This window comes from Dreissena polymorpha, chromosome 7, assembly GCF_020536995.1.
Source record: "Dreissena polymorpha isolate Duluth1 chromosome 7, UMN_Dpol_1.0, whole genome shotgun sequence".
NCBI lineage: Eukaryota > Metazoa > Mollusca > Bivalvia > Myida > Dreissenidae > Dreissena > Dreissena polymorpha.
This window is the reverse complement of record NC_068361.1, coordinates 99,495,933-99,568,021: the sequence shown is the minus strand read 5'-3', so window position 1 is coordinate 99,568,021 and position 72,089 is coordinate 99,495,933. Positions and strand designations below refer to the sequence as shown.

The following is a 72,089-nucleotide window of genomic DNA, read 5'->3' as shown; positions in this document are numbered from 1 at the left end:
ACTGAGGACATGAAGAAACTATATTGTAACATATACATGTAGTATAAACACTCTACATACATGTCGGAAGAGACTTAGAAAGAGAAAAGAAGTTCTAGAGAAGTTCTGTAGCAAAAACTATGTTTCGAATCGTTTGCTATCGATAATATATTTGTGTACTGCCTCAGCAATATTGGTATTAGTTTGATAATTTAGAATGCTATCTCCATATACGATCGTTTGGACAGAGGGGACGGAATAAATAGATATAGTGTTCAGAAGTTCTGCACGGATATTTATATAAAGCTGTCATTCAAAGAAATAATGAAATGGTGATTCTCTTTGACCGCATTGACATAGAGGCGATGCAACTACGTTACGCCTGAATAGATGTTCATTTAGCGCACTACAATTAGTTCTAATGCGTGTGTGTACAATTTTAGAGCGTCTCTTTCCATAGAAATAGGTGCTTCTCTAAACTGCATTTTGTACATAATACTAACTTATGTTTTCGTCGTCTTTGACTGAGAGTTTCCCAACCTATCTCATTATAAAGATCCTCCAGTGACACTAATCGAGTACAACCAGTTGATATACGAACTGCCTCTTTTTGAACTTTCTCTAATTCATCCTTTTCATATTGCGTACAATTGTCAAAAATAACATTTGAATACTCAAGTATTGGTCGTACGAATGCAAAATATATAGTTTCAAGAGATGTCCTATCAAGCATTGATTTGAGACGACGCATTATATTAATACGCTTCCATGCCTTTTCTTTAATGAACGTTATATGTTCATGCCAAGTACAGTCATTTGTCAAATATACTCCTAAATGTTTGTGGATGTTTACTATAAGTATGTCAACGTCTCCCATTGACAGCGGAGGATGATGCGGTTTATTAATTTTACGAGATATAAGTATTGATTCGGATTTGGAGGGATTAAAATGTACTAGCCATTGATCAGCCCATCGTGACATTTTATCTATGTCTGATTGTAAAACAGCTGCAGTTTGATCCGGCGAGTTAACTATCATAAAGAGACTTGTATCATCGGCAAATAGGTTTATTTGGGCTTGTATATCAGCTACTTTGTCATTGATGTAAACAAGAAATAGAAGGGGACCTAATATAGACAACTGTGGAACACCAGCGATAATTTCTGCAGGAGTTGATTCTGCTCCTGGTAGAATGACTTTCTGTTTACGATTAGAAAGATAATTTGATATAAATGCTAATAAATCTCCCCGAATGCAAGCTGCTTGAAGTTTGAACAAAAGACCCTCATGCCAAACTATGTCAAATGCTTTACTTATATCGAAAAATACAACTCTGACTTCAAGACCATTGTCTAAAGCTTTGCAAAATGTATCATAAATATAGGTTAACTGATTAACTGTCGAATCGCCAGGCATGAAGCCAGATTGAGTCCGTGTAAAAACGGAATTAAAACGCAGGAAATTAAAAAACATGTGTGTGGATTATTCGTTCAAAGACCTTTTCGATAGTATTAAGCAAGGATATAGGACGATAATTCGAAACAAGAGCTGTGTCACCCTTTTTGAAGACCGGACACACGTTTGCAATATTCCAACATGAAGGCATTTTACGAGCAGAAAGACATGATCTGAACAGTTCACACAGGGGAGAGCTAAGTTGATACATTGCTTCCCTTAGGATACGATTATCGATTCTATCAGGTCCGGAAGCTTTTCCTACATTTAAACATTTAATTGCGTCGATGGCTTATTCCTGAGTAATATCAATTGAATTTAAGGACATAGCTCAGAAGACTTCAATTTATTGGCCATATTCTTAAAGTAATCAAATTTAGAATTTCGCAAGAGTAGGACAACTTCATTTCTTGCATGTCTAAAATTTGACCAGTGAAGTTCGGTATTAACCTTTTTGGCTTTTCTATAAAATCGTTTTCGGTGTCGATTTTTTTTCTTAATTTGATTATTCATCCATGGTGAATCACGTGGACGTTTACATTATGTTTTTGTTAGGGATGCACGACTTTGCTTTTTGTAAAATAGCATGAGTAATATTATCAGCATATAAATCAATATCATCACATATTAAAAGATGCCATTGTATATCAGTAAAAAGACTACGTAACCTATCGTAATCCCCAATATCATAACGCCAAATATGCCGATAAAAAGTTTTTGCTAAGGGTTTATGGAATTTCAAAATTCCAAAGATAGGACAATGATACCTTATATTTTGATCCAGAAGAGGTTCTCCAATTCCAGAAAATATGATATGGTTCTGGTGAATTGCACAAATTAAGTCAATTATTGAAGATGTTTGCTCTGTGTGGTGAGTGGGCTGATGTATAAGCTGTGTAAGGTTACATTTTTGACAAAGGTTTTCTACTTTTGATAATGATGATGGTGTGAGGAGATTCAGGTTAAAGTCACCTGTAATAATAACGTCATTTATACATGTATCACAATCAACCCAAAAGAGTCTTCAATTGCTCTCATATACGCTGAATCTGCACTTGGCGGCCTATAAAATACTCCAAAATGGATTGATTTATTTTTGTTAAGAATAACTTCAATCTATATACTTTCAATATGATTCAATTCAAGATCACTTCTTCTTTTAAAAGCAATATTTTCATTTACATATATTATAACACCTCCGTGTGAATCAAGGGGGCGGTCTTTGCGGATTGGCATATGGAATCCATTGAACATGATGTCACTAGATAATACTGAGTCATTTAACCAGGTTTCAGAAAATGCAATTATGTCAAACTCATGAAGACCAGTGTTAAGTATGTCTAATTTATGCACCAAGCTTTGGACATTGTAATGTACAAAAGATAAGTGATTCGTCGCTGAAAGATTACGAGTAGGTGAATAACTATCTGTATCTGTGTGTATCGATGATTCGGAAAATGAGGGTCCTGGGTTTGGATGGATATCACCTGACTGTAACAAGATACCAGCTAACCAAAGAAGTGTTCCAACAAACTTGAAGCGATAAAGGAGCTTTATAAGAAGTTGAATATCATCATGTATGTGCGTTCCTAACAGAAAATGCCTTCGCGGATGTTCCACAGTAGTTGATGCATTTATCGAATTATATACGCTAGTACGCAGAGAAATAAAACTTAATACATTTAGCCATATTTGGAAGACATACAATAGGTGAAGCAGTAGCGAAAATCTTACAGGCGTCCTGTATGTACTCATGACAGCGTTTCCAAACATGTGTTTACTCTTAAACATTATGAATTGTTCCAATAAGGACGAGATGAGACTGAAACGCTGATATAATTCGTTTCATAATACAACCAGTAAAGCCATATAATGGTACGCATATTTCTGCTGTTTGGTAACAACGTTTGCAACAGAACTGGAAATAAGGAAGTGATAGATCACAGAGGAGAAAGGAAAAGAGAGCAGGGAAGAGGCATAGGGTGAAGCAAAATGTTATGTTTGAAGAAAACATATTGTCAAATAAACAATTAGAAGTAGTGCTGGGAGTACTATTAGTCTAAACACGTTCATTTACCTAGATTAAGTAAATTGAACATGGACAGTAATCTGTTTGGACAAATTCAGTCTTGATAAAGTAAACAATGCACATAAATAAATATAATGGGAATGTTGTATGTTTAAGTATAGGTTATACTTTTCCTAAGTGTATATTTTACAAATATCAAATCGCATACATTTTATAGATATCCATCATAACACAGTACTATTAAATGACAAGCGACATTAACACTAGTTCACATAATATAAATATACAATCATTTACACCCATATACATATACATGTATACGTTTTTGAACTATCGCTGTCAATTTATACATGTATCTATCTTAAACATTTCTTCTCAATCTTTCTTTTTTTATCTATAAACTACTATATCTCCTTATCAAAATAATTTCATTGTTGTTATATGTATAAGTAAACCAATAATGTTCGCTTGAAAACATGCAACTTAATATAACCCGTTTGGAGAAGAACTATATAAGACGAAGTCTTCCGTTCTAATCCAAATCAAACTTGTGTGTATGCAATTGTTTTATGTGTCATGTGTAAATGCATTCTTGTTTGAAATAAATGCGTTTAAACTAACAAATATCGTTCATGTTCTTATACCACACACACAAACCGAACATCACACTATTTTGGACATTTTGCACTGCGTATCATATTGCAAGTTCAGCCATGTGCTTTTCAATACAACCACACACAAAAGATTATTTGCTATCGATACATCGTAATTAACGACCAGCTTCGATGAATAATGAAGTTACAGTCTGAAAACCAGTACATACAAACTGCCTTTGTTCGTATAATGTAATAAAAAATGTATCAACTGCTATTGAAATAAACAGCATTACGTTCATACTGCTTTTACCAGCATGAAGTATTGATAATAATTCATAACTAACCCGCTCGAATTATTTGCCGGCGTTGCATGTTACATTTTTTTGTATCGATTATATCGACAAGCTTAATACTTGTAAGTTTACCTACAGCAAATTGTCGTTTTCAAAAGACAAACAGCTTAAATATTGACTTACTAGTATCATGGGGTTGACGAGAATAAAGTATCTTAAAAATATGTTTGAATGTATTACACTTGCAATAAATTAAGCGTTATTTTGTCACAGTTTTATGTCTCCCAGTCTATACTTGGGGACATATTGTTTTTGCCATATCTGTTTGTTGGTTTGTTTGCGTCAAACTTTAACATTGGCCATAATTTTTGCAATATTGAAGATAGCAACTTGATATTTGACATGCATGTGTATCTCATAGAGCTGCACATTTTTAGTGGTTAAAGGTTAATATCAAGGTCATCCTTCAGGGTGAAAGGTCAAATATATGGGGGCATAGTGTTTCACAAACACATCTTGCTCTTAAATGGTTTTCACTACAGACAATTTACCGTGAACGTGTTTGAAATATACTGATTGCATACGCGATTATTAATGGGCACTAACGAGAACATGTAGAGCGTCATTTGAAGGTCTCGGGTTCGAATACCCAGACCGGCAAACTTTTTTTCAAAGTTTTATTTTTCTTACTAGGAAACAAAACTAAAATAAAATTGTGAAAAATATGGCTTATTCGTCTGGTAATAATTCCCGGTCTTTTCATGATGGAAAACGTGTTTAACAGTTCAAGTTTTGGAGAAGTAATTCTTTTCTGATCTGGGCATAAATAATATAAACCTTTATTCCACTGTGAGATGATAATGAACTATTCATCATTATCATATATACAACATAAGTTTGCACAGTTTAACTATTATGCAGTAAAACTGGGTAATTCTGAATAGCATCGCTTAGTTTAGCAATATGAACTGAGCAATATGAGTTACTTCGGGCCCGATTGCTTTCGTTTGCAAATAATGTATTCCATGTAAATTATTATACTTATAGGCAAATTCTGAAAGTTTATATAATTTAACCTGATTTATATAGAGCCCTTTTCATGCAAGAGTGCACGTTCAAAGGCGCTTAAATATTATATGAATAAGATATGTTTCATAGGTCACTGCAACATATAGAATTATCAATTGTGCCATGGGTAACAAACAAGGGTGCTCTTTAACACACGTGTGTGCTTTAGTTGCCTTTACTTCAAGTGTTAACCCTTTTTCATTCACGCATATATAATTCATGTTTGCACAAATATATAGCAAAATAAGTCTTAATTTAAAAACATTTATTTTCATAAGCAGGGTTGCATAAACATTTGACATAAAACATAAAACATAAACAGTTTTCTGATTGTGTTGGATACACAAAATATTTGTCCTGACAAATAACCAATAATATTCTTATCCGACGATTTAATTCTCAATGTCATCTCTTTCCTTTAAAAACTAGTCAGGAAATAGGTTAATAATATTCAAAGTAGTAACGGTATCAAATTGATAAATCTTAGAAAATCTACGTCCCTATGTATTGCGAATGGTCGTATATTTAATTCTACTAACTACACGTTTTGTTCGAATAACGGCTGTAATGTAATTGATGAATGAAATGCATTCTACACAGTGATTTTATAATTCAGCCATTTGATTAATTTAGTTGTGTTTTTCATTAACTGTCCATAAACCTGATCAGAACGATATTCTAAATTACGAAATTAAATGTAAGTAAAACGACCAAAACAATCACAGCTCTTCCTTTCAGGCAGTATTGGTTGGTTACCGCGTTTTAATAATATTGTCCGAAATATTGATAGATTTTGTCGGGAATCTATAAATAAAACGGCGGGCGATTTTCTATATTTAACAAAAGAAAGAAATGTATCGTCTAAAAAGATATAAACAAAAACTTCGGTAATATCATTGTAAAAGTAAACCGAATCCCGACAATGCTTTCATTTCGTTTGATACATCTAAATTATACTTTGCCAAATAAATTACTTATTATTTCAACTGTTACAGTGAACAAAACATAATATTTGTGTAGGCATTTCATAGTTTATCGGTGTATACTACTTAACTAGACCAGTTGATTACCCTTAGAGAAAAACAGCGTGCTTTTAATTCGCTCGAGCGTAATAAAGCTGTATTTTATGGAGGTCTTTCGATGGTATTTCGAGTCATTTATGTAATACTAAAAAATGGCTTTACATTCGGAGTACTACCCAGGACGCTTATATGGAAGGCTTTACATTACCATTTAAAAAAAGCGACACACGCGATGCTTATAATTATCGTGCTATTACACTTGTTTGTCCGAGCTATTTATGACAGTCTTTAATAAACGCATTCAAAAGTTCTGTACGGACAAAAACAGCATTTTGGGCGCGCAATTCGGATTTTGTATATCAAATAAATATACAACCAAACAAGACCCTGCGTAACATAACAATTCTACTGATCATGTTCGTATTTTTAACAATTTTTAAAGGGACTGTCAACCACGACGACGAAGAATAGAAAAGTTGTAAAATACCGTATTTTTGACAATTATTAGTTTATATTGATTAAAATACCACGACTGGTATATTACATTACTTGGAAAAAGTTGTTAAGTTTTCATATTTTCAGTATATTCGGTAATAAATTTTACTGGGTATGTCTACCAGGTAACTGCCAGTTAGCTATAAATAAATCCAGTAGATTGATTATCATCGTCACGTGGTAAACCCAGGACTGCAAATTGTGCATGCGTAGTGAATCGTATATATTTTATTTATAAAATGATCAATCTACTTGCGTTATTTATAGCGTGTATATCGTTATGTCACCTATTTTCGCGATGTACTTTCGATTTCACATCGCGAAATTTTATTATCAAATATACAGAAAATAGGATTTTTTTTCAAGTAATGTACTATACCTGTCGTTATATTTCAATCAATATAAGCTAATAATTGTAAAAAATACGGTATTTTACAACTTTTCTTTTCTTCGTCCTCGTGGTTGACAGTCCCTTTAATAAGTACTTTCTGATCAAAAGAGCTTCTGTTACAAAAACAGGAAACTTACTAACTTTTGGTTTTGTTCATGTTCTCATAATGGTTTGGAATTTATATACTGACGGTCGCTTGAAATAATTATATTGTATATTATTATTTTACAGAATATAGTTAACACAAGTGCATATTAACACAAAATGGTATTCATCTGTAATGTCACATGAAATACAACAAAAAGTTGCAATATCTTTCTTCCCTATGCAAGCGATGATCACTAAAACTACTCGTTTGAATCTTAATGGAGGCTTGACATTCTTAAAGTAACATCTGAGAGATTTAGGTGAGACGTCAAAATATGTATTATTTTTAAACGATATCTGTAATTCTTTGTACACTATTAAAACTGGATATTTAATTGTGTGTATCAAATAACGCAAATATGCCTAAAGAACTCTTTTTCTCTATGCATTTACAATTAGTGAGAAATGTGTTTTCGTTACCATTCGGGTAATTTTCAAAAACGTACGCAACCACAAATCATTTAGGAGATTTTGTTACATTTGTAAACAAATTTATTTTCCATTACTATTGTTTTTCAGAGCATCTTTATAAACAAACCTTAATATAACTTAACTACTATCTTTAATTTTAAACCAGCATTGTATTAGTCAGATGTGTATGTGGATATGAAGTGAATATCAGCCCAGTTCCACATAAATTGCAGCATAAAACACATTGATTACTCTTAGTATTGTTTTCCAAGATTAAAGGTGAATTCTGTCTTGTTCCTTTGATTTTGTATATCCCCAAACTTCGCAAGAATTGTTCAGTATTGTTGTTACAAATGCATCGAATAGTTTACAAAATTGTTGGCTAAAGATCAAAGTCGACGACGTTCAACTGTTCACAAAGTATACAATGCAATTGAAAGCAGGACTTATCTAGATGAAATCACGATCTGCTTCTATTGTGACTAGTATAAATCAATGTTTCGTTTGCTAAAAACGCCCTACATTTTCAAAAATGCATGTTTTCGTTTATGTTGTATTTACTGTCAGACAATATGTACAACAATATAAAAATAATCGATCTAAATATCGCTGAGTTTCTTTAGAAGTTTACCTTAAGTTCAACAAAAGCAAAGTTATATCATTTATATATAAGCCTGCACCTAGGTTACACTGTAAATAAAGCTCAAAAGCTTCAACAAATAATGAAACCAAAAGAGCTTACACCACAACCCTTTGTTGAAAACCAATAAAGAAACTGAACTATTCAGAATAAGAGGAGCATACCTTACCACAAGATTCGACTTTTGGGTACATGTCTTTAACAACGCTAAGTAATTTTCTATGTAGTAATGCACTTTGTTAAACATTTTTGAACTGTCATTGATAGTTTCTATCGATAACAGTTTTTAACATTTTTAACCAAAGTGCAATTCTATCATTAAAATACAAACATTTCATCGTGTTCAAGTATATGAAATAGAGCCTCATATTTTAATTGAGCAATTTATGAACAAGATTAACTTACGTATTCCATGTGGATAATTAAGCTTATAATACAGGTTAGAAATATCACACATATTTAAGAAAGATTAAACATCACAGCAAATAAGAAATGAGAAAAGTCTGTTTTACATATATAAATTACATGTGAAAGCAATCTTGTACCAATACAGATATGACAGTAATAAGAAACGACAAGAAACCGTCGGAGACGGGTGATGCTCCCAAAAGTTTTTTTTATGTCACAATATTGCACTATATATTCACATAAAAGGAAACGTCTTTTTTCCTAGGAACACACATTTTTTATAGAAAATTTTAAAGGGCCATAACTTTGTGAAAAATTATCCGACCAGAACCCGCTATTATGCACATCTCCTCTTGGTAAGTGAAGCTTCCCATAAAATTTCATTGAATTCTGGTCATTAGTTGCTGAGAAATAGCTTGGACAAAAAATGTGCACGGACGGACAGACAGACGCACACACGGACAGACGAAGCAGCGACTATATGCTCCCCCCAAAATAAATTTTGGAGAAGCATAAAGAGCATGTGACATTAATTTATTGTATCTGAATTGTTTTAGCCAGTGTTATTGCCAATATTATCAAAGCAACAATCATCCCCAATATATTATTTATAAGTATGTCTTACAGTAACACACTGGTCATAAAAGTAGATATGATTAAGAGAGCTTGTAAAAACTTATTAAAGATGAAACATGTAACTCAATACCACATCTCCACACCCACAGGAAGAAGCTATAATTATGAATAGAGCACACAATAATGGCTCAGGCCGACTATCATCAGTGTAAGAGGTGCTGCATAAAGCTGGTAATAATCCATAGAAAAAGATCAAAGAATTGACTGTTTCTTCCCCGGACTGTTTGCATTTTGCATAAAGAATAATACAATCAACAGGAGTACTTCTTCAAGCAAATAGTGGTGGAATCCGTTCAACGTTGTTTTCATACTCTATGGAATAATTCCTTCTCTTTTCAGAATTAACAAATTTAGCGGATACTAAACAAACATTTCCCACCCAGCCCTATGTGGTGTTTATTTGATCACGTTAATACAAATACTTTTTTGCTCCACAATTATATCATTCTACTAGGCAAAATTCAAAAGCCGTAATACAGTTTAAGTATTGTCTACAATATTGACACTACATCACACGGGGCCTATGATTTTGAGAAGTTTTTTCTCGCTTCCAAACGCTTAAATAATCTTTTTTTCCCTTGTCATTCATTAGCTCAAATTGCATTCAAGATTAAAAAGTCAGACAGGTTTGAAAAGCAGCACTTGTGTTTATTCGCACAAACTTTAACCTATTATGCTTGAAGTGTATAAGCAATGAAAAATTCCTCCTTGAATAGGTCGGAGAATAATGCTGCTGTTGAATAAAACCAAATCATGCAATTGCCCTAAATATACGTCCAAAATACGGATTATTTGATTATTTCAGCAAATATATATTTATTAACCCATTTATGCCTAGCATCTAGAAAAAAGGCATTGGCAAACAGCGTAGACCCAGATGAGACGTCTCACCAGGGTCTGCGCTGTTTGCTTAAAGGAATTTCTGTAAGAAATATTCTAAATATAGAAATAAATATACTAGACATCCCTAATTTTGGAAATAAACTGATCCAATTTAGAAGGATGTGAGGGTCCACTAGGCATAAATGGGTTATTGAGCTTCACATTTTGAATGAGGTGGGACCAGATTACGGAGCCTGGGACATATCGCTTACAATGGCAGATTGGTGATGTTTTGGAAGTTGGGAGGACATGTGCAGTTGCCTGAAATCCTATGGATAATGAAGGGATAAACTATTTACAAAACAAAGGGCAATGTGTATTTCTTTTCTGTTCATAAATATGTTGCAACTGTTAGAATAATTGTCATTGTATAATATACAAGATGTGTTTGTGAAACACAATGTCCCCCTATATGACGTTTGACCTTGTAGGATGACCTTTACCTTGTGAAGGATGACTTTGAACTTGACCTTTCACCACTCAAAATGTGCAGCTCCATGAGATACACATGCATGCCAAATATCAAGTTGCTATCTTCAATATTGCAAAAGTATTCATAAAATAAGCGATTTCGGCCACATATATTTGACCTCTGACCTTAAAGGATGACCTTGACCTTTCACAACTCAAAATGTGCAGCTCCATGAGATGCACATCCATGCCAAATATCAAGTTGCTATCTTCAATATTGCAAAAGTATTTATAAAATAAGCGATTTGGGCCACATATATTTGACCTCTGACCTTGAAGGATGACCTTGACCTTGACCTTTCACCACTCAAAATGTGCAGCTCCATGATATACACATGCATGCCAAATATAAAGTTGCTATCTTCAATATTGCAAAAGTATTCATAAAATGAGCGATTTTGGCCACATATATTTGACCTCTGACCTTGAAGGATGACCTTGACCTTGACCTTTCACCACTCAAAATGTGCAGCTTCATGAGATACACATGCATGCCAAATATGAAGTTGCTATCTTCAATGTAGCAAAAGTTATTGCAAAATGTTAAAGTTGGCGCAAACAGACCAACAGACCAACAGACCAACGGACCAACAGACAGACAGGGCAAAAACTACTATAGTGGGGGACATAAAAAATACAAAAATAATGTTTGTTGTGTATAATGAATATGGGAAATGGATCATCTAAGAAATTCCATATTGATTAGTGTGCTAATAATTATAAAAAGTAACAAATTAGCTCACTGATGATGTGAGGATTATAAACATTAAAATAAACCATCAAACAACCAAGAACCTGCGTAAAATAACAATTCTGCTGGTCATATCGTACTTTGAACAATATATAATATAGGATATTCTGATTTAAAAAGTTTATGTCACAAAAACAGGTAACTTACTGTCTTTTGGTTTTGTACATGATCTCACAAGGCTTTGGAGTAAATATACTGACGGGCGCTTGAAATAATTATATTTTATATAATTTTTCAGAATATTGTTATAACAAGGGCAGATTAACAAAACATGGTATTCACCTTCAACGTCACTTGAGTAAGAACAAAGAGATACAATATATTTCTTCCCTTTGAGTTTCATCTTGTTTTGGTTACTTATGAAAGGAAATGAGACCAAGATGATTTTGCAAGATAAACAGATCAATTATGCACACATTTGTAGAGTAAAAATATAGGAATTATTATACAAATCTTATACCTTCCTCCAGTCGTGTATTTGTGTCATGTGATATGCTGCATATACAATTGAAAACAATGTATATAAAACCAAATAAAGCACACAAGTGAACCAAACCATGCCTTGAAAAAAATCTAATAAAAACAGTGACGGATTAAACTGATTGAAAGGCCTGTTAGACCTCTCGTGAATCCCATAATTAATTATAAAACACACACAGGTCATTTATCGCCGTTACTTTAGATCATGAACTTATCAGAAAATAACTAAGTATGTAACATGTAGTTCTTACAATTAAGCCACCTATATTTTTTAAGAATGTGGAGTTGTTAGAAGAAATTAGAATCAGGGGACACCATACCGGATCGACACATATCTTTGTTAATACTTGTTATAAATCAGAACACGTATGTGTTTGTTTTTAGTGTTCCCTTTAAAAGAAAACAAAGTAAGCAGATGCAGTATACTGAACAAGTATTAAATGTTTCTTTCTAATTTCTATGTATCTATGCTTGTTGTCGTTATTGTTCATGTACACTTGCAATACAACACAACATTGAAAATGTGTGCATTACCATTCGTATACGTTCAACGAAATGTACGTTCCTATGAATGTTTTTTTGTAAACACTGTATGCATAGTATTGTTTTGTAGTTTTTTTTTGCATCATTGATGAATCTTAAATTAACATATACTATTCAGTATAAAAATATTAATGTATATACAGTCTATACTTTTAAATGAAAAACATTGGCATCTACTTCATATAGCAAAAACTCTAAGCGTAGCCATATCCAAATGACGTACATTTACGAGTTTTACAAACATAAACATATAATGAAACACACAGTCTGATCTGTGCCCATAAGCCGCTATTAATAATAACATTAACTCATTTCAACTGACCATGTATTTTTCCACTTTTTGTAAACAAAGTTATGTTTGGTTATCAGTGTCGAAGTATCAATCCGGGACAATTTTTGTGGCATGGTATTTTAAATGAGTAACAGATATAATTTAGGTTTTTATCAATTGCTGCTATAACGCATCAGTGCGTTACATTAAACCATACATAGCAGCTTTAAAGCATCCATTTGTTACATAATCGAATTCATTTTGTCCAACAGCAGACCGGCACCAGGTCTATCGTTTGCGTTTAGCGCCCAACAACTCTCTACAACACGTGCCAGAGCCTCTGGCATTGCGTGCTCGGCATTGCAATCAGGATGCTGTCTGCTGGTTATGTGTCGAATCTTTTTCAAATCTATAGCTGCCCGTCTAAGATAAAAGGATGAATACAAGTAAACGAATTACTTTTCAAATAAATATTTGACAAAGATTTGCGGTTCGCAAAACAACGACCTCGTTTTAAACACATACAAAATTGAATATATTTATAACCTGATGCTTTTCCTGGCTGGTATACGTTTAAACAAACATTTTCTACATTCGAAAAACTCGTTAATTAAAAGACAAAGCGCATTTCTGTTTTAAAACACGCTCACAATAAGCAAACGTTTTTACGGATAAATAATACAGACAGGCACTAGTATGAGTGCCAAGAATTAGTGCAAAGTATTAGTGATAAATAAACATAAAAGGAATTGGCTTTTGTTTTGATTGGATTGCTTTGATTATAAATCATTTGCTTTAGTTCGGACCAAAACGATTTAAACATATATTATCATTTGTCGTGTTGAAAAGTATTATAAAATATTATATTGCAATAGGACTGGATTTTATTTAACTATAAATGTACATATATAGATAACATACGAGCATTTTAACATAGCTATTATATACTGATGATGCCGTGTAAAATATAAATGCCAAAGTGTTCTACTGGGATTTGATCTAGCGCCAGAACAAAAAGCGTGCATTTCAATCAGAATTACAAAAACCACAGTATCGTTATCAACAATGTGCATGCGTATATCGGTGCTATTTACTTATACTACCGCTAATATATACGCTTAGCAATCGAGTAATACATACTAAATTATATCTTACGGGCCGTTTATTCGATCCTTTAACAGATTTAAAGATTGTCAATTATAATTTTATGTTAACAATCCTTTATATAAGACCGATTTGCTACTTAAAAACAGCATTGCGTTTGCTTCAATAAAGTATTACAATAGACACTTTTGACAGATAACTGTTGAGTGAATGCATGTGTCTTACCTTCCATACCAAAGTTCCCACAGCAGTATTCCAAAATCGAATATATCGGTGTGTTGACCAATGTTTCCTTGTACCACAACTTCCGGAGCCAAAATCCTAGACCCATCATTTATGTTCGTATCCGGCTTACAGGTCGGTCCACAAAGCTTCACTGTTCCGCTTTGTAACTGTGTAAACAATTTTTTGTTGCATAAAAGAAGGTGGTAACTCTGTTTAAATAATAATAAACCACTTTTGTATGCGCTCACATGTTTAATTAACAACCTTCAACACCATTTCCATGTATGTATCCGTTTGACAGTATATTGCATTTGAAAGGCGATATATCTTACCAAAACGCCTCTCAGGTGCATTTTCCTATGCGCATAGCCTTCCCCATGAATGAACAACATAGCAGAGCAAACAGCCTTTCCTGTTCGGCTAAAGAACTCGGATGCTTGACCTCTGGATTTTGGTGGTTTATTTCTTAACGAAGACAAACATTTGATAATTGTTAAACGATAAAAATGATCCAACCAATATTCAAACAGTTTTAACATCACTTTTGCAATTACAGGGAGATATACGAATATAAGATAGCAGGGTTCAGGATCACGTGGCTTTGTGGAAACCGGAAAGTCTTGATTTTTTTCAAATAACTTTTTAAAACACTGTTTCTTAAAAATTTCAACTAGTGCATAAAAGACAGATTTTAATGCTGTTTATAGAAATTATAAATACATGATAATTACTTTATTTAATAAGAATGTGTTCTTTTAAATCATGTGCTTCTATGTGTACTGCATTCATTTATACGGTTATGCTTCACGCAACGTGAATTTTTGTCATCTGAACGGTGTGTTTACATTCTGTCAAGCCCGTGTGTAAACCCCTGAAAACCCCACTGATTCTGCAACCTGAATAGTCACACATTTTAGATTGAAAATTAAACTACATGAAACTGTAACCGATTTATTTGATTAAACGCCTATTTTTATGCGTGCATATTCAATGGCGTTGTACATGTAAATATAACATACAAGTTAAGAGGTAAAAAGCTGACACCATATAAATAAAGGCAGTAACTAAAATCTGATAAACACTTAAAAATAACCAAACTAAATACATAAAACAAAACACTACTTAAATTAAGTTAAAATAAATAAGTAGATAAATAAATAATGAATTAATGAGTGAGTGCATTGATTGTGGGGTTTAAAACACACATTAAATTAGCACATTAAAATGTTTATACAATTTAGAACAGTGTGTCAAACATCCTTAAATAAAATGTCTTCAGGTTTCTTTTGAACAAATCCAATGTCTCTGACTGCCTGATTCGCTACAAATAGTAAGCGTAAAAAATAATTCCTTTAAGAAACTAAAGCTTGATGATAATAATCTCTACGGCGGTTACTCACCGTAACTAATGTTATAGATAACGCATGACTTAAGTTGTGTTGGATTTGTATTTGTATATGATGTATCTGTGACCAGTCTTGTAATAAAATGTCTTGGACAAAAAACTCACCCACACTGGAGTTTGTCATTATTAAATACATAATCTTCCAAGTTGGTGTCACATTGTTCGAACAGGAACATCAACCGGAAGTTGCTCAGCTTCTCCCGCTTTCCGCCTCCAACCACAGCTGGCAACATGTCAGTGTAACATGCTCCCTTAAATTTCACAATGTGCTTGTGATCTAACCTCCTGTCGAAGATGAACATTTATCTTAGTAATTTAACAGTTGACTTGAAGAGTTATACCCTTTTCCACAATTATTAAATTTTGTCGATACCTTTTAAATTCTATTTTCTGTATCCCTAATGTAATTGAAATCTTGATGAGTCCCATGTGTATTGCCTAAATAACCTTTATAGCCATTCAAGGTTAATCAAAATATATAGCGCTATATTCTAGAAAATCAAAGGCGCTACAAAATTCACATAGTTCGAAAGAAAATTGGAACGTTTTTAATGTAAAACTAAAAGTAAATACATTTAATTATTATTATGTCCACATGTTTACTAAAACACAGCATAGGCAAAATTACAGTTATAACTTGTTTATACCTGAATATTTCTAACTCGACCAAATGTGTAAACATCGTAGCGGATGATCTTTTAATAACTTTTAGTGCTACGTCCTCCTGCAAATATTTAGCTGCATAAACGTCTGAGAAATGTCCGGTACCGATTTCTTTAACACGAGTTATGTCAACACAGTTAACTTTATCGCTGTCAAGACATTGTAGCTCGAACAATCTCAATGACGCAATATGATCTTGAACGGTGGTCTTTATATCCGTAAAATCCTCAACGATCTCGCGTGATTCACGCGTGTCTTTCAAAATGGACTCCAGATGTACCATGTCTGCTTGCACTGATTTTGAAACAATACGGGCACTCATTTGATCTATTCGTTTCGTTAAGATGAAAACATAATTTTCATGCACAGTTTTTTCAATTGATTTCTTTTTCAAGAATTCTTTCAAAGATTCCTTTAACCACTTCTCCATAAACGGTGATCTGTCTTTCCGGAAGTCGTTCAAATTACTTTCATCATTCATAACTACTCCAAAAGCAACCGGGATGGCAATCAAGGAAGCAACTATGCCAAGAGGAATCCATATAGGTGCTGTTACCGCAATTAATACCTTACCACCAGCTGGCAAAGAGTCATCGACTGGTGTTTCAATAGTCCCTATTGCAACAAAAATGGTTATCAAATAAAATAACATAAAAAAAAACAAGCAATACTTTAGCTCAAAACTAATTTACCGCTTCGTATAAATACATTAATGCAAAATTAAATGGGCTTTAGATAACAAGATCTGATTCAAGCATTAACATGAATACTTTTCTAATTTTTAAAATATGGTTTTATCATGTTTTTTAAATTATATTATTATTCACAAATTAAGGCACTGATGACATAACAAACCTGTCAAATCATTGTTGGGTTCGTTCTCAATATGCACAAGTCGTTCAACATCTTCAAACTCTTCTCGCAGGGACTGAACTTTCGTTTCAAATTCCTCGTTTATAATTGTTACAGTGCGTTGGTAGTGTTTAGAGTCTAGTTCCCACTTCTGTATGGCTTGTAATATGAGACCTTGAATATACCTCTTCACCTCTTCTCTGATTTCGTCGATGTTTTTATTGGAAAGGGGCATGTTGATATTGGCATAGAATCTACTCTTGATATCGCTTTGAACAGTCGTTTGATTCAGGTGTGTTTCTAGCAGCACCACCATTTGCTTACATCGTTCATGTGCTTGCCGATTAAGGTCCGCTTTCATCTGTCAAACAAATAGAAAATCAAACGCATCAATTACATTGTTTCTTGCAAAACTTTACAAATCTGCACTATATACAAGCATAAAGGCGTATCTTTCCGCATTAGTGGCATACACCTTCATAACTTAAAAATCATTCACTTGATGAACCGATTCGAAGCGAACACTGCTCAAGTACCTCTGTTGACTCCGCTTTGAATCGCTGAAGCTTTTTAAAAGCTTGCTTCACATCTTCGTTCGACTTATTGGTATCGTTGGCAAACTGTATCCTTACTAATGCATGTTTTTGAACGTGTTGTAGCAGACTTTCCAACCAACTGAGAACCAGTAAGAAACGTGTAATAAGTTTAAGTAATTAATATATTGATACGGTCATATTTGCGGTTAGATTGTAACACTGTTAACTGGTTTGTCATTTATATATTTAATAAAACGAAATATAAACAAATCATTACAACAGCTTCGGTAAACGTTTTGGTTAAGTAGATGGTCAGGTTATTAAATTTAAAAGTAGAACAAATTTATTCCTTATCCGAATTTATTTTAAACATAACATGGACCACAATTTTTTATGCAAACATAACCTGAAATGTTTCTGAAGTTTCCCTTTCTGACTTGCAAGAATTACATTCCGGAATCCTTCAAGAACTTTCTTAAAACGATCGCTCATTACATTTCCAGAACGCCTGCTTCTGCTTTCCTAATTTGAAAAAGCGAAGTGTGGATTGTTAAATAACTGTATTTTAAATTCAGATATGCACTAGGACATCAAAGTTTATAGTTTATAACAAGTACAGATATATACAGAATAACAGGTTACTGCCTGATCTTTTTGTAATATATCAGGATAGGCTTAGAATAATATAACGGCGAGGCTTGCCGAGTAGTTATTTTATTCGTGCCGAGCCTGATATATTTTAAAAAGATCAGGCAGTAACCTGTTTTTCTGTTTATCATACCTCTACGACCCCGATTTTAAAGAAATAATAAAATCGCTATAAAGCTGCAGTTTTAGCGCTACAGAATATTAATTTTGTCTTGTAAATAATGAGTCATGAGCACGCGCGCTTAATATCTGTAAACAAGAGATGTGTTCGTCAGAAACACAATGCTCCCTTCTGCGTCGCTTTGAAATAAAATTTATATTTATCATTTGGCAGGTATAGACATCATCTCCCTTTAAAGCTTATTACTTCCTTTGGATTTTGTCCAATCCAACACCCCGCCCCCCGGGTCTGTAGACAGTCAAAATTGACCAAGTCAGACATGACTGACAACCAAGGCCTGTGGTTTATCAAAGAGATGATAGACAGAGTTCATCATGTATCTATGGACATAAGTCCACAGGTATGTAATGAACCCTACCATTCACAAATTAGTACAGGAAAGAAATCATATGATAATTATATCATTTAAAAAACAACCATTTGTGTTATAAATAATAAAAATAAAAAAATCTGTACAGTAACTGTGAAAAGAACTTAAATTTTTTGAAGGAAATATACAATCTGAGATTTATAATTATATAAATTACTTCCCTTGAAAATGATTGTCTCCAACAAATTTCCATTTTTAGTAGCAAATAATTAAAAGCCACTACCGTGACTGTACATTCGCCACTCAAAATGTGCAGCTCCATGAGAAACACATGCATGTCAAATATCAAGTTGCTATGTTCAATATTGAATAATTATCTCCCTTTAAAGCTTATTACTTCCCTTGGATTGGTATTTTTGACCTTAGACCTTGATGGATGACCTTGACCTTTTACCACGATGTGTTTGTTAGAAACACAATGCCACCTACTGCGCCGCTTTGATTTATTTAACAAAAATATATAATTTGACAGGTCAAATAATAATGTCCATATAAAGCTTATTACTTCCCTTGGATTTGTTTTTTCGACCCCGTGACCTAGTTTTTGACCCGGTATGACCCATATTCGAACTTGACCCAGATATTGTCTAGATACAACTTCTGACCAAGTTTCGTAAAGATCGAATGAAAACTATTTGAATTAGAGAGCGGACACGAAAAGTGTGACAGACTGACAGACTGACAGACAGTGCGAAAACCTTATACCCCCTTTTCTTCGAAAGGGGGCATAAACGTGTTTTTTTTAAAGATTGTGTTGCATTTTGTGTTGAAAATATGTTAAATCTTGGTATCAAATTTTTGTTGTGTTGAATCTGATTCGATTGTACTAAAAATTATTACTTCATAGTTGCTTCCGAGTCATATGACCATTCTCCACACATGACTGATATAAGAACTTGCTGTTGACCATGATATAAAAATATATCAGGCAGATATCAATGCGGTGCTATGATAAAACATTTTCCAAATCTTATAAAATTATTACAATCGGCATAAATATTTTGGAAATGGTATACATTACATATTTGTGCATACATACTCTTTAAAATTGAAAACGTATAACTATTGTAGCATAAGACGTGTCACTTTTTATGCATTGGACGTGTAGATAACTTGCCTCAGTGGTGCTCAACTTGTAAATTTGATCACGTTCAGAAATTCCTGGGAAATATTTCTGTATCTTCGTAACAATCTCTTTCCATATTCTATTCTCTGCACCCGGATCGGAGCGTTCCTTTTTCTCAACAATATCCCAATTATTGCATAAAAACATCATGCATTTGGGATCAAAGCTATTTAAGTTGTCTGCTCGTGCGTCTGACTGTAGCTGTTTGCACATTTGCATCAACTGAAATACACGTACACATTAATTTAATCAATTTATTTTGACCATTCGTAAATCAACTAGTGCATGTTGTTAAACATATTAGAAATTGTCATATTATTATACATTTGTTAACACAACATTCATAGGTTTATATAAGACAAGTACACATATGAAGTGTGCACCCAAAGTAATGTAAGTATACGCAATTATAAGTCGACCGAAAAGAATATACCTTATTTTCTTGAATACCATCTGAACATGCGCTGTTTACTACATAAATGAGAATTGAAGCATCATCAACCGATTCCATGAACTCTTTCGGCAATATGTTATCTCCTCCAGGATGACTTACAATTGTAACGCTATCCTATAGTGTAAAAAAGTCATTGACCTTTTTTCAGTTTTCGTTATATATGTATATTTATAAATGAATAAATTTTGAATTGTGTAATATAAAAGTAAACACGTTATATATATAAAAAAGTGTAAAATTACGGTGTTTCCAAACACTGGCAGATGGCAATACGTTTCAATGCGCTGGGACATGTTCCCCTTCATTTTGTCAGACAATAGACCTTGAAACGCGCCCGGCATCTTAGGATAAGAATGTCTCTCCTTCGATCCATTGGTCATTTGAATCACAAAATATCCCTCCACGTCAGAGGGTACTGTATGCACACAACATATAGTTCCTGGCGAAAGTACATGTGGATTAGGAAGTATCTCGGATCCCAGAACTGTGTTTATAACACTGTTCATATCAGAGTTTGACTCGCCTGTAAAAATGAATTTGTATTGTTACTTTCTGTTTCAGTCAATGTTTCAGTCATGAAACAGTATAACTGTGTAATTCAAATTTCAAAACGCTAAAATGTAACGTTCTATTCAGTATCCTTTACTAACCACGAACTTGATAACGGGCAAATATTATATGATTCAAAATGTAGCAAAAAGATCATTATTATAACAAGATGGCGATGCTTTCATTTGAACATTTTTCTCTTATTTGAACGAAACAACCGGGTATTTATATGCATGATCCGTAAGTTATTACATATTAACAATATGTAAGTAAATATTTTTAAACCATGATTAGTATTACCTGCAACAACAAGTTTGCATTTCTCTGAAAATAATTTGGCATTCATTTCCAGTTTCGATGAAACATCTCCGTATAGCTTTGACAACAAAGTTGACAATTCTTTGGGAAGTTCATTAACCATCTGTATAACTTGTCCATATATTTCCAATAATGTTTCTTTTGCTTCGTTGTCGGCAATGAAGATGTCTTTCATGTTGTTAAGAACCTAAACATTAATTGTGTATTGCCTTGACATTAAATTCTTTTAGAAGAATGGTACTTTAATTATTAATTGAAATCACTATGTCTGTATGAAGCAAACAATATTGCTTTTCTTGAAAGCGGGTTGTTTTTACTTCAAACAAATTCTATTAGACGGATCCAGGTTTCGCTATAGTTTTCTATTTCCCAGCAACACTTATACCGATAATGTTATTAACACCCTTTTGTACAATACCTTGATATCTTTGGACGAAATACACCGCTCAAATACCGATTTGGGACGAGTCGATTGGCAAGACAAGTGTCAGCATTCCAGTTTACTACTGTTTTCATCATACAAATATATCGCTGTATTGTACACAACGATTTTCAATCATGTTTTTTTATTATGGTTCATAGCTGTGTGAAAGAGGGCGAGCGCTCGCGTAATTAAATATGGTTGTGATACTTAAGTTCCAAATATCTATCAGTTAACCCCCAGAGATAATTAAGAATTGTATGTTAAAGTAATGTTTTAGCCATGGTTATAACTGTAACATATTTGACGGTCGAGTGGTTCGAATATTGAATGAATGGTATATATAGGTACATAATACTGTACTATTATGAATAATTGTTTAAGGAGCAAATTAGATTAATCTAGAATCACAAAATGTAAACGCTTGCGACAATCATAAATAAAAAATGTTCTCTTCTGGTACAAAAGATGAACTTGTGATTACCGATGCGATTATTGAATTTAAATAAATAATGAAAAATATTTAAATTTGATTTTTATTTGCCAAATCTTTTGATATCCTGTCTTTGACATTGGTAGCCGGTATCTCGTGAATAATTATGTTTCATATGACTAAAACTGTGGAACACAATTCATCGATCTGCATGAATGATCTACTTACGTGTTCTGATAGCGGAGGTTCTTCTTTGTATTCTACAGACGTACTTCCCGAATCTAGTTCTTTGCTGATTGTGTGTTCCGCTCGCATTTTATTCCCACATACCCCACCCGACGATTTCCCGGAGTTTGCCATTATTCAATTCCAAGTGGTCCGTTCACAAATTATGTCGGTTCAACAAATCATTAATATTATGTTAAATGCACATGTGAACAAATACCGCCGGCTATGCACGTCGCGTTTCTTAAGTTCCAGATTAATCGACGGCTAAACTAATTAATTAAAAACATCGTGTTTAAAAACATAACGAGTCTAAGTACTCCAATTGATTACAACCTTATACAGAAGGATAGAGCAAGTGGTTGTACTGTCTTATCGGTATTAATGTCAAATTTCTGGTGCAGAATGGAATCGAGGCTTAAAACCCAGATGTCCTTGACAAGTATACTCATTCAAGGCTGGAGAAACAAAAATGTACCAACTGGTTTTGAAGACAAACGCAGTTAGTACCTTCTGGTTTCTTAGGTCTTAAAATATCGATCGAAATACACAGCGAGTATTATCTCGTACTTGTTTATGAAATACCACCAATCCTTCTATCAACTTTAACTGGTACTTCTTGTGAAACATATACTTGATAAACACACATTGTCGAGCAAAATTATGCGTATTTTTAAACGCTGTACTCTGCAAATGTCCTATAATTTTTCGAACAATGCACTATAAATAAAAGGAATGCAGGACACAATCCTATTATCACTTGAAACCTGGAACATGCGACAAATAACGAGATCTAATTTACCTGCACAACGAGGATCATATTACTGGACTGACAAAGGTTTAAGCAAAATCCGCTTTATAGCGTTCTCAAACCTTCTGCCTGTACTCAGTGAGTGCGGTGCGGTGTATAGAATATTGTGGTTTTATTTAAAGTGTTTTGAGAAGTTTATTAGTCGCGTAGACTGTGTTAAGTGATATGCTTTTTGAACCAACCCAACCAGTACAGTCAAAGCAGATAGTATACATATACTCAAAAAGTCACGTCCCTTAATGCTTAAGGTAGTGAAATCAAGATGGTATAAAGTTTGCAATATTTACCAACAATGTTGTACAATACAAAGAAAAAAAATGTAAACAAGAGGACCGTGGACACTAAGGCGCTAACCTGAGAAAGCAAGGAACTAAGTTATTGGGAGACAGTTGAGATCAAAATAATGAAAGTTCATTATCAAACATCACTATTCAATTTCTTTGATAATTCTTTTTTTAAACTCAGATAAGAAACCATTGGAACACAGTTTTTACGATGTAAATGAGGTTTGGACAAAACGGTTTCTTCTAGAGTTTTAACATTGACACATTGTATTAACCTGTTGACATAATTCACATGAGCCAATTTCAAATACAGATGAGAATGTATTTGGAAAAATGTTCTTGACAGGTTTTATGAAGATTGGTCAATATATTTGGCAGAGATCATTAACAATTTTTCACGAAAGCCATTTTAGGAAAACTGCCTCCTGGCGGTCACTTTTTTCAAAGAACCGAAACCAATATCGGCCGATATATCATTAGAACATTTTTCAAAGAACCGAAACAAATATCGGCCGATATGTCATTAGAACATATTTTAATGTGACTTCAAGAGTGTTCAGGTGCTTACATTAGTAACCGGGCCAGTCTTGTCATAGCTGCCAACATCTATGAACTTTTCTGTTTTAACATTGAGATTGTTAAACATATTATATTTATCAATATTTGTTAAATTATATCAACATTTCAAAAATATGCTCATATTGTATTGGCTTGCCCTTGTAGACAGCATGGAAAGACTATTTCACCATGGGTACTTCCCACGCAAACATTAGCAGTTGATGGCATTATCATTTTCTGATTAGTACAGTTGGTATTAACATTTACTTACTGGTATTATCGGTTGCTTGCAATTTTTGTTTCTGAAAATATCTGATGCTCGTATGCATGCACAAGCCGAAGATACAAGTCGCTTATGTATATAACAATATATTGGAGAGAGTCTTTCGAAATATTATGTTTGTGCAAATATTACCCTAAAAGTTTTAAGATAATACTTTAACAGGTAATCAGTCGACATCTAACAGACTGTGAAATAACCCTGGTGGTATACTCAAAATTGTCATGAAAAGTTGTGAACTATCCCTCAATTGGCATGTAAACACTGTGAACTGAACATTCGCCTATTATAAAATAATTTGTGTTGCATATCTTTGTACAATCTCTTAACAGTATGAAAGCAATTACGAATCCATTCGTAATTAGATTTACAACATTATTAAGTGCGTTGCCAATCTGATGAAATGTGTTATTATGTTGATAAGTTGTAAGTTGTGTGTATTCATATAAATTCACGATCAAGTTGAAAATAAGAATTTTAATGATCAAGTTGCGTGCTACAAGTATGAATAGTGGACAGGCACAATTTTGGAAGTCGTTTTTTAAATGCACTATAAACTACAAAATTATTTGTAATTTTTGTTGAAGTTGACGCTTTTGCCAAAACATATGTTGTGCATATAGGTGTTTTGGCATATTAGTATCTTGTTTAGATTGTAACGAGATTCATTACTTATGAACAATTTTTTTATGATGAACATTACTTTTTGTTAACCGTGTAACCTGCATAGCTCGTTCTTCTTTTCAACACTATGATGTCTTCAATAAACACACGTATGTTCAAGTAATTATTAACCATTATACTTTATATAATTGTTTTAATTTAAACATTGACTATGCTCTGTTAACTGTGAATATCCGGAGCGTTCAGATAAAAGTGTGTATAATACATAAATATGTTTTATCTGCATTATATAATTTTACTGATAATTAGTTTGGATATTTTCACGCAGATTAAGTTTAATATGAAACATATAATAGAAGGAAGTTTTACCGATCCTGTTGCAACTCGGTCTTACCAAGTTTACATCTAAGTGTAAGTTTTGATTGTGTGCGGATAATTATACGTACACTATATTGTGTTTAAAGGGTGTTTTTTATTTATTTTGTGAAACAGTGTTAAATATCACAGGACTTAACAGGTCATTTCTCGTGAAATAATTGCAAACTTGCATTTTTATTTATTGTGTGATTCTGTATGCCATAATGGAACAGATGTATATCGTGTTGTTTTTATAAGTCTGTCATGCATTACTGAACATATAAAGCATTAAAGTTTGCTAAGAGAATCTAGTAATGTTTACATTTTTGTTGTTTCTGCACTTGATTTTTATACATGTCATTCTATGTACACTCAGTATTGTTTACATATTACCCGGTATGTTTTTTTTATTATTTATTCATCTCCTTGTGAACAATGATTATAACTCAGCGTGAAAAGGGTAACTTTTCATGCAAAAACTATTTATTTTTAATTTTTTGCCCAATGTGTTGATTACAAGAGCAATGATTGGGTGATACTTCATATCAATGCATAATCATTTATGGTGAGTGTTTCAGCCATAAGGTCTCAATAACATGTAAATATTTCCAACAATGGTGTATTTTTTACAAAATGTTTCAAAAAGAAGTTTTAACCAATTGGTGAGTCAATTGTTTTTTATTTTTGTGAAATTAAATAAGTGTCATGTACTCTCCTTGTGTGTTCAAAGGGCCATTAAAGGACAAAAAAGAAGAAGAAAGAATCGGCTTCGTTATTCTATGGATTGGCGACGAAGGGCGAGACATATATCAAACTTGGCAGCTCTCCGACGAGGAAAAAAAAAGTCTTGAGACACACTATAAGAGGTTTCACACGTACGTGCAGCCGAAACTTAACATTGTCTTCGCCAGATTTCGTTTTTACAATGAAGTCCAAGGGGCAGACTCAGTCGACAAGTTCATCACCCGACTCCGCCTCAGAGCGCAATATTGTCGATTTAAAGACAAGGGCATCGAAGAAGAGATGATCCGGGACAGACTGGTGATCGGTACCAACAACACACGAATTCGAGAAAAACTGATCAACGAGGGTGACAAACTAAATCTCGATAAGGAAATTTAGATTGCCCAAAGTTTTGAATATTGCCAACATCAAATGGCATCGATGAACATTGCTGCTATTCAAATTGGCGCAACGTCAATGACGGCAACACCAGTGGACGCCATCGCCCCCAAGCGGAAATCAGTACCCACAACAACAACAAAAGCGACAATGTGGACAGCAACCCTGTGACAACTGCGGTAACAACCATGGGCCAAACAAACAACCATGTCCTGCTTTCGGAAAGCAATGCACAAAGTGCCACAAACTCAACCATTTTGCCTTGAAGTGTAGACAACAACTGAGTGCGCACAAATCAGTGCATGACATTTACAATAATGCTGTGGAAGGTGCCTGTGGACACAGTGACAATGGATACGGCGACAATTTGGAGTACTTCGTTGACGTGGTAAGTGCACATGCTTCACAATCTCCAGACCGTGCATTTTTGTTTAAATTTCAATTGGGCCAAACATGACTCCGGTCAATTTCAAAATTGATACAGGAGGTGAGTGCAATATAATCCCTCACGATACATTTCGCAATCTTAAGCTGAGCAGCCCATTGGAACCCTCCCCCCGCAGTAAACTCACCTCATACTCAGGTGACCTCATTAAGGTTATAGGCAAAGTACGTTCCCCTTGCTCCCACTTATCAGACAAAGAAGACGCATGATTTTATGTAGTCGCAAACAAAGCCCCTCCACTGCTTGGCCTCAAATCATCACTTGATCTAAAATTGTTTTAGCCTGGAATGCAAAAGCAAATCTCAGAGCACATTTTACAGTGCCCAATTTGTCTCACTCACAGAGACTTTAATGCTAAAGAGCCAATGATTACGTCAGAAGTCCCAGACAGGCCTTATCAAGATTTGTCAACAGACCTGTTTCATTTTGACAATAGGGATTATCTACTGACAGTGGACCATTATTCGAATTTCTTCGAGATTGACTTTTTACCGGACACAAAGTCGTACGCAGTAATTCGTAATTGCAGACACATTTTGCTCGCAACGGAATTTGCGACGTGCTGCATAGTGACAATGGACCTCAGTTCTCAAACACTGAGTTTGCTGACTTTGCAAAATCGTGGAATTTCACACACGCCACATCATCGCCGTTACACTTGCAAGAAAACTGTTTAGCCGAGCAAAGTGTAGGCATCGCGAAAAAACTTATGAAAAAGGCTAGAGATAGCTATCAGAATATCTATGTCGTACTGTTCGAGTACCGAAACACACCACTCAACTGTGGCTACAGCCCTGCACAGCTGTTACTCAATCGCAGAACTAAGTCAGTATTGCCGATAACAAGCACTGTGCCCCCAGGTTATAAATGCCCGTAAGGTCAAACAGTGTTCAAAAAAACACTCAAGCGAGAAGCAAGCAGAACTACGATAAGTCGGTCAGATCCCTCCCGACACTTAATGTAAATGACCCTGTTAGGTTACAGATGGGTAAAATTTGGGTTCCGGGAAAAGTGATAGAAAAGCACTGTCCAAGGTCTTACACCGTGCAAACGCGAGAAGGAGTAGTGTATCGCAGAAATCGCATTAGTTTACACAAAACTAACTAAAATGTATCACACATATCTGTACCAGACTACAACATCCTTGCAAATATCCCTAAAGAACCCCAATCAGCTGCTTCAGCCAAGACAAGGTCATACCTTTAGACAATTCTTACGCAACACGGTCTGGGAGAGTAGTTAAGAGGAATGCGCGCTTCTACGGAGCAGATTATGACAACCGTTCATTTTATGATCATTCAATACATAGACAACTTAATTCGTGTTCTATAATTACGCATGAATTTCAATCATGTTATATTTTGATTTGTGCATAGCACATAAGAATCAATACAATACAAACTCGTTACATAGAGTACTTAATCTGTGTTATATAATTATGCATGAATTTTAAACCTTGTTATAGTTTGATTTATACATGCAGTTCAATTTTCTTTTGTTTATGAAGAGGGAAATGTTGTATTATTAGAACATTACAATAAACACGTGATCAACCACGTGTTAAGGGTTCCTGCTTAATCCCGCTCCGGCGATAAGCCCAGCACACTAGCTATCTAGCAACGCAACTATATAGAAGCTCATATGCTGCCTGTAAATATGTTAAATAAAATTGTAGAATAGACATTCGTGTATCTTGTGATATCGCATTCACATTAGTGTTGACACTCACAAAACCAAATACAACATATATGAATGTACTCATCACCACGCATACTCAGACCAAATGTTAACCTGTGGTATCTATATCTTCCACACTCAGTGTTAAAACAAGTGAGGTATGATGACTCTTCATCAAGGCTTACTGACCAGTAATCTGACCGAGCATCTAGCTTGGTTAAATACTTAGCACCTGATAGTCATGGTAATACATTATCTTATGTACTCATATGGAAGTGAGGACATTGGATGCATTTGTTCAAGTCTTTAAGGTCCAAACAAACTCGCATTGGCCTTTCTCAACAACTACCATCGAGTTCACCCATTTTGTAGGTGTAATGACCTTACTAATGACTCCATTCGAACTGACTCAGCGTTGACCTTATCTTTTAGTGCAATTGGGGTTTTCCATAACAGGAATTGCATCATGTTTTAAATGAATCTTTCATGAAACTAACATTGCACCTATATCCTTGAAAAGATCTGGGAAGCCCCTTAGTATTTTCTGTTTTGTCAAGAACGTATCTCAGTTCTGGGATTCCACAGCAAATGAAACCTGAATCAGACCAAACTCAAGCGATGTTTGGAGGCTCAACAGTGGAGAAGACCTGGTTTCTATAACATGAAACAGTACAGGTTTTCTGTCACCTGTCTTTGAAAATGTACAATTCAAAGTAACCATACTCTTTGTATTTAGAAGTGTATTGTTATACGCTAACAGAAGGGCATTCGTCAATTTTAATGGCTCTTAAACACCAGATGTTTGATATACAGACTATGGTTAAATGTTTACCTGCGATCCTGCATCAACTTTGAAGCTGACCCACGTTTGCTTAGGCCCAACACAAATGATACAAACGCTTGGCCATTGTTAACACCAGATTTTACACTGTGAACAAACACAACGCCTTCTGCGACGGAGTTCACATTTTTTAACCGACAAACATTTCCAAAATGGTTCCACTTGTGACATTTGTTACACTGCTTTCCTTTGGCTGGACAATGGTCACGCGACGAGTGCCTCTTACCCCCGCAGTTTTCACATTTCCGGTCACGATTGGATGCACCCGACGTCGGCCCTCGTGTGTTGCAGTTCGACGTTGATCCTCGGTTCTTGGAAGCGCCCTCCGTTGGTCTACAGCAGTGTTGTCTGATTTTCACCAGATGCAGCTTTAGAATTGATACACGATTTCGATGCCTGCTGTTGGTGACTGGATTTACTGTTCGTTTTTAAAGCATTAACCATGGTTTGACTTTCCGGTTTTATTTGATTCAGCTGCGACTGTGCGTATTCATTCGACTGACACATTCCAATGGCTTTTGAGAGAGTCCATTTGTCACCTTGTTCGATTAGTTTGGCCCTTATTTTCTCTGACGAAATCCCGAATACAATTCTGTTTCTTATCATATCGTCTCGGTATGAGTTATCCCAAGCAACAGTCTTGAGCAAGAACTTTGATTTTGGTTAAGAATTCTTCGATAGTGCTGGTACCCTGACGTTCATTATTAAATTTATATCGTCGAAATACAGGATTCGATTTTGGTTGAAGGTGGTGTTGAAAAGCGTCGCTTATTCTTGTTACTGATTTGAGATCATCGTCACTCAAATTTAGCATATTGTATATTTCCCAGCCTCTCTCTCCGACAAATAACAAAAGATATGCAACTTTTGCCTTGTCCGTTTTGTCCTAGTACGGCCCATCAAACATTGAAGACACATGTTGACGGAAACGACGGAATGCCTCTTAAAGGTTAGCACTATCCAAGTCCATCTACGGAGTAGGTACACCAGTTAAATCCATTTTAATTAACGAGCTATTTATGCTTCTGACACCAGGTTGTGTTATCAGTCTGTTGGTGTTAATAAAGAATGACACTGAATTGTTTTAACTTTTAAGTACTTTTAATAAGCACCAATATAATAGTATGTGAATACAGTAGATTTAACTCGATTGAAAGTTGGAATGAGAGAGAGCCCTGAGCTCCAGTGTAATCATGTTTTATTGGTACAGTCAGCTATGTACATCACGTAATTTAAACCAGGTAAACTCTATAATATTAGAACAGGCACCAGTACCGCTGAAGTCCGAATAAGAATCGCCATGGCGACCGTTCAGACGGCCATACTGATTAGGCTGTGGACAAAGAGCCCCATCAGCTCCCATCTGCATGCCCTCGTACTATCCATCCTACGGTACGGCAGCGAGACCTTGACGCGTCAATCGGTAACAGAACGCAGGGTACACGCCTTGAATTAAGGGTGAATGTCCCTTTAATATTTCACCAACGTTTTCTAATTTAAACTATAACCCTTAATCCCGAAGATACGTATGTTCTTGCATAGACCATTCCTAGGCGGCGACCTCAATTTTATTCAAGAGTGTGTGTATTTTACAAGTGTTTTTCGTGCTTAGAGGGATAATTTGTGTGATAAGTTCTGGCGGGATGTTAGTTATAATAAAAAGTACCTCGTGAAATAACAAAGTTTCTCTCCTACTGGAACAGCTGTAATTCAAGTTTTTTAATATTTGCAATTTATAGCGTTGAAGGACAGGCGTGCAATTGTTGAAAGCGGTATTGTCATACTGGCTCAGCCTCGTAACTGATATTTTATGGATATAGATTCTTCTTAAAGTTTTCGAAATATATGTGAACTTTTTATCTTGAATTTGCAAAAAAGTATGCTAACTACATTATGTTGGGTTACAAATTATAAATTAGCTCACAAAAATGATAAAACAAACTACATTATGTCCACTAAATGATTTTTAGAATCAAAAAAATAAAATCGTCATGCTTTAGTCAGAATTTATATGAAAATATGTTTCAATTATAAACTTAACAGGAGTATGCGTTTGCTTTTCCTGCTAAAAGTCAACATGTACATTATAATTATTTTTGCACCTAGTGAACGAAATGTAAAACCGCTATCACAAAACGGTTGCGATATAAGAAATTATCAAGTCTATAGGGTATCGTAGTGGTAAATCACGCAGCAGTTATACATGTTTAATAATGTCTGATAATTGAAAGTACTTAATTTAGTGTTGATAGTCTTTTATTCTTTTTCTGCTGAAGACTGACGATGAAATACCTCTATCAATACTTAATTATTCAATACAGGTTGGAAATATGTTACTTTAAGAAATAGATGGGTCTTAACATTTTATTTTTTAGAATACATATGTGAAAACAGTATTTTGTTTCTAAGAGAAACAGAGAAACTGTGAACTAACTATGAACCAGACCGAGAATATATTCCAATGATATGGTGTCAAAGAAGTCAGTTATTCACATATGATGTCATATTTCATAACTAAACAACACATCACTACTCAATACCATCACGTGTATCCGTTTTTAGCCACATCAATAACCCATGAAATCAGGCACTGACATTAACTATACTTGACAAAATCAGCCCCTTCAAATATGAATTGCAAGTGCCTACATATGTACAGGATCATAAAAGGTACCGAATGGTGCTGAAAAGGGCCTGATAGATAGCACGGGCCATTTTAGTCACGTTTTCATAGGAATCTACATACTTTAAAATTATTGTTCTAACTCTTGAAATTAAGATTGTAAAGTCGTTTATGTGAATTTAAATGTAAATACATTTATATGTGCAAAACAATATCAAATTTACAAAGATTCCCATGGATATCGTTTTGCCGAGACGAGCTAGTGGGCATTAAGAGCACAAGACTATTTTGATGTAGGTCTTAACCCTACTATTAATGTACCTTGCTAGCAATATAATTTGCTGATAAGTCCAGTTGCTAATACAGAAAGTTGAAGACAATGTCAGCAATAACAGTTGCTTGCAAGTACATTTGTATTTCATGCGTCAAAATCTTCTGGCGTGACGAAAAACATCAAGGGCACAATGGTATTACTAAAAGTGATGGTGTTTGTAGGAACGCATGCCCACAACTTCCAGCCAATAATTGCGCGCCTACAAAGTGGTTATCTCGTCTTTTAATGAGCAATAATGCTCAGATACACTGCAACTTTCACCAGCATACATTTACTTCATATATTTTTTAATGAAAGACATTCACTCTACAAACTCATCTTCCTTCTATATCTTTACCACCCTGACTCTGTAAACACTCCCATCGCAACATTACCGAGATATACATTAGTTAAGTAAAGGCAGAGTTAGTACATATTATAAATTGTAATTATTTTTAAAAATATAACGACATTTCATGGCTGTAAACATCTGATACAGAATTAATAAGACTATTGCCAAGCAATAAAAGTCTCCTACCTACGTAGGATCCACCATTTTCAGCAATACTTGTAGTTTATTTGTTTCTATAACAACCAGAATTCTTGGCGTAGGAACACAATGAAATGGCGTGCATAATCTACATAATGTCATTTATCCATGTTTCAAGTTTCGTGAAAAAATATGAAGAACTTTTAAAGTTGTCGCAGGATCCACCATTTTCAGCAATATTTGTAGTTTATTTGTTGCCATAGCCACCAAAATTCTTGACGTAGGAACAAAATGAAATGGCGTGTATAATCTCCATATTGTTATCTATCCATGTTTCAAGTTTCATGAAAACATATCAAGAACTTTTAAAGTTGTCACAGGATCCACCATTTTCAGCAATATTTCTAGTCTAGTTGTTGCCATAGCAACTAGAATTCTTGACGCAGGAAAAGATGAAATGACGTGCATAATCTCCATATTGCCATCTGCCCATGTTTCAAGTTACATGAAACAATAGGGCCTGAAAGGCCCAAAGTCGCTCCTGAAATGACAAGATGGCCTGAAAGGCTCAAAGTCGCTCACCTGAGATAGCAAGATATTATTGGGACAAATCTTCTGACCAAGTTTCATGAAGATCGGAAAATAAATATGGCCTCTAGAGTGTTAACAAGGTTTTACTATAGCCATATAAGGAAAAATGCCCCGCCCCTGGCAGTCATGTTTTTTCGACCAACCAGCATCATATTTGAACTTGGACAAGATATTATTGGGATGAATCTTCTGACCAAGTTTTATGAAGATCGGACAGTAAATGTGGCCTCTAGAGTGTTAACAATATTTTACTATAGCCATATCGGGAAAAATGCCCCGCCTCTTGGAAGCCATGTTTTTCAAGCAAACATAATTATTTTCGCAATCATCCAAGATATCATTGAGACCAATCTTCTGACCAAATTTCATGAAGATTGGACAGTGAATGTGACCTCGAGAGTGTAAACAATGTTTTACTATAGCCATATAAGGAAAAATGCCCCACCCCTGGTTGCCATGTTTTTTAAGCAACCAAAACCATATTCAAAAATCATCCAAGATATCATTGGGACAAATCGTCTGACCAAGTTTTATGATGATCAGAAAATAACTGTCACCTCTAGAGTGTTAACAAGGTTTTACCATAGCCATATAAGGAAAAATGCCCCGCCCCTGGCAGCCATGTTTTTCAGCCAACCGGCATCATTTTTGAACTCGTCCGAGATATTATTGGGATGAATCTTCTGACCGAGATTCACGAAGATCAGACAATAAATATGGCCTCTACAGTGTTAACAAGATTTTACTATAGCGATATAAGGAAAAATGCCCCTTCCCTTGGCAGCCATGTTTTCAAGCAAACGTGATCATTCAAGACATCAATAAGACAAAACTTCTGACCATATTTCATGAAGATTGGACAATAAATGTGGCCTCTTGAGTGTTAACAAGGTTTTACAAAAGCCATATATAGCCATATAAGGAAAAATGCCCCGCCCCCTGGTGGTTATGTTTTTAAAGAAACCAAAACCATTTTCGAACTCATCCAAGATATCATTGGGACAGATCTTCTGACCAAGTTTCATGAAGATCGGAAAATAAATGTGGCCTCTAGAGTGTTAACAAGGTTTTACTATAGCCAAATAAGGAAAATGCCCCGCCCCCTGGCGGCCATGTTTTTCAACCAACCGGCATCATTTTCAAACTCGTCCAATATATTATTAGGATGAATCCTCAGACCAAGTTTCATGAAGATTGGACAATAAATGTGGCCTCTAGAGTGTCAAGAAGAATATACTATACCCATATATAGCCATATAAAGAAAAATGCCCCGCCCCTTGGCAGCCATGTTTTTCAAGCAAAGGTTACCATTTTTGACTCATCCAAGATATCATTAGGACAAATCTTCTGAGCAAGTTTCATGAAGATCGGAAAATAAATGTGGCCTCTAGAGTGTTAACAAGGTTTTACAGTAGCCATCTAAGAACAAATGCCCCGCCCCCTGGCGGCCATGTTTTTCAACCAACCGGCATCATTTTCGAACTCGTCCAAGATATTATTGGGATGAATCTTCTGACCAAGTTTCATGAAGATCAGACAATAAATGTGGCCTCTAGAGTGTTAACAAGATTTTACTATAGTCATATAAGGAAAAATGCCCTGCCCCTTCGCAGCCATGTTTTTCAAGCAAATATAATTATTTTCGAACTCATCCAACATATCATTGAGACTAAGCTTCTGACCAAATTTCATGAAACTAAAATGATGAAATCGTTGTTTTTTTAAGAATAATATTGTGTTTCAACATGTCCACCTGCAAAAAAAGATGAAACCATACATACACCACGTGCTAAAGCGTCCTATCGTCACGGGTGGATAATTTTATCATCAGCTTGTTTGAAATGTAATCAAATGTAAAATATTGAATAATAATCTTAAATCTTAACTAAGATATTGAACTTTGAAACGTGTTATGTTAAAAAAGTCTCCAAGTGTATGTTATTGTAATCCAATTAAAATCACAATCTTATGAAATATTTGTAATATTTAAATTTTCACTTTAACTTATTTAATAATTTCAATTAATCATAATTAATAAAGTTTTAATTAATTTCAATTAACAAAATTTTAAAATAATTATTGCATCTTGTTTAAAATAACTAGTGCATATTGTTTAAAATAACTATTGCATATTGTTTAGAATAACTATTGTACATTGTTAAAAATACTTAAGGAATTGCGCAGTTCATATCACGCATTAAGCCCAGTTTTCACAAAACTACACCGGAATACTTTTTTGTGCCAGGTGAGCTACAAACTCTATCATATTGATGTACTTTAAGAAAACAGCTTACTAAGCTAACAAAGAATAGCACATTCCAATCTAAATTGTTTACCAAATCAAGAACGCAAACGTAAGCAGTAGAAACTTCTAGAAAGTTCCATGACCAAGGGTTAACAACTTTGACCCGAACAAATATAAAAAAGTAGGTGAATCAGCGTACCACGTGAGACCACATAGGATCACGTGAGAAACGTATTAGGAAAAGTCTGATCAGGTTTCAGAAAGTTGCATCTGAAAGAATATTTAAGAAAACACTGTGGGGGACTCACCACAGTGTTTTTCCGGATATTACAGGTGAGCTGTTGCTACTTATTTATTTTCGAACCTAAATTATTGTTTGCTGCAAATAAATATATTCATACTTAAATTATTGTTTACTACTTTAATTTGTTTCACCTACATTCAATGTAGAGTATTTAGGAAAGTTGTTTGACTGCGCAATATCCAAATAAATATATATTGTGTATTAATGATAATTGCTATTTTATAAGTATCATATTAGTAAAACAAATAGTACTATCTTCTCATAAATAAATAATTTCTTTATTTTATGATTTAACAAAATAATGTTAATGCCTGAAAACTGTTAGTGAAATGTTCTGTGTGATTTATTAATATATAAAAAGAATCAATATCGTTGCATATGTACGTATATATTATAAATGATATTTATGCATGCGAATATTTATCTTGTTTTAATAAATTAACACAGTGTTTTTCCGGATATTACAGAAAATAAAATGGGCTGTTTACACTGTCGACTTCTTTGATTATTCACATCTATTATGGATCATAGAATATTAGCGCTTAACGCTAATTTGCATAAATTGAAGAATGGTAACATTTAATACTAATTGAAAATGAAACACTACAAATACAACATTCACTAAGACCGTAATGGACAGAATAATTAATTATTAAGAACTAAATAATGTATCGTACGTAAATAAAGATCCCGTTACCGATTACACTAGATGGAAGTAATGAAAACTTTAAGGATATTGAAATAACAAGTAAAAGCACGTACGATATCTGGTGGAGAATACGTTCTAAAGTTTAATTCCTTTACAATAACATTTTCCACAACAAAAATCGTCAGAAATGTTTCAAGATGTCTCACTACAATTTACGTTCTCGCCTATCAGCCACTCTACCGCCACAGGTGACGCCGCCAACATCCCCACCTGACGATACCACAGTTCCGGAGCAACCATTTCAACCATCAACTACCATATCAAAACAAGACACTCCAAAATCATCAAGTGAGTCAAAACCTTATTTACAAACTCCCGAAGATTTTGTTGCAAGTGAAAAACGTCGTAAAAAACAATTACGTTCAGATTTTCATAAACAATTAAATTCTATCAAAACAATCAGAAGAGTAACAATACATGACAGCCCATTTCAAAGTCACCCATTACAATCCGATGCATCAGACACCGAAGAAACCCAAGAAACAACACTCCAGCCATTAACGCAGGACCCGCCGAAGGAATCGCTGCTCGAGCCATTATCCAATTTCCGGTACGACCCAGTACCACCGCCATATGGTAATTTTCAGTGCCTTCCCGACGAACGACTACAGGATCCAATTTCCAGTGTTATTTCGCAGAGACCTAACTTTTTCTTAAATACCCCATCACCTAGTGTTAATAGTGCTAATTTTCCATCGCAAAGTGCTAATAGTGACAATATTAACTTACGTAGGCAGACGCCTTCCGCACCTGGCCACTCTCCAGCAGACGGGGAACGATCGACGAGAAACTTCCATACCGCACAGACTTCGGACCCAAGAGGTACATTGTTTAAGCCAAACATAATTAAGTTAGCATGCTTTACAGGCAGAGACTATGATAGTTTACCAGCGTTTCTGGCAAAATTTCAGAAATTTTGTAGCATGAATAGCATTGATAGGGGTGAATACGCTAATGTTCTTCCATTTTACCTGTCCGACAATGCAGAGAATTTTTACAATAATCTGACCGAAGATATTAAATCTAATTATCAAGAACTCACCAAAGCACTTGCTAAACGAGAATCAAGAATTCACTATTTATACAGATGCTAGTTCCTCCGCAGTAGGATTCATTTTATGTCAGGAAGATTCTCCAAAACGTCATCATGTTATTTTATATGGGGGTCGTGCTTTGAAAGATAACGAAAAACGTTACAGTAGTTGTGAACTGGAATTATTAGCAATCATTTACGCTTTGAAAGAATGCAGAGTCTATATATCAAATATACATGTCAAAATTATAACGGACAATAAAGCTTTAACATTTTTGCATACAGCAAAACACTCAAATGACAGACTATATAGATGGGCTTTAGAACTAGAAAATTATGATCATGAAATCATTTATAAAACTGGCAAGACAAATCCGAGCGATTACCTTAGTAGAATTAACTATTCTAAATCAGACACCCACGTTAAATCCAAGGAAAACATACACACACTTTCCTATGATAACGCACCTTTAACACCTCCACAAACCTTGGCACCAACACAAGTAACGCAAAATAATCATTGCTCCCAGGTTAACATTCTCACAAGAAAAATGCGAAAACAAACAATCAACACAACACCCACCAATCATCAACCAATTATCTCTGCTGACAATCAACTTAGCACCATTCCACCTGACAACAGTGGTATCTCAGATAATGATCATATACCTGGTTCACAACTCCAGACAGTCAATGACCGCAAACAACAACACGCACACTTAACAACTAATCAACTAGACATTATAAACTTACAAGCTACATCAAAAGACTTCGGCGACATTTATGCATTTTTAAAGAACGGTCATTTACCTGATGATAAAGACTTAGCAAAACGAATTCCATATATAAGCACCCAATACGAAATAGTTGACAATGTTCTGTTTCATTTTTACGAACCAAGATCTAAGAAACATCAAACTGAAAAAACTTTAATTAAACAATTAGCTTTACCTGAGTCATTAAGACGTGAAATACTTTACAGTTTTCATGATTTAAATGGTCACTGTGGTGTTGATAGAATGTTTGCATCTTGTAAAAACTGTCAAATATTTAAAAGAGATCACAATTATAAACCATATCCACTACAAGAACCTTTTATTGCAAGCGCACCATTTGACATGTTACACATCGACATTGTTACGGTAGCAAAACAGAGTAAAGAATATAAATATGTTTTAAGCGTCATATGCGCATTTTCAAAATTTGCACTATTTATACCATTAAAAACGCAAAACACTATTGGAATCGCAGAACAACTTTATCATAAAGTATTTGCAATATTTGGACCGCCCAAACGTATCACATCTGACCGAGGCCAAAACTTCTTAAGTGGAATAATGGATGTTCTTTATAATTCTTTCAAATAAAGAGGCATCGAACTTCATCTTATCACCCAATGAGTAACGGAATGGTAGAACGGGTACACTCTACATTACTCTCAATACTACGTACATCGTTAAAAGACGAAAGCGATTGGCCTGATAAGCTTTCCAGTGTCCAATTAGCCTATAATTCAACAGTATGTCCGAAAACGACACAATACTCTCCGTACTACATTCTTTTCGGCCGACATATGAATAAACCCATCACTTCCGAATTATTTCCACCAATTAATACCAACCCTTCAATAAACACTTATGTTGAGGAAATGAAACAAAGATTTAAACGTATATGGAATATCACACAAGAAAACATAAATAATTCTCGTGACGTTATGCGTAAGTTTTACAATCGCAAAACTGCAATACGTCCATTTAAATTAGGAGATCTTGTTTTTATTAAACAAGAAAAAGTACCTTTAAATAAATCCAGAAAATTGTTTCGAAAATTTTCAGAGCAACCCTATTACATAACCAAAATATTACAAAATGGCACATATATTTTGAGAGAACGATATTCAAACAAAGAATTAAAAGTTCCGGTTAATATCAACAGATTAAGAAGATACCATGATGAAAAGGATTTACGTGATTTATCTCAAACATTCAAATTCCATGAAAAAGAAACTAATAATAACACAGAAAATCAAAACAATCCGCAAACCGTTACCGACAATACACAGCCAAATATAACGGCAACTGACAAACAAAATACAATAAATCAAAATGATATTCCACCAAAAAATTCAAACAAGAAATGGTACAAAGCTGACAAAATTTTAAAAAACAGAATTAAAGATAATCAAAGACAATATTTGATAAAATGGACAAACAAAAAGTATAAGAACAGTTGGGCAAATGACGAAGATACATCAGAAGCACGTATTAAACAATTTTATATAAACAAATCTCTAAAGAAAAATCACAAAAGAAAACGGTAAAATGATAAACAAATTAACTCTTATTTTTTTCTTTTAGGCAAGATGTTGGTCACACGATTCATTATACTTTTCCTGTCACTTGTGGGAGCACACGGTGAACAATTGCTGATGAACCATGGCGTTAAGTTCTCAGATCCAAAAACAATTAACTTCGTGAATAATGAATGGACGCATACTTTTCGATTTGATATGCCAGACTATCATTTCAATAGTGACATCGGTAGAAATTATTCATTGTGTAGAGACACTTATTTCTTCGAAAAAGGATGTACCATTAGCGTCGAATTCAACACTCTAAGGATTTAATGGAACATGATATACAATCTTTGTTACACAAATTTCGTAGCATGATTCCTACAATCTCAGATAAACGGAAGACACGTGAGTCACAACCCTTACTTCCCTTTATAGGACAATTAGGTTCAACTCTTTTTGGCATTGCAACAACGTCACAACTTAATCGATTACGCGATCATGCAAATAAATTGGCACAAAGAGTTAATCTCTTAACAAACACATTTACGCACGAATTCGGCGAAATGTCATCATTTGCAACTAATGTTCATGAGCATATGAAATTATTCGATGAATTCGTTGCGAATGCTTCAGCAGTCAGGCATAAAATTGTGGACGAAATGGAATCTATGTCAAATAAACATACAACTGCTGAAAAGTTAATACTAGATGTAAATGATAAAATGATCAAAATAAGGTCACAGTTTGATAGGCTAGCCATAGGAATTGAATCACTGAGCAATCGTAAATTGTCGATTCATATAATAAACCCCGAACTAATGTCCCAAACGTTAACAGAAATAGCTTCGTCGTTAAAAATCAACTATCCGACTCATAAATTGGTCAGCACTGAATTGGCATTCTACTACAATCATGCTGAATTTATTTATGGACGCAACAATAATTCGATATACATAATGGTATTGTTTCCACTGACAAACAGTTTGGATAACGAAATTTATGAATTAAATTTCTTTCCAATTCCTCTTGACAATGATATAAAAAACAAAGATGCTAATGAATTCACATCAAAACCGCGGTATTTAATTTATAATGGAAAAAACCTATTATTCACATTTCTTGATGAATCATTCTTGAGAGACTGTTTGACAGCAGGTTCAGCAATTTTATGTAAACATAATGTTATATTTGAAATCGATTTCAATACGAATTGTTTCGTAGAACTCTTGAAACACGGGGACAATGCAAAAACGAAAGATATATGTGAATATAAGATAGTAAGAAACGTCTTGAAACCAGAGCTGAGAATTTTAAATAGTTCTACGGTACTTGCATACATGCAATCAAATTTAAAATTGGAATGTGTAAATCGTTCTAAAACAATAGATGATTGTAAGTACTGCATTATCGATGTACCATGTGCATGTAAACTAGTCTCAAAAAGTCAACGTATTGATGAGCAATTCACAAAATGTTTGACAAACGATACTACTGTCGACCAAATATATGCAATTAACTTACCGTTACTCCAACAATTTTTTAATAATACGGTTTTGGATAAATTGATGAAAAACATTTCGTACAATGATCCAATAAATATATTATTATCGGTATTTAAAACCTTCGATCAAAACACACAGGATATAATAAATCGGTCGCACAAATTAGAAATTGACATGCAAACCTTTGTGAAAAGAGCAAAGAAAAACCAAATTGTGTACCATAGCCTAACAGAAGCAATGCTTAACGGTGAAATCTCAATTGAATCAGGTTTATCCACTTTTGATATAATTTCAATCATAGGTATATTACTCACAATCGGAAACACGCTCATGCTGATATTTCTTTCACGAAAAATTCGCATTCTATTAACTGCAATTACACTAATAAAACCAACAGCGGCACAACATCTTAAATACGACAATCCCACCACGCTATCACCACTTCAGGAATTTACCAACAGTCTTAATGAGTCTCTGAAATATGAACATTTTTTTGTCTTTCTGACCATGATTCACGTTCTCTTGCTGATAACAATCCTTCGCAAATTGCAAATATTCAAACGACAACGTGGCACTCTTTTGATTTTACATATATCAAATGGTTTAAATTGTATTGATATCAACATCGTCAGTTCGGTTTCTTGTCGATCGGAATGGATCATTGACTTACCTGTCACCCTGAACATAAACAGCATACGCTTTGGATTGTTTCCAAAACTGCTCATTAACACTACGGAAATTTCGTTTCGGAACGCTACAGGGGATATAATAATGGAAATACCATCTGCTCTGTCAATTGGCATTTATCAGTACATCAAACTTCGACAAATGCTCAACACAAACTATCACACTGAACTATTCTTGGTCCATAACGGAATTAAGGAACGTACCTAAACGAACTTCAACTTTGATTTTTTTCATTACATACATGCTTCAAAAAAAAAAAAAATAAATAAATACTTTCGCTGTTCTCATTTCAGGCGCACACGACCATACATCATTCATATAAATATAGTGTGTATTTTATAATTGTATTATATATAATTGTATTATATATAAAGTGCAGATTTTAGCATTGTTAGATTTGTATTTTCATTGATACCCCCATTGTACATATAATACCATTTTATCATTACATTTTTGGTTCCCTATTGTCAATTTTATATTTCATTATTTTCATTAAAATGGACATTGTTATTAACATTTCATTTTTTATATTGTACTCTTATTATTTCAAGTTATTGTTTAAATACAATGGCAACTCTTCTAATATTTTACACATTTCCCTCCCTTTGCATGACCATCAACTGCATCACATAGAATACTTTTTAAATACTTTTCCCAAATTAAAAAAAATCCATAGACGCACTAAAAAGTTACTATTTACCCACATGTTAAATAATTCTAACATTTCATTTTCAAGCTTAATTTTTGCTATAAACTACTTCGACATAAATATACTCTATCTTCAAATGCTCGACCATCTACTTTATGAAATCCACCGCCTAAATTTTCAAATCTGCCAAGCAATTATTTTAAGGTTCGGATCAAAATCCCAAAGATCCATAATAGCCCACAAAAGATTTCTTCAATCAAAATTTCTACCTCCCTCGTTATACGATTTTTCCATTACAGACATCTTAAATGCAGATCTTAAACAAATCAATAAATTAATGACTCATCATTTTCGCCTTTACAAACAATCCCTTAAATGCCAATCGATCCCTATCGATTTTGACAACACATATTGTCGAGTTTGTCATACTTCGCTGAAAAATTGTCGTCCAAAATTCAAAAAACTTGATCCTCTTGTTCATTTATTCTTAAGTCGAACCCCTTGTTGCCATACACCCCATCATATCTTCTGCTCCATGACACTATACAAAACGGATTCAAAATTTGTAAATTATGTCTCCATGCTGTAAAATGTTTCAACTGGAAACTATTTCATAATAAACCTTGATCCATGTACATGTATATGTATCTGTAAATAACACAGTATATGTTGGAACCCAAATGAACATACTAAACATAAAAATGTATAACTAAATGTGACTATTAAAGTCACCTATGCTAAACATTAACTTACAAACTTTTCAATTGTATAAATAATACTTGATAATTCTTTTGTTTTCCAACAAATACTAACATGTATATAGACTACTTTGTCATTATTGTGCATTTCAATTACGTTGTACTTGATCTTTGTCTTATTGATGTTTCAAATAATGATTTTAGTATTGATTCTCTAATATAGTTTATTTGAAACCCTGTTTATATTTGTTGTTTTGTTATAGACACTTCAGGCGGAGTGTACATTTAGAGTTGTTGTATTTTCATTTACGATTAATGCCTAGTGTGTTTACGAATTATTTTTCAATTATCTATATATTACATCTATTTCGATTGTTGTTAAATATGTTAGATTCATGTATGCGTGCTTTAATATTATACAGTTAAATGTTCTGGGATTGTTTTAAACAGCAGTTAAATTTAAACAGCCCATATATTAGAATAGGAATTCTAATTAAAAAGAAGGAGGGGAAGATGTAATCCAATTAAAATCACAATCTTATGAAATATTTGTAATATTTAAATTTTCACTTTAACTTATTTAATAATTTCAATTAATCATAATTAATAAAGTTTTAATTAATTTCAATTAACAAAATTTTAAAATAATTATTGCATATTGTTTAAAATAACTAGTGCATATTGTTTAAAATAACTATTGCATATTGTTTAGAATAACTATTGTACATTGTTAAAAATACTTAAGGAATTGCGCAGTTCATATCACGCATTAAGCCCAGTTTTCACAAAACTACACCGGAATACTTTTTTGTGCCAGGTGAGCTACAAACTCTATCATATTGATGTACTATAAGAAAACAGCTTACTAAGCTAACAAAGAATAGCACATTCCAATCTAAATTGTTTACCAAATCAAGAACGCAAACGTAAGCAGTAGAAACTTCTAGAAAGTTCCATGACCAAGGGTTAACAACTTTGACCCGAACAAATATAAAAAAGTAGGTGAATCAGCGTACCACGTGAGGCCACATAGGATCACGTGAGAAACGTATTAGGAAAAGTCTGATCAGGTTTCAGAAAGTTGCATCTGAAAGAATATTTAAGAAAACACTGTGGGGGACTCACCACAGTGTTTTTCCGGATATTACAGGTGAGCTGTTGCTACTTATTTATTTTCAAAACCTAAATTATTGTTTGCTGCAAATAAATATATTCATACTTAAAGTATTGTTTACTACTTTAATTTGTTTCACCTACATTCAATGTAGAGTATTTAGGAAAGTTGTTTGACTGCGCAATATCCAAATAAATATATATTGTGTATTAATGATAATTGCTATGTTATAAGTATCATATTAGTAAAACAAATAGTACTATCTTCTCATAAATAAATAATTTCTTTATTTTATGATTTAACAAAATAATGTTAATGCCTGAAAACTGTTAGTGAAATGTTCTGTGTGATTTATTAATATATAAAAAGAATCAATATCGTTGCATATGTACGTATATATTATAAATGATATTTATGCATGCGAATATTTATCTTGTTTTAATAAATTAACACAGTGTTTTTCCGGATATTACAGAGAATAAAATGGGCTGTTTACACTGTCGACTTCTTTGATTATTCACATCTATTATGGATCATAGAATATTAGCGCTTAACGCTAATTTGCATAAATTGAAGAATGGTAACATTTAATACTAATTGAAAATGAAACACTACAAATACAACATTCACTAAGACCGTAATGGACAGAATAATTAATTATTAAGAACTAAATAATGTATCGTACGTAAATAAAGATCCCGTTACCGATTACACTAGATGGAAGTAATGAAAACTTTAAGGATATTGAAATAACAAGTAAAAGCACGTACGATATTATGATAAACAAGGGCTGTTTGTAAAACATGCATGCCTCCCATATGGGCTGTCAGTTGTAGTGGCAGCCATTGTGTGAATACGTTTTTTGTCACTGTGACCTTGACCTTTAAGTTATCATCCGGAAACCAATGTACTATTTCGAGCCACTGTGACCTTGACCTTTGACATATTGACCTGAAAATCAATAGGGGTCATCTGCCAGTCATGATCAAAGGGGGAGTGAGAGGGGGGGTATAATGTGGGGTGTGGAAATTTATTAGATGTTTAAACAAAAATTGGGGGGGGGGGCAGGGGGGGTAGGGGGGGAGGGAGATGGGGGTATAATGTTGGGTGTGGTAATTTATTAGATGTTAAAAAAAATTGGAGGGGGGGGGGGTAGGGGGTGAGAGGGGGGTATAATGTGGGGTGTGGTAATTTATTAGATGTTTTAAAAAAATATAATTTTTTTTTGGGGGGGTAGGGGGGGGGTAGGGGGGGTAGGGGGGAGTGAGAGGGCTGTATAATGTGGGGTGGGGTAATTTATAAGATGTTTAAAAAAAATAAAAACAAGAAATGTGTTTGAAAAAAAATTGGGGGGTGGGGGGGGTGGGGGGTAGGTTGAGTGAGAGGGGTGGTATTAAAATGTGGTGTGTGGTAATTTATTAGATGTTTTAAAAAAAAATTGGGGGGGTGGGGGGGTGAGGGGGGGTAGGGGGGGTGGGGGGAGTGAGAGGGCTGTATAATGTGGGGTGGGGTAATTATTAGATGTTTAAAAAAAATGGGGGGTGGGGTGGTAGGGGGGGTCGGGGGAATGAAAGGGGGGGTATAATGTGGGGTGGGGTTATTTATTAGATGTTTAAAAAAAAATGGGGGGGGTGGGGGTAGGGGGGTGGGGGGGTAGGGGGCGTGGGTAGGGGGGGTGGGTAGGGGGGTGGGTAGGGGGGGTGGGGGTGAGAGGGAGGTATAATGTGGGGTGTGGTAATTTATTAGATGATGTTTAAAAAAAAAATTGGGGGGGTGAGATTGGGGGGGAAGGAATTCTGGTAGGGGCGTGGGGTATTGTTTGGGTGGAATCCATTGTGGTATTCAGGTAAGTGTTGTTTTGTCAAAGTAATAATAAAATGTGATCATAAAAAAATAACAAATGATCTCACACTGACATGATAAATATCCTCTATTCATTAAACATGAAATTTAAACTTATTGCATTTGTTTCCCTTGTATATAAGAAAGATATAATAGTGTATTACCTCCCCTGTCCTGCTTATATTTATATTAATCAACAAAATTAAACATTAACACAATATTTTATATACAAAATATACAAAAAATCTCATATTCTGATAATATTTTTACTGATCCACTTTATTTTACTCAAAGGATGATGTTTCATTGGACTGATAATTATAGATTTAGGATTACAGACCAGTTGCTTCAGTTATATTGTTCAGAGTTCGCCCTGTTGGCCGCGTATGCATTCTTGAGTTATCATCCAAAAACAATTTTACTATTTCGAGTCACCGTGACCTTGACCTAGTGACCTCAAAATCAATAGAGGTCATCTGCGAGTCATGATCAATGTACCTATGAAGTTTCATGATCCTAGGCCCAAGCGTTCTTGAGTTATCATCTGACAACCACCTGGTGGACGGACAGACCAACAGACCGACAGACCGACATGAGCAAAGCAATATACCCCCTCTTCTTCGAAGGGGGGCATAATAATCACTAGTTTAAAAGATTAAACAATATCAATGCTAAATCAGTATGGAAGAAGAAGCCAGATCAGCCAGCTTTGTCACCCGTTAAAAAATACAGAGAAATCCAAATCTGTATCCTAACAGAATTGCAGTCATCTTAAAAAAAACATGTTCAGATAATCAAAATGATAGAAGCCGTACCTGATATATAAATGTTCAGATTGATAAAACTCTGCTGACAATACTTGAAATGCGCTTTTGATAATCAGGGCTTAAGAAATGTTTGTTAAGTATCATTTGGAATTTCCAGATCGTTCCAGCTTATCAATGACAACACTTTTCGCCGTCCTTTAAATGAAAATACAATCAAATCAGAAAGTGTCTCCATGATAAGCCTGCAAGAACTGCACAGGCTAATCTGTGATGGATACTTTATGCACATTTATGCTTTATGCACATGCGAAATACCTGACTGTTCTTATACTTACCCGAGAGGGTTGTGAGACAGAAGTAACCCAGGTCAGCTGCCAGGTCCAGCTCTCTGCGCCAAGTAATCCAGGCCCTAGCACCTGCAAAATGTGTGTATGATAATGATGCAAAATGTGTGTATGATTATAATACAAAGCCTTGAATGTTATATTCCCACTATTGAATAATAATTACTTCTGCAGTGAGATATTGGACTGATTTAATAGATGCATATAAAATAAAGAGGCATATTTTCAAGCATTTATTTTTTCCAAAGTCTTTAAATGTCATTAGTCCCAAAATAAAAAGTAAAAACAGAAAACAAAAACGAGTATACATACTATTACTATTCATACTGAATAAGATTGTTCACAAAAGACCTTAGTGTTTCACATAAAAATAAAGGCTTTTTAACTACCGAGCAAGCTATGGACAACATCAGCTGACATTTTTCTCAAGTATGTCAGGTAATATTCATCCTTCTGTTGAGATCTTATAATCTCCGCTTTGCCAGCTACTTTGAACATCTGAAAACAAAACTCAAGCCTTTATTCCATTGTTAAATGCAAAGCCAGCAATAATACATTATTTTAGAACTCATTGATCAGAATGTTGAAAGTTCACCAGTTTGCTATGACTACATATCCTGGATTTATGGATATCATTCCTGGTAGACATAGTGAAATTGCGAGGAATTCATTAATCATGGAACAAAGTGTGTCTGAGCAGAGTTCATTTGCACACATGTAACCCAGGTCCATTTTTTTACTGCTTTACATGTTATCATAGTATTTTTTGTAATTATTAATGTCTTGGCTGTTGTTCTACAGACTATTTGTTGCAAAATTTTAATTGATTTTATTGATTTGAGAGGTGACTTTAAGAATATTATTCAAACATTGGTTTTGTGCAGGAATTGAGACAGATGTATTGATATACATTTTCAGCATATATTGGTCAAGCATCAATAGCAGAAGATGTTCAATTACCCAAAATTATGTTCATTCTGTTCAATCTTGTCATGCAAGCTTACACTTTGATTCAGAAAACCTTTCATATGAATGTTGTTAATTTTCAAATCTTTCTAATAAAAATTTATAAAAATACAGTGATATTTAATTTTGCTTACTAGTCGGTGTTAAATTTTGCATGTGCGTATTTGCCCAAATTCAATTAAATAGATTGCTAGAGGCCAGCTTTGTGCCCACCATTATTTTGTTTTTCCATGTCTTTGTGTTTTATTTTGAAAACCAGATGTAATATATATATTGCAAAAAAAAACATTGCAATAATATCATTGTGGAAAAGCATTTTATATTGATTCTTTTACCAATAAATGGGGACTTTTGTATTAGCTAAACTAATAATTTGCATTTAAGTACAATTAAAACATACATTAAAGGTATATTCTTCATTATGCATGAAATTTCAACAAGATTAAATTTTTAGTCTTATACTTTTGGTGTAGGATAAGGCATTTATGGCAAAAGTAATCATGTATGTTTATATCATATTTATTTGGTATTTTCCTTTGGCTTTTGGTCTGCGCCCAGTATAGGTTATGCTTGTTAAAGGCCCCTGTGCCTATCCCATCTGATTTGATATTTTATATTTAGAGTATCTAATGACTGAGACGTTTAAAGCGGTGTGAAATGTTTATGTACAGAACCAATCAATTTCCTTGCTATATACATAAACCAATCGTGTTATGAGTGATTTTTCAATAGACTGAATCTTTTGAATATGACCAATTGAATCATCACATCAAGGTTTCAATTGATTATATCAAGATTCGATTTAACTGAATAAATATGTTGATTTAAGTTGCTGATCCATCCAGAACAGGAACAACTAAAAGTAATGGAACAAAACTTGTTTTCTTGAAAATATTTCACAAATTTGAGAAATTGGCAACGCAAAATTTCAGGGAATTTAGAGTCTCAAATTTGATGAGTTGGAGACTCAATTTTTCACAAAATGAGTGGGCAAATGATAGGGAAAAAAGCCCGGTTAGAGTATCTATACAGGCATGTAAATTTTATCAAATACTATTAATGCACAACGTGTTTATTCTTTGCATGAAAGAACTGCTCTTATCTTGAGCACTGCAATATAAGTAATGAAGAAAAGCATTATTGGATTGATTTGAGAGTAGGCCACGGGGCAATATTATTACAGACCACAGCCCTGCAATCAGTGCTTCCTCTAACTTTTAAAAGTTGGAAGTCCTGACTTCCAATCCTAAAATTTTTGGACGTCCCAGACATACATTTTGAAGTCCCACTTTTATTTCTGAATTTTAATATACGTACCTGTTCCAACATTACCTGATAATCCAGTATTATAGAGATTGCTATCTTCAAAGTACAGCCAATATTAACATTTGCATATGTCCACCATTTTACGCAAGTGCATATACAAATTGAATTGTGGGATGGGGGAACTCCCATTGAACATGCGTTGATAACGTCGGGAAGACGTGATTTGAGAGCATAGAGCACTGGTCATATTAAGTAATTACGACAAATCAACGACTGAATTTAAAATGTTACATGTACCTCCTTTCAGAAGTTTGCGTAGGTGAAAGTGAATTTCGGAGTATAAAAACGCGTCTTTCTTTAAATTTTACCGAGTACACTACATTCCGCATTGCAATATAACTTGCAGGGTTTTTTTTCGCCCGATTTTATAGCCGAAATTCGGCTATGTTCCCAATCCCAAAAAGTATACTTTTTTCCTAAAATGTGGCAAAAAATTCCCAATTTCCCAAAAAAAAAAAAAAAAAAAAATTTTTTTTTTTTTTTTTTTTTAGAAAGAAATCTCATGTGTATTTTATCTCAATTTTAATTCAATTACATCTAACAAAGTATTATATGATTTTGTTCTTTTAATTTGAATGATTTTAAAGGGTTATATAAAATTTAGTACTTCCCTTATCAGTGGACTTTTCGTGTGGAAAAAAGGCTAATGAATTTATTTTCCCAATTTCATGAAAATACCGATAAAATTCCCAATTCCAAAGCCATGGGCTATCTTCCCAAAAAGTGGAAAAAAAAACCCTGACTTGTCAGGTCATTTATGCATGTAGACCAAAATGTATGCAGAGTTTGGCAGTTTGGCAATCTCAAAACACGTTATTTAACCACTAATTGCATTATGTGTTATGAACGTTGATATAACAAAATACATTATTCAATTTTAGTATTTTCAAATGCGTATAATTAAACGTGTTATCCGAAATCATTTCCAGATTTTATTACTCACAGAAAGTTAAGAAAATTCTACCAACAAATAAACATTTCTCGTGTATTGCGTGTACAAATGAAAATCATGCAAAAATTAGACTTCATGTACAACATCACATCATTCTTCTTCGGGGAAAGCGTGGACTTAAATAATTGAATTTATTAATTTTATACAGCTTCACGTGGGGTCCGCGTGTATTCTGCTGCCTGAGCGCTGATTGGCTGATGCCCTTACCAAGAATTTGATTGACAGCTGGAAAAATCAATATTGGCCACTCGCTGAGAAATTCATCGATAACAGTAGCTCTTAAGCGGAGTTAACGGTCTGACTATGCCGATTTACTGTTGACATTTGTACATGTTGTGTATTTGAAAATAGCGTAAATGTGGATTATGGGACGTCCAAGGAACGTCTACCATATATGCATAATGGATGTACGACTGCCTTTTTCGGGCGTAATTTACGCACGGACGTCCACTAACGGAAGCGCTGTACAATGTATAAAGGATAAGATCTATAATTTTACATTTTTTTCAATACACAGACAATCGTTTTTTATATTTAATATGACTACTATCATGCAAAGACAGACAGTACTTTTGGATAATAAACTCATATGCACAAATATGATATCCAAACTAAATTTGTCCGGAAAATACATTCACTATAAAACGAACGCATTCGGCGCTTAAATGCATATGCCAGTGAAATTTGAGTCATGTCTCTAATCTAAAGTGCATTTATTTCCAACCTTGTAACAAGAATTTTGTCTGAATATTCTATTCTTACTAACAAATCACTCCTAAAATCTTAGAGTAAAAATACTTACTTTTGTTGTTGTTGTTTTTGTTGTTTTAACGGTGACAGTATAACTTTTTATAGCACAATATTATCCTAGTAGTTGTTGAGAAATTCTACACTGCTTTTTTTCATTTTAATTTTTATCGTTAATAGTTATTCAAAATTCCAGAGGTAAGTGTCCTGGGGTTTGATGTTTACATTAAATCACTCAGTGGGTAGAGGGTATGGAATTATTATAAATGTGAGCTCAGTTGGTAGAGCGCCATGCCAGGCCCAGGGTCCCAGCAGACGTGGGTTCATGCTTTGCACAAGGCGTTCTTTTCCTCTTGGATTTACTTTATCGATATTTTGCTAAGGTGCAATGCTTATGCCCCCCCCCCCCACACACACACCTAATGTCTGCAACTGATGCCATGGTATGGTTATTCAGGTTCTTCTAAAGAAAATGAATTTAAAAAGTGTAAATGGATTATGGATTTTGGAACTGTTCACAGACTTACAAAGTTAAATGTCTGTGACAAATGTCTTGAGAAGAGCTATTTACTAGCACAACTGTATACAAAATATCAGGCTTTAGATTAAATTTCCATTATTTTAAACGTGATGTTGACAATAGATGTTTTTCTCTAAGTTATTGATGAAGCATTTCATTTTTCATCCCCTCAACAATCCAATATTTTAAATATGTTTCATAGTAAGAAGAGCTATTTAGCTTATTAATTTGTTTTAATACAATTAACAGGCCTGTAGCCAAGGTTTTGAAAAGGGGGGTGCGAATTTTTGTCGATTTAGACGATTGTTATTGAGCAACGAAGTGGCGAAGGGAGTATGTGCGGGTGGGGATGTTGAAATGTAAACTCCTGCATTCTGGTCATGTTTTAACTGTATTTAGAGACTGATGTTATATAGCATTTTTATATGAAATTTCACTTTCATTGACCATACTCAATGACTGATCGACATGAATATGATACAACATACATGTATTCCCCACCACGTTTTCCAATAACCACCTTTTTCTATCAGTCACGGAAATACATCATTTTATACGGTGTTTAACCCGACACTAGTATGCGCGCACACACTTTGTTTACATATGCAACACAAATTTATAGAATGTAAAATCAACAATAAGAACGGTATAAAATATCATTATTTATTGCAATCTTGGAATCTTGATAAAATTGGTGTGTTTTACCATTCTAACATTCTACCATTCATAAATCAAGCAATTTAAATGGAAATATTTGCCTTTTTTCAAAACAATTATTTGTCTACTACTATGGATAGTACCAGAGGCATAGCATTAACTCAAAATGTCCTAATAGTGTATTGTACAACAAACACTGATTAACAAAACTGGGTCTTTTCTAATGTGCATCAATACTAAAATGAAATCAAAATGGTATAACTGGTTACTTAATTTTTTTTAAACTATTTGTAACAAATAAGTTATCTTTTTCTAAACGAATTTCAGAAACATACGAACACTTTAGGCTTCATTAAGACCCTATAACCACAAACTACTGGCCCTATGGTCTCAAAGTCCTAAATAATGTATACCAGGACGTTGAAGAAAAAATATGTACTTATTTGCCCATTATATTATATATAATAATATGCTCAAGATCCGCCACAGTTGATGAAAATTAAACGTTAACGTCCATCTGCATGATCATATATTATAACGTTTTAAATTCATTATTACAACTGTTTAAGAGTAGGACATTCATAGTGTGAAGTTTGACATAATTAAAACATTGTGGAAAGTTCTGTATGTGGAGCAGAACAGATGCCATTAAGTGTTGGTAAACTAGAAAAAAGCTACAATGCTTTGTAATATATGATTTGTTTTCTTGTCATTCAAAAATTTTTTATCATGACTTGAGCATAGCTGATATTTTTTGCTGGAAAACCCTTTAGGAGATCCGAAAATGGGTGTACGGGGATATGACAAAAAGACAACGCAGTCCGTCGTAAATGCTGTGCACAATGTGTTGTTGTTATAAATCATGGTAAAATGCAAAGTTATTAACCAATGACTCATTAGTCTTTGGCAATTAATAGTCGAAGGATGTCCTTTGATTTCAGTAATTTTCGGAAGCTGACATAACATTCCGTTAATAATCATCTCAAATATATTTTCTTTTTTATAAGATTATTTATTTATTCAAGTTAATAAAATTGTTTTTCCAGCCATTTAGATAATTGTCGAAGAAGGTTATTGGACTGGGATTTCAACCCACAATAAGTAGGCTTCAACATTGTGTTGTGATATCTATTACAGTTATAGCTTTAACAGACATTGATAACGATTACAAAAGTTAAAAAAACAATCAATTAGTATAAAATATATATAAATAAGTATCGATTGTATACTGATTAGAGTACCGGGTTAATAATTTTGCATTATACAGAAAACAAATATTTATTTGTTACAAAGATTCCAATTCCATTTTGCGGGGACCGGCTTCTAAGATCTTCTCAAATTTTGCTGTCACAACTTCTAATGATTTCAACAATTCTATGGTTAAAACTTGTAAATAAAAATCACGCACTACCTTGGAAATGATTTAATCGAAAAATTAATTATATGGAGACCTGTCGGTTGCATATTGAATAAAACATTATTTTAACGCTTAAATACGAAGACTCACTGGGTTCCTGGAAAAAATTGTTTTTCTGTTTTTGTGTCCAATAAAGTTGGGTGCAACTAAGATTAATTTTTGTACTCGTCAAAAAAGATTGGGTGCGAATGCACCCAACGCACCCCCCCTGGCTACGGGTTTGATTAAAACCTTGCATTTTTAGCTCACTTACTGACTATCATGAGGAGACTGGGCAGGCAAAGTTAGATAACTCTGGCTTGCATTTGACACAATTATTTGCCCCTTTAAACTTAGAAAATTGAAAATTTTGGTTAAGTTTTGTGTTTAGGTCCATTTTATTCCTTAAGTATCAAAGCTATTGCTTTCATACTTGCAACACTTACTAACTATCATAAGGGAACTGTGTAGGCAAATGTATGTAACTCTGACTGGCATTTTGACAGGATTATGTGCCCTTTTTATACTTAGAAAATTGAACATTTGGTTAAGTTTTGTGTTTAGGTCCTCTTTTTTCCTAAAGTATCAAAGCTATTGCTTTCATACTTGCAACACTTACTAACTATCGTAAGGGGACTGTGCAGGCAAAGTTATGTAACTCTGACTGGCATTTTGACGGAATTATGGGCCCTTGATACTTTAAAATTTCGTTAAGTTTTGTGTTTTGGTCCACTTTACCCCTAAAGCTATGTTAGCGTTTCCGATCGCCAAAATCGCCAAAGGCGATTGAATCTTTCAACTGGCGATTAAAGTTTAAAATGTGAATGAAAATGGCGATTGCAAAAAACCCTGATATTTCTCTATAAGTATATAATTTTCCCTACCTTTAAAGAGAACTCGGTACCGATTTCCACATGTAATCGCCATAAAAGTTCCAGTAGCCAATTGTATAAATTTGGATAAATCTTATCTAGCGGATAACTTGTGGTTATCTTCAATATAAGAGATATCCAGATTTATACAATTGGCTACAGAGGTGGTAATAGAAAGTCCACTGATAAGAGATAACCGGATGCCCATATCGTATATTCAAGCCACTTAACACAGTCATGTATGCCTACAGATCTATGCATCACGGGAAATTGTCGGGTAACTTTCCAGTCGCCAAACTGTGATATTTAACGTCCAATCGGTTATGAGAATGCTTATGGATGCGGGGTTATATAGCGATTATTATTTTTGATTGATGTCGGTCACCGAGTTTATTAACTATGAATCACAGTTGTAGCATTATACGTGATATAAAACCGGTAAATAAAGCAGTACATTAAAGGCGGTTTCGGGCATCATCATCACACCTATTTACCGTACTGTAAACAATCATTAATTATGAGAAGTTAATTGCAATTGGTGAGCAGTGTAAAATTACTTACGGCGAGTAAGTTGTAAAAAACAAAACCCGTTAATAATTTGATGCAGTAACAAATTAAATACAGTGCATGTATATTTTATCATGTCTATTTGTAGAACTGATTTACACCGTTTTTCTACAGCCACGTGATAATAACTATTCTCTATGCATTAATACCGGTATGCCATGTAAAACCCGTCTTATAAGAAAGAGCGCGAAACTATTGCTGTCGTCTGCAATGCCAAGTTCTACGCATGCAAAGCATGCTTTTTTTAAAAACTGACGATGTGTAACTAAATTTTAAATATAGTCTAGCCGCTCAGTACATGCAGTATTTAAGACTTACAAATTTACCGGTACGTTTGAATAAATTATATATTGCAACTATGGAAAAATATGTCAATTCAAGAATACATTGCAGTAAATGTATTTTTCAAGAATCAAGAAGCACCAGACTACGGCAAATATTATTGGGAAAAGGGGGGGGGGGGTGGCGAATAGGAGTTACGCAAGACCCACCCAATCAAAGACCGGGGCATATCTGACAGTTCTAACATTGTATACCGTTTATGCCAGTGCATGAAAATAAATATAAATGAAAAATAAAAAAGCATGAAATTATTTGATTTCAGGTAACATATAATTTATTTAAATGTGACTTGATTGATAATTTAATACAGTCATTGTTGATACCTATAAATTCGTGATAATGATTATGCCGCTCATTGAGCAAATAAGGTTATAATGTGGGTCGTCATCGTAGTGCTGAAACTTGGCTACTATTTTTTTTCCTTAGTGCCAACCTAGCTAAAGTATCATAGATATTGCTTTCATACTTGGAACACTCGCAAACTATCATAAGGGGACAGTAAAGGACAAGTTGCATAATTCTGGTTGTCATTTTTACGGAATTATGGCCCTTTTTTGACTTAGTAACTTTGAATATATATGGTTACATTTTGTGTTTAGATCCACTTTACTTCTAAAGTATCAAGGCTATTGCTTTTAAACTTCTAATACTTTCATGCTATCATGAGGGTACTGTACCTGGCAAGTTGAATTTTACCTTGACCTTTGAATGACATTGACTCTCAAGGTCAAATTATTAAATTTTGCTAAAATTGCCATAACATCTTTATTTATGATTTGATTCGATTGATACTTTGACAAAACAACTCTTACCTAACATACCACAATAGACTCCACCCAAACCACCCCCCACGCCCCCCCAAACCCCCCCCCCCAAACCCCCCCCCCCAAATCCCCCCCAAATCCCCCCTCAATCCCCCCCATTATTTTTTTTTTAAATTAAAGATCATCTAATAAATGACCACCACACCCTCACACTATACCCCCCCCCCCACCCCCACCCCAAAAAAATAATTTTTATGCCCCCGGTAGGGTCGCATATAGCAGTTGAACTGTCCGTCAGTATGTCAGTCAGTCTGTCCGTCCGTCCGAAAAAAACGTTTACATTGGGCATAACTTTTTCACTTTTGAAGATAGCAACTTGATATTTGGCATGCATGTGTATCTCATAGAGCTGCACATTTTGAGTGGTGAAAGGTCAAGGTCATCCTTCAAGGTCAAATGTCAAATTTATGGTGTCTGTCCGTCCGAAAACTAATATTGGCCATAACTTTTTCAATATTGAAAAAAGCAACTTGATATTTGGCATGCATGTGTATCTCATGGAGCTGAACATTTTGAGTGGTGAAAGGTGAAGGTCATCCTTCAAGGTCAAATGTCAAACCTATGGCGTTTGTCCGTCCGAAAACTTTAACATTGGCCATAATTTTTTTAATATTGAAGATAGCAACTTGATATTTGGCATGCATGGTATCTCATGAAGCTGCACGTTTTGAGTGGTGGAAGTTCAAGGTCAAGGTCATCCTTCAAGGTCAAAAAAAAAAAAAAAAATGAAAGTGGCGTTCTCATGAAGCTGCACATTTTGAGTGGTGGAAGTTCAAGGTCAAGGTCATCCTTCAAGGTCAAGGTCATCCTTCAAGGTAAAAAAAAAAAATATTTCAAAGCGGCGTTCTCATAAAAGTGCACATTTTGAGTGGTGGAAGTTCAAGGTCAAGGTCAGTCTTCAAGGTCAAGGTCATCCGTCAAGGTCAAAGGTAAAAAAATAAAAATCAAAGTGGCGTTATCATAGAGGTGCACATTGTGAGTGGTGGAAGTTCAAGGTCAAGGTCATCCTTCAAGGTCAAGGTCATCCTTCAAGGTCAAAGGTCAAAAAAAATATTAAAAAATTCAAAGCGGGGTTATCATGAAGCTGCACATTTTGAGTGGCGGAAGTTCAAGGTCAAGGTCATCCTTCAGGGTCAAAAAATCTTTTTTTTAAATCAAAGCGGCGTTCTCATGAAGCTGCACATTTTGAGTGGTGGAAGTTCAAGGTCAAGGTCATCCTTGAAGGTCAATGTCATCCTGCAAGGTCAAAGGTCAAACAATTTTTTTTTAAATTTCAAAGTGGCGTTCTCATGAAGCTGCACATTTTGAGTGGTGGAAGTTCAAGGTCAAGGTTATTCTTCTAGGTCAAGGTCATCCTTCAAGGTCAAAGGTAAAACAAAAAAATTCAAAGCGGCGTCATCATGAAGCTGCAAATTTTGAGTGGTGGAAGTTCAAGGTCAAGGTCATCCTTCAAGGTAAAAGGTCAAAAAAAATATTTCAAAGCGGCTTTCTCATAAAGCTGCACATTTTGAGTGGTGGAAGTTCAAGGTCAAGGTCATCCTTCAAGGTCAAAGGTAAAAAAAAATATATAAAATTCAAAGCGGCGCAATAGGGGGCATTGCGTTTCTGACAAACACATCTCTTGTTTTTTCCAAACATGGTTAAAAAACACAAATATTTATTTTTATTATTTTATTTTTGAAATACCGTCAAACCATCCCACCCAAGGCCCCCACGCCCCTCCAAAAAATCCGGCCAATCAGGATGCAGACTCAGACACACCTGATGATGAGAAGGAGACCTACTACTTTGAATCAGATCATGTGGCCTTGAGGGGAAACAATGACTACCAGGTGTTACTGAAGACCATTGCTCTTCTAGAAGCTCAGAGAATACAGGTAGTGTGAACATGTGAGCCTCATTGTGGGAAAACTGGGCTTAATGCATGTGCCTTAAGAGTTTTCAAGACAGGCTGATCTGGGAGAACACTTTTATGATTTTTTTTGTTTAACTGTTGTCTCTTCTAACCATAAATCAAGTTAAGTTGAAAAATGTTGTTCCTGTGTAGACTGCACATGCTGATCCTTGACAATACTTTACACACATATCATGGTGTAGCATTATCATATTGACAAGTTGCCAGAATGCCACATGCTTCGCAATTGAAGAATTACTCACTTAACTAAAAAGAATTTCCAGTTTCAAATCATAGACCAAACAAATACAGGGGTATTATTGTAAGTGAATATCCTGTTTAGTGGTTAAGGTGTCATAGTAGAAGTGCAGAAGTTTGAAACCATGAGTAGTAATCTTGTATTTAAGCACTTCATTCCAACATTTTTTTTTGTCAACACAAAGTCAGTAAGTAAAAGTTTTACCTGTGTGATAACAGGTTTTGCATTCTTAATTTTCTAAAAGGAACATGTTTAAATCATGTTTACAATGCACATGCTTTCATTAGGAGGTTAAGGAGAAAGCAGCAGATATTAAATTCGCTCTTGATAAGATAAGATAATATTTCTTTATTTGTTGAAAATATGTTACATATTTTAAGATTTTGAACTTACACCTTGGTTGGATAAACTCAGAACCCGCTCACTATTTTTTGGCATATAAATTAGTTCTGTTTTTAGTCTCCTGAACAATTCTTTGTTTTTCTTCCCACCCTATATAATTTTTGAAGAACAAATACTCCATTTCCATACTTGTTTGTACATTGCCTTTATTGTGTGTTTTTATTTAATTGACATAAATTTGAAACTGCAAAATGTGGTATCACTGAAATCATGTTTGTATTAGCACTTGAGTCATTTAGGCTGTGAAAGACCTTGACCTGCTGTATGAAAGTCGTCAGGCAGCCCTCACAGACCCCATACAGTTTGTACAGAAACTGCAGAAGGGCATCGACCTTAACCTGCCCAGGCCTCAGAAGGTGCAAATATGGGCCAGCCTCTGGGAAAATGGGGCTTAAAGCATGTGTGTTAAGTGTCGTCCAAGATTAGCCTGTGCAGTCTGCACAGGCTAATCAGGGATGACAATCTTTTCTCATTAATGTCATTTGTTGTTGAAACAAAGTATTTTTCTAAATGAAAATTCAATGTGGGCTGAAAGTGTTGTCCTTGATAAGCATGTGCAGGCTGCACTGGGACAACACTTTACCCACATGCATTAAGCCCTGTTTTCTAGAACAAGGATCATTTACTTTATTGGTTTAACCCTTTGCATGCTGGGAAGTTTGTTGTCTGCTAAAATGTCGTCTGCTGAATTTCTAAAATTAGCATTTTCTTCTATTTTTTTCAAAGAATACTATCAGAATAGCAAACAGTTTGGATCCTGATGAGACGCGACGTTCTGTGACGTCTCATCTGGATCCAAACTGTTTGCAAAGACCTTCAAAATTCGGTTCCAGCCCTGAAAGAGTTAAAAGATGTTCACGATAATATGATATTTAAATGAAATGGAACATGAAAAGCAGTGTGCTAAAATGTTATTGTAATGACAAAAGTTTAATTAGCACTGAAGTAAATATTTTATTTCCCTTATTTAAATTGCAAAGGACCGATTCCAAATGTTATGCTTATTATTTTCTTCCCAATTTGAATGAAAACAACTATTTGTAATTGATAATATTCTAAAATGTTTAGTGCCAGCTTAATGCATACCAGTTATGAAGGCCCAGTCTTGTCTTTGTAATGGTACTAACCATTTACTGACCAGAAAACTGTGGGTATTTTAAGATTAGCATGAAGTGTGTGCCTCTTCATTCATGGGAGATCCTTTATTTACGCTGTGGTAGTTTGCAGGCCTAAATGGCTTATAGACTGACTTTAAAAATATATTTGCTTCTGGTCCATGCACCATTTATAAAATACCTGAAAATTCTGTCCTTGATTCACTTGTGCATTAAATTATACTACTGGTTCACCAAGGAAATGCAGATTGTTGATGTTGACACTGCTGAGTTAAACATGACCATGCTGTCACAGATTGCAGAGCTGCCCCATATCAGCTGGGAGAAATACACAAGTACGCTGGACTTCTCAACGTTCGGCAGCCATCGTCACATGACCAGACTGAAGAAGCAGCTCACAGACGGGAATGGCCCCCCAGGTGTGTGCCGAGCAACTTATTATCACAAAAAAGTTTTTTCATGATCATTTTATATTTGAGTCGCGCTCTGTGAAAAGGAGGTTTTATGCATGTGCTTAAAGTGTCCTCCTAGATAGCCTGTGTATTCTGCACAGGCTAATCAGAGACGACACTTTCCTCTTTAATATTTTTCTTTTAAGAAAAGTATCTTCTTAGCAAAATACCACTTTCGGCGGAAAGTGAAGTCCCACGGCAAATTTATATCCGAAGTTCTTCATTCATTTGTTTTTAACAGTAAAAGTAGGTAATGAGACAAATCAAAGGACTTTTTAAAAAATGGGTCTTTATAGTGGGGTGGTCTCTAAATAGAGGTTTGGCTGTACAACAAATAAGTACATCTACATGTATATATGTCAGTTGTGCATGCGCAAGTATCAATACAATAGATACATGTAAAGAAAAATATATCACTGTATCTATTTATATTCTTTAAACAGATGTTCACAACTGTTACAAACTATAATATTAAGAATAGTATCAACTATTTCATCATCATTTTCATTATTTATTTTCATCTGTATGCATTCATTACTCTTGATTGCGTTTTCATCATGTTCTCATAGCAAACTAGGAAGACAAACAATAATAATAATAATCCTCATTATCAATTTGCTTCATATTGCATCATAAGCATCACCAGCATCATGATTGACAATATTTGATACAGTATTAAATAAACATGTAGTTTGTAATCAGTCATGTCTTTGCCCTGTATTCTTAAACAGAGGAGGTCAAGATGGTATCTGCACCTCAGGATGTGGAGGGGGCAGTGATCCGGGGCCGTGTTAAGACGGAGGAGAAGCCGCTGACTTTCAACCAGTTGTGGACCACTGAGGAGCAGAAACGGTAGGTAGTGGGGGTGAGAAGGATAATTTTTTGCAAGGAAACAGATAAATATTGTCTCAGTTCAAAAGTGCTTGTTGCATATGGAATTTTCTTGTATATCTCACCTCCAACAAAAATGACCATATCCGATTGGCTTAGAGCGGTCATGTTCCCATGGTATTTTTTCCATATATTCCAAGTAATTTCCATACACCCCGAGTAATCGAGTAGTCGGTTGAGATATAATCGTTACACAGTTAGTAACTGACGGTGTATGGGCTATACACCCTCAGTCCTTTCATACCATACTAGAGCTTAGAGTGAGTTACTTTTACTAGCACAGTGGGTATTTTACTAACTTCTCATTATTTTGGAAGCATCAAAAACACCAGATTGACATTTTTTAATATTTATCATCCTGAATAAACTAGCTTTGCATCAAGAAAATGACATTATATTGATGGGTGTGTTTTCAGCTTGGAAGAGCTACTGATACAGTTTCCTCCAGAGGAAATAGAGGCCAGGAGATTTCAGAAGATAGCAGCTGCCCTTGGCAACCGCACTACGTTGCAGGTTGGTCCTGAGAGTTTGTGGTTCTTTGTTGAATCACTGAGGTTACATTCATGCCTGCATATTGGGATATTGCTATTGCATCTTATTAAGGCAAAAACATGTCTTTACCCCAGTTTAAGGGAACTTAATTTATAAAAAATTGACCTTTGAATAATTGATACAGTTTGTGGGTTACCTCTGTATGGATCCAAGAAATTATTTTAATAATAAATTGCATTTATATGTTTGATTGTACCTACCATGGTCTAATGTGTTTGTGAGCTTGATTCTAACAGGACTAGTCTTCAAATGCTCATTCTCAAGACACGATACACTGGTTCTACTCAGGAAATTGACATATTGTTATTATAATATATTCCCTATGCTTTAAAAAAACTGTTAAATCACAACTGAAGTTAATATCAAAAATGACACAGAAATGTGTATACATGTACTGACTGAAAACATTTAAAATGTTTAACAACTAAGTTCATTATTATGTTTTATGATTAAAAAATACGCAAGTTTTAAGAGTGGGTTTTTTTTGCTGGTGGTCAGGTTCAGAGTCGAGTGCAGAAGTACTTTATCAAGCTTGACAAGGCGGGGCTTCCCATCCCTGGAAGGATGCCAAGCACCATAAATCTCAAGAAGAAGGTTGGTGGTCCCTCCTATGAGTAACGTTATGGGAAAAACTCTCTTAATGCATGTGCCTCAAGTGTTGTCCTGGACCAGCCTCTGCAGTCTTCTCAGGCTAATCAGGGACAACACTTTCTGCCCCAATTGAATGATTTGTTTGAATGAATTGTCTTCTAAATGAATATCCAGCTCAGCCTAATCTGGGACAAAACTTTTAAGCCCATGCATTAAGCCCCATTTTTCCCAGTGAGACTTATATCAGTATCAGTGTCTGAGAAGGCTGATGTGAGTCCAGGATCTTCAATCTGGTGTATCTTGTGTTTGAATCCCAGCCTTACCACAACTTGTGCGTACATTGTACTAAAAAACTTCAATCTGGTTCATGTACAGAAGTTTCCATGAGGGATTATGGTCTTTAGAAAGTATTTCATTGTGTACACCTTGTGGTGGTTAAGCCCTTACATCTCCTATGCTTGCACAGGTAAAATGTCACAAGGTTAAGTGGCCATTGTTGTATAAATGAAATCTATTAAATACAGCTAATAATCCTAACAACAAACAGTAAAAGTAATTCTTTTGAAGTCATAAAATAATTCCATATATTTGCATTTGGTCAACAGAGCAGACTATTTAATTATTTAATGAACTAATAAATCCACCTGTTTTTACAATATTTCCCATTGACAATACCACCTGTTTTTACAATATTTCTCATTGACAATACCGTCTTTTTTTACAATATTTACCATACCACCTGTGTTTACAATATTTCCCATTGACAATACCACCTGTTTTAACAATATTTCCCATTGACAATACCACCTGTTTTTACAATATTTTTACCATTGACGATACCACCTGTTTTTACAATATTTCCCATTGACAATACCACCTTTTTTTACAATATTTTCCATTGACAATACCACCTGTTTTGACAATATTTCCCACTACAATACCACCTGTTTTTACAATATTTCCCATTGAGGATACCACCAGTTTTTACAATATATCCCATTGACAATACCACCTGTTTTTACAATATTTCCCATTGACAATACCACCTGTTTTTACAATATTTCCCATTGACAATTCCACCTGTTTTTACAATATGTCCCATTGACAATACCACCTGTTTGAATAATATTTCCCATTGACGATACCACCTGTTTTTACAATATTTTCCATTGACAATTCCACCTGTTTTTTACAATATTTCTCATTGACAATACCACCTGTTTTTACAATATTTCCCATTGACAATACCACCTGTTTTTACAATATTTCCTATTGACAATACCACCTGTTGTACAATATTTCCCATTGACAATACCACCTGTTTTATTACTAATTCCCATTAACAATACCACCTGTTTCTATTGTGATCGCCTTTTGTCCGTCGTGCGTTGTGCGTCGTGCGTCGTCAACATTTACCTTGTTAACACTCTAAAGGTTACATTTATTGTCCAATATTCATGAAACTTGGTTAGAACATGTGTCTCAATAATATCTTGGACGAGTTCCAAAATGGTTCGGGTTGGTTGAAAAACATGGCTGCCAGGGGGCGTGGCAGTTTTCCTTAAATGGCTATAGTAAAACCTTGTTAACACTCTAGAAGTCACATTTTTAGTCCAATCTGCATGAAACTTGGTGGGAATATGTGCCCCAATAAAATCTTGGACAAGTTTAAAAATTGTTTCGGTTTGATGAAAAACATGGCCACCAGGGGGCGGGGCAGTTTTCCAAATATGGCTATAGAAAAACCTTGTTAACACTCTAGAAGTCACATTTATTGTCCAATCTTCATGAAACTTAGTAAGAAAATTTGTTATAATGATATCTTGAACAAGTTCGAAAATGGTTCTGGTTGGTTAAAAAACATGGCTGCCAGGGGGCGTGGCAGTTTCCTAATATGGCTATAGTAAAACTTTGTTAACACTCTAGAAGTCACATTTTTAATCCAATCTTCATGAAACTTGGTCAGAACATGTGTCCCAATAATATCTTGGAAGAGTTCGAAAATGGTTCCAGTTGAATGAAAAACGTGGCCGCCAGAGGGTGTGGCAGTTAACCTTATATGGCTTTAGTGTATAGTAAAACCTTGTTAACACTCTAGAAGTCATATTTATTGTCTAATCTTCATGAAACTTAGTCAGAACATTTTTTCTAACAATATATTGGATGTGTTTGAAAATGGTTCTGGTCTGTTGAAAAACATGGCTGCCAGGGGGCGGGGCAGTTTTCCTTATATGGCTATAGTAAAACCTTGTTAACACTCTAGAAGTCACATTTTTGGTCCAATGCTCAAGAAACTTGGTCAGAATATTTGTACTAATGATATCTGGGCTGAGTTCGAAAATGGTTGAGATCCGTTAAAAAAAACATGTTTTACAACCCTTACTTATCATTAATACTTCTCAGGTGAGCGACCAGGGCCACCATGGCCTTCTTGTTACACTATTTCTCATTGCCGTGTGTGTGCAGGTTGGTAGCCATCGTCACCACCCTACAACAGGATGTACTACAACTCCACCTTCCTTGCCTCTGTCACTCCACCGGTGTTCATGACAGACAATGATGATGAGAACTCCCAGAGCTACGAGGGCAGTGTCACCTCTGGCACTGAGAACTGGGATGCCATGGCAGACGAGGACTTCTCTGTGAGTCTAGTATTCTTATTAAGATCAACCTGCGGCCAGATAATACCCATTTCAGTATCTTTTATGGAGCAAAAAACATTTTGGTGATTGGTTCTTAACTTTCAAGTTTTTTTGTATCCATTATTTAACCTATTAGTACATATTAAATCAAAGGGGAACATGGACACCATTTTAACATGGGTTGATTATTTATTAATTTGTGTCAGTGTAGCTCACATGATATTAAAAACTTAGTAGATTTAAACATCATAAGGTGTTTGGTGGTGGGAAAGAGTAGGAAACTAGGGAAACCATACAATTAACATTGCAGGAGTATATATTTGTATTTCTTAAGGTTGGAGTAGGCTGTTATTCCTATTGCTTATATCATTTCCCAACTACCAGTTGCTAGGGAAGGCAGAGGTGGGGCTATTTTGGAATCACTTTGTTCCCTTTGTCAGTCAGTGGGTCTCATACTGTCGGTTGATCTCTCCAGGCATGCTTGTTATTGAAGCACAGTGAATCATTGGTTCAAAATTAGGAGAACACAAATATTTAGGATGGAGTTTCCTATCATTATAGTCTTGTTGTTATTTGTTAAAGAAGAATGTTCTAAGGTTCATTTGATGTATCGTGTATGTCATTTATATGGCTCAGCATGTATGAATAAAAGCTTGTCAATGTGTGTGCTCCCAGGATGACGAAGGGTTTCCGTTAGAGTTGAGAGGAACAGAGGAGTACCAGGAGCTGCTGAGGCTGAAACAGCTGAGGAACAGAAAGATCAGGCAGAGTGCTGAGAACATGACGGAACATGTCGGATTCAAGGTAATAAATACTGTAACGCTGTTTGTCTACTCAAGGTAATACAGAACATGACGGAACATGTCAGATTCAAGGTATTAAATAATGTGACGCTTCGTGTCAAATTCAAGGTTATAGAGAACATGACGGAACTAGTCGTATTTAAGGTATTTAATAATGTGACGCTTCGTATCGAATTCAAGGTAATAGAGAACATGACAGAACATGTCAGATTCAAGGTAATAAATAATGTCTAGTCTAGGTATATGCTGGCCACACATGTCGTAAGACACATTTTTGCATGACATGGGTCATAAATACATGCGTTTTTATATAGACATTTATTTAAAACAATGCAATAGTAGCCCTTTAAAACAAAATAATAGCAGCCTAATAAAGAAACAGTGTAAATGTAGATCTATCATCGAAATTTTATCTGCAAGAACAATATGGGATACAATTTAAGTTGTTTATTTTAATAGAACTCAGGCTAATTTTTTCCCTTATGTACATTTACACAGGAATAATGATATAGGGTAATGACTTAATCCTTTTCCACTCAGCTACACACATTGACATGTTTGTAGTCCCTAAGAAAATCATATTAAATATATACGTACTTTCTTATTAGATTCCTGTTTAAAAGGCTTCATCTCCAACCCTAAGATACTGATACCTGAGCAGCAAACCTAATAAAACCTGAACAGACTGCATGTTACTTGCACGTTGTTCTGGTTTCATGCTGTTTGCACATAGCCATTTTCAGTTTGCTTCTGATCGCAAAATGTTTAAGATGAAGTATGTTTCAGTGCGACAGATGCGAGTGTGAGCCTATAGTCGGTACTCGCTGGCACTGCATGGATTGCCCACCAGACCTCGCAGTGGACTTCTGTGATGAGTGTGTCGACAGGTAAGGCCAATATATCGAGCTTGGTTCTAGGAAAGCTCTGCGAATTGTATGCGCAGGAAGTGTTGTCCTAGATTAGCCTGAGCAGTTTGCATAGACTTATCTGGGACATTTCTTTTCGTCTAAACTGGATTGGCTTTAGAAGAGACTCCCTCTAAACAGAAGACTCCATAACAATCGAAAGTGTTTTCCTGATTATCCTGTGTAGACTTCTCAGGCTTATCTGGGATTACATTTTATGCACATGTTTAAGCCCAGTTTTCGTAGAACAAAGCTCATAAAATAAATATAACCTTCATCAAAATGGTTACCACTTTAAAAACTGTAGTACTCCTACTTCAAATCCAATCCAAATAATAAAAATAGGTTGTTTATATGTTTCTTTTGTTATCAAATCCATATCCTTCAAACAAGTCTTTTGATAAAAACAAAACAAAAAGAATGTGATGTAAATAGTATTTTGAAACAGTTTTAATAACATATGTTTCAGTTAAAACTTGATGAACACTTTTGTGTTGTGATGTTAGCTGATAAATGTTGAGTATCGTGTGATTGGTGAAAATATCATCTCCTACTGCTCTGTTTCCAGTGGTTATGAGTCGTCCATGCACAACTCCAGTCACAGGTTGAAGCCCAAGAGGTCTCTGGAAGGCGCAGACTCTGGGTTCCGTGACACAGACTACATGGGGTTCCTGCCGGGAGGTTCATCTACAGGGTACAACTATTTGGACCCCAACTACATGCCTGCTAGCTGAACACTGGACCCCAACTACATGCCTGCTAGCTGAACCCTGGACCCCAACTACATGCCCGCTAGCTGCACCCTGGACCCCAACTACATGCCCGCTAGCTGAACTCTGGACCCCAACTACATGCCTGCTAGCTGAACCCTGGACCCCAACTACATGCCCGCTAGCTGAACCCTGGACCCCAACTACATTCCTGCTTGCTGAACCCTGGACCCCAACTACATGCCTGCTAGCTGAACCCTGGACCCCAACTACATGCCCGCTAGCTGAACCCTGGACACCAACTACATGCATGCTAGCTGAATCCTGGACCCCAACTACATGCATGCTAGCTGAACCCTTGACCCTAACTACATGTCTGCTAGCTGAACATGCAGTGCTTGAACCTGCACGCTAGCTGACCTTTAATGATGAGAACGTGTATTATGAACACTGACAAACACTGTCTACAGTATGCAGTTGTTAAAGCAATATTATTTTCTTGTTTTTTTTTATCTATTTTTAGATTACATTTAAGCGAATTTAAATATACATCACTTACGCACACAAAAACCCCCTATAACAAAATTATGGTTATTGAAAATAAATTAAATGACTTTTTTATCTTTAAGTGTTCCAGCACAGTGGCTGAGGATACAAAATAGTATTTAATTTTATTTGCTCACCTGAGCACATTGTGCTCATGGTGAGCTTTATAATTGCCTTTTGTCTGTCATGTGGCGTCAACATTTGCATCGCTAGCACTCATTTATTGCCCAATCCACGAGAAACTTGGTCACACAATTTGTCCCAATGATATCTTGGAAAAGTTCGAAAATGGTTCCGGTTGGTTGAAAAACATTGCCGCCAAGGGGCGGGGCATTTTTCATTTGGCTAAAGTAAAACCTTGTTAACACTGTGAAAGTCACATATATAGTTAAATCTTCATGAAATTTGGAAAGAACATTCGTAATAATGATATCTTGGGCTGCAAAGAACAGGTCAGTTCCTGTGTATCTTGGGTGAGCGACTTTGGGCCTTTCAGGCCCTCTTGCTTTGATTTCACGTCTAAGCATAAAATAAATCTGGATATTTTAGCAATTCAGCAATGTAAAAATCGTAGTACATATATATCCTTGACTTGTGAAGACAGTGCATAGTGTGTTTTTTCGTTGTTGTATTTTTCAAATAATTATAAAGACAAAGCAGAGTGTTGTTCGGGTTTGATCTCACAAAATCACTGTGACTCTGTACAAAATTTGTTTCTCTACAGGTTTTAAATGTTAAAAAAGGGTTAATGTGTGTATGATTGAATGTCGTACTTGAGAGAATTTAATAAACCTTTTTTTAAAGATGACTTTTTTCAAAGAAAGATTATCGGCAAAAAAAAGAAAAGAATTTTGTTGAAACAAAAAAAAAATTCATATATTTATTTGTTCGTATTTGGTTTACATGATTTCCAAGCATATATAAACATTCTCTACAACAAGTTCATGTTTATTTGTTAGTTATTTATATTGACTTGACATATCAATTTATGATGAAATTAAATAGGTTTTTGATTTGAAATTTAGCAATGTGTTATTTCAGGGCAAATCAATCGTGTCCGAAAATTTAGATATGGAAAATATATAAAAAAAAATCCTGTTTTCCGAAAATTAAGAGATTAAAGTTAAATGTCCAATAATTATAATAATATTGAAATAAAAGCAATAAATCAATGCACAAAAGTGTTTCTTCTTTATAATAAAAACAACTTTACAGCTTTCCTTACTCTTGCCTGAAATGATACAGAACAAAAAAAGGAAAAACATTTAACATACTGCTCCTTAAAGGGGCCATCCAACAGATTTTGGCATGTATTGAAGCATGTCAATAAATGCTTTATATTGATAAATTTAAACATTTGACCTTAAAATCTCCAGTAAAAAAACAATAGTTCATTTTTTAAAAATGAAAAAAGTAACCCTCAACATGGCTCGAACCACTGACCCCTGGAGTAAAAAGTCTCCCGCCTAGACCACTCGACCATCCATGCTCGTGCTTAGAGCGAATGTATTTTTTAGCCTTTATAAGCAATCCTCGTAGTTTCCCAAAATATAACTACAACAACCGAACTTTCAAAATTATTCAATCGTTTTGCGTCGCAAGACGCTTTATATTTATCAGGTTTTCAAATCGTCAAAAGATGCATATAATGGATATTAAAGAGCATGGTAAATGGTCAGTATTACTATTTCCTCAAAAATATAACAAAAACGAAAAATTGCGAATCTGAAACAACTTTTTTTAATTTTGTCAATTTACCAATCTTTAATAGGAAGATGTGATTTAAAATGCTGTTGGTTGAGTTGATTGTTTTCTACCGGTATACATAGTTATTTACCCAATTACGCAAATGTTATGGTCATGCGTCTCCCAGGTTTAATGGCCTTAATCCGTTTGTAAAACCCCATGATCAAAGTGTCACAAGATAAGCGAATAAAGTGCCGAACTCTGGTAAAATAGCGCTGTAAAATATACTGTCAAAAATTTAGAGTCATTAATGATAGACGAAAACGCGCATGTCTGAAAATTAGGGGTAATGAAAAATAGTAATTATTTTACCCCAAAAAGGGGAGTTAAAATGAATATACTGTTCTGGGAGTCTTTAATACCGTTCCCCACTCAGCCCTAATACCCCTTTCTCGCTTGCTTTATCCTTTTCGGTGTAAGTTATATCTAACTGTGATGATTTCAGAAAAGAAGACGTTTTTATCACTGATAAGGAGATGTTTAAACATGCCCAGGCCAGGGCAAATGTGAACCTCATGGTTATTACTTTAACTACTTTGTAGAGGAGAACCATACGATATCGTACAGTCGTCCTCTACCACGTTTGTTCAAATTATGCCCCTGGGTGTATATGGTGTATTGTATTGATTAAAATGTAAGGCAAACGTTTTCGCATTCCATTGATAAATAATTACACCCTGAACGTATTAACAAATAGGTAAGTAAATATCTTACAAAAGCAATAAAATCGACTGAGCCACAGAGGCATCTGGTTCGCTGAGATATCCTTTTTATTTAACATATCTTTCGCCTTAGGCACATCTAAAGAAGACATGATATAATAGTGCCAAGATGACCATATATCACTCACCTTAGTTATTTATTTTATGTAGAATGAGAATATTGATTTTGAATGTAGATATATAATAAATAACGGGTATCAATGAACATATATGAAGAACAACGAACATTTGCAGAAGAAATTCGACACGTAAGGAAGACCACTTAGCTCACTCGATGGTATTCATACACATTGAAGTCTAAGTGCCAAGAGCTCAAACACGTACAGGTGCAAACACCTGACCTGATATACACACACAAAAAGTAATAATATACACACGAAACAATAATACGATAACATGTTTACAAACATCAACAAAAAGTGTAGAATTGCATATTGGAATATAGCAGTTCGTCTTGTACACAAATATTTTGTATTTGTTTACTAAAATGTTAACAATACTTCATATGCTGTTTACAAATTACTTCTTAAGTATTCCCAAAATAGGAAAAGCAAACTGTAGTAGTAGTAATATGCGTTATGCTTATTTTATAGACAAAGAATTTATTTAATCAGAATTATTATGTGTTATGTTATCTTCAGCCGCTCTATATATTTAGTCAAACACTCAATGATTCACACACATTATCAACACTCGATAACATATTAAATATCTTTAAATAAACTAACAATATAATTCATTCACCAACTAAGGGAGCCTGGCAAGCTGTAACACTGGTTATGAAAACTAATCATTAATAATCACTCCATGAATCTACAATAAACGAACTGGAATCAACAAAACTATAATATATGTACAATTATTTAATAAATTATGAATGCTTTCATGCTTTTAATCATTATGCACAGCAAAACGTACAAGCACTTGACAAAATTTGATACGGGATTCTGAATACGGTCAGCACTTATTTTGATTGGTTTGATTAGTTTAATGTTAGGCTATTC

General features: G+C 34.6%; 1 protein-coding gene and 1 pseudogene across 1 annotated transcript; one reads left to right on the top strand and one right to left on the bottom strand.

The window, feature by feature from the left end:
• Positions 1–13,211: 13,211 nt before the first annotated feature.
• Positions 13,212–21,581, bottom strand: LOC127839958 (uncharacterized). Its single transcript, XM_052368349.1, has 10 exons — positions 21,383–21,581; positions 20,776–21,056; positions 20,513–20,647; positions 20,071–20,301; positions 17,222–17,579; positions 16,351–16,981; positions 15,809–15,988; positions 14,631–14,763; positions 14,299–14,465; positions 13,212–13,392 (listed from the first exon to the last, which is right to left on the bottom strand). Exons 1-10 carry the CDS (start codon positions 21,573–21,575, stop codon positions 13,212–13,214), a joined length of 2,490 nt encoding a protein of 829 aa, XP_052224309.1. The 5' UTR covers positions 21,576–21,581.
• A 9,197-nt stretch (positions 21,582–30,778) lies between these two features.
• On the top strand, positions 30,779–68,341 carry LOC127839957 (ZZ-type zinc finger-containing protein 3-like; annotated as a pseudogene).
• Positions 68,342–72,089: the final 3,748 nt, after the last annotated feature.

What these genes read in the sequence shown, in the direction of transcription:
- LOC127839958 (XM_052368349.1), bottom strand. Translation starts at nt 21,575, where the DNA reads ATGAAAGACATCTTCATTGCCGACAACGAAGCAAAAGAAACATTATTG. An exon ending in TGCACCTGAGAGGCGTTTTG is followed by an intron (nt 14,466 to 14,630) that starts GTAAGATATATC and finishes TTGTTTACACAG; the next exon opens with TTACAAAGCGGAACAGTGAA. An exon ending in TGGGAACTTTGGTATGGAAG is followed by an intron (nt 13,393 to 14,298) that starts GTAAGACACATG and finishes CTTTTATCTTAG; the next exon opens with ACGGGCAGCTATAGATTTGA.